The following is a 51404-nucleotide window of genomic DNA, read 5'->3' as shown; positions in this document are numbered from 1 at the left end:
GGGGAGAAGAGGAGCACAGCCTCCCGCTGCTATGATAGTCCAGAATCTCCATTAGACATGAAACGGGGGAGGGGAGAGGAGCTCAGCCTCCAACTGCTATGATGAGGACGGTTACCAGCCCTATTGCACCATCTGCTAGGACTGAATCTCCAGGAGACAAAGCTTAAAGAAGGGAATGACCGGTCATTCCCATTTTTGCCCAGGCACCCCCGGCCGAACTCACTGAGGCCAGCCAGGAGCACTCACAGGATGATGACGAGGACGGCTATCAGTCATTTTGTACCGTACCATCTGCCGGAGGGGAGGGAAGGGGAGAGGATGCTGCTGTTTAGCGCTGCAGCACCCCGTCTACCAGCAGCATCCAGTAGACATACGGTGACATTAAAAAGAGGCGAGAAATTATTTTTTCCCTTTTCTTTGAGGTGGGGGAGGGGGGGTAAATTGACGACATATTCTCTGAACCACTGGTGACAATGTTTTTGACCCTTCAGGCATTGGGAGCTCAGCCAAGAATGCAAATGCTTTTCGGAGACTGCAGGAACTGTGGGATAGCTCGAGTCCTCAGTCCCCCCTCCCTCCCTCCATGAGCGTCCATTTGATTCTTTGGCTTTCCGTTACGGTTGTCACGCAGCAGTGTGCTGAGTCCCTGCTGTGGCCTCTGTCTATCATAGCCTGGAGATTTTTTCAAATGCTTTGGCATTTTGTCTTCTGGAACAGAGCTCTGATAGAACAGATTTGTCTCCCCATACAGCGATCAGATCCAGTATTTCCCATACGGTCCATGCTGGAGCTCTTTTTGAATTTGGGACTGCATTGCCACCCGTGCTGATCAGCGCTCCACGCTGGGCAAGCGGGAAATGAAATTCAAAAGTTTGTGGGGCTTTTCCTGACTACCTGGCCAGTGCATCCGAGTTCAGATTGTTTTCCAGAGCAGTCACAATGGTGCACAGTGGGATACCGCCCGGAGGCCATACCGCCGAATTGTGGCCACACTAACTCTAATCTGACATGGCAATACCGATTTCAGCGCTACTCCCCTCGTCGGGGAGGAGTACAGAAATCGGTTTTAAGAGCCCTTTATATCGATATAAAGGGCTTTGTTGTGTGGACGGGTGCAGGGTTAAATCAGTTTAATGCTGCTAAATTCGGTATAAACGCGTAGTGTAGACCAGGCCTTAGATTAGAAGCATGGACCATCCTTGTTCTGTGTTTGTCCAGCACCTAGCACAGGGGCATCTTGGTCCATGACTGCGACTCCTACTTGCTGCTGCAATTTAAATAATAAAAAAGATGCCATAGGGCTTATCTACGTGAGAAAGTTGAACTGAAATCAGATTAAAAATTACTGCAGCTTAACTAAACTGAAACATGTTTTTACCTGCTCTTTTTACTGTTTGAGTGGCTGGTTTTAGTTTGTCTCAGATAAGATAGGAATAGGTTTAAGCTAAACCAGAATGAACTGTGCTTGAACTCCAAACCAGTGTCCATGTGGGGTGAGGGTGGGGGGTGCGTTAACCAAATCACTTTAGAAACTGACTTAAGTTAGGTGCAGCTTTGGGTTGGTCTCCACTAGAGAGTTAGGTCGATGTAGCTATTTTGCTCAGAGGTGTGAAAAATTCATCCCCCAGAGATACATAGTTAAGCCAACCTTACTTCAGGTGTAGACAGCCCTATGTCAACAGGAGAATACTTCCGCTGGCCTAGCGACCACCTGCGGAGAGGTGGCTTATCCACAGCTACGGAAGAACCACTTCCATTGCTATGGTGCCAATACAGCAGCTGTGTCACTGCATTGTTTCTAGTGTAGACGTACCCATTCTTATGTAGACAAGGACTTAGTTACATCTGTGCCACTCAGAATCTAGACAAGCAGTCAGCCTCTGGAGCTGATTCTGGCTTGTGTTCTCACAGGGCAGGATCCTTGGAATTGGGATCTCTGCTGCTTTCAGTGGTGGGTTTTCTGTATGTTGTGACTCTCTGTCTCCAGGATCCTGTTTTGCATCTGGTGGCTGCCGGGTTTCTTTTTTGATGTTGCCACGTTACACACATCTGGCAGGTCAGTGTGCGTTGTGGGGGTTCTGATTTTTGTTACAAATAATCAGCGGTTGTCACGTTAATTACTGCTAGGGCGCCTCCTCCTGGTTGCTCTGGGGATTTGCTCTTTCCAGGTGTGACATTCCCTTCTGGCGCTGCTTGTGCACCTTGCTGCCTCTCTCCCTCACTCTCTGAGATACCAGGTTCTCTCCCTTCCTGGCTCGGCCCGGGCACTGTTCCCGGGACATCGAAGTCTTTGCCTGAGACAGTTTCTATGGAGCCTTCTTATTCACAGCCCAGGCAGTGCTGCTTCCCCAGTGGCCCGGAGGGGAACCCGGGCCATCCTCCACTACGGGTTCCAGGTTCCAGCTCAAGGACCCTTTAATCAGTAGCCAAGGAGATGTGCACCATCTTAAACCTTGCTGCCCTTTCCCTCAGCCTTTTCCCACGCCCTCCCCCCTAGGTTTCCTCCCTTCCCTCTCCAATGTCCACAGAGCAGCTACAAGCTCCTTCACTGTAGCTCCTTCTGCTACCAGCTGCCTGGCTTCTCAGCTGGCTCCATTATCATTCAGCCCCCTAATTCCCATCAGCCATGACCTATCCACTTAATTGCCCCCTTCCTGGCCTCATTAACCCCCTTCTAGGCTAGCGTGGTGGAGAGCATCCCATCCCGGTCCTGTGAGGAGCTTTCCCTGTCCAGAACTGGCTAGAGGATTTGGGTTTCTGAGTCTGATGCCTTGCACCTCCGCTGGATGGAAACCAGACTTAGCTCATTTGAAGGGAGAGGAGGGGGATTTCTGATTTATTTGCTGCATTTCTTCTTGGAAAGAGCAACAGCCTTTTTTTGGCCACTCAGATTGAAACAACAGCTCACTGCACTGAAAGGCAGGAATCAGCTAAAATTCTTCAGCAAGTCCTGGTCGTAGGGCACTGAGTTTAACCGAGGGGCTGATATTAGAATCATGGAAATGCAGGGCTGGAAGGGGACTTGAGAGGTCATCAAATCCAGCCCCCTGTGCTGAGGCAGGACCAAGTAAACCTAGACCAGCCCTGACAGGTGTTTGTCCAACCTGGTCTTAAACATCTCCAGTGATGGGATTCCACAACCTCCCCTGGAAGCTTGTGCCTGAGCTTAACTACTCAGGAAGTTTTTCCTAATATCAAACCTGAATCTCCCTTGCTGCAGATTAAGCCCATTATGCAAAGAGGCACCACTGGAACTGGTTAAAGGTCCCAATTAAACTTGCCTCCCAAGTTGTAAGCAAGGTTAAAAAATGTCCCTCTCTTTTTCCTATATGCACTTAGCTGATTCTCATGCAATAGGGAGCATGTTGCAGGTGCCGGCCAGCTGCAGAGGGAAGGGACTGTTCTCGATTCAGTGCTAAATATGGTGGGGAAAGAAACTTTTCCCCCACGAAAAGAAATACTCGCATGAAACCCAGCCAACACCAGCTGTGAGCCTGAGGTGAGGAGGCAGAGACGGGGAAGGGAGTTGGAGTGAACAATGCATCAGTGCAGGGGAGAGACGTGGCATTTACAGGGTCGTTGACCCTTGCAATGGTGGCGACAGGATTTCCGAGGGTGCTGGAGCTCATCTGGCAAAGCTCAGAGTTTCTCATAGGAGGGGAAGGGGAGCAGAGAGAGGCCCCACCCACAGGGCCGGCTCTGGCTTTTTTGCCGCCCTAAACAAAAAAAAAGGGGGGGGGTGGCCAGATCGGCAAAGCAGAGGGGGGACAAAAAAAGGGCATGGCAGACAAAACGGCAGAGAGAAGGGGGGCGCCAGCGCTTCAGCGGGAGGGCTCCGCGCCGCTCTGGTTGGCAGGAGGGAAGGATGCGGGCTGCCCTGCCGAGTTTGATGCAGGGTGCTCCCCTCCTCCACACTGCCGCCCCCTACAGGGCGGCCAGAGCAGCGAACAACAACAAAAAGCTGCTGTGCAGCCCTAGGTTTGGGTGGAATGCCGCCCGGTAGAATCTGCTGCCCCAAGCATGAGCTTGCTCAGCTGATGCCTGGAGCCAGCCCTGATCTTCATTAATGATCTGGAGGATGGTGTGGACTGCACTCTCAGCAAGTTTGCAGATGACACTAAATTGGGAGGAGTGGTAGATACGCTGGAGGGTAGGGATAGGATACAGAGGGACCTAGACAAATTAGAGGATTAGGCCAAAAGAAACCTGATGAGGTTCAACAAGGACAAGTGCAGAGTCCTGCACTTAGGATGGAAGAATCCCATGTGCTGCTACAGACTAGGGACCGAGTGGCTAGGCAGCAGTTCTGCAGAAAAGGACCTAGGGGTTACAGTGGACGAGAAGCTGGATATGAGTTAACAGATGTGCCCTTGTTGCCAAGAAGGCTAACGGCATTTTGGACTGTATAAGTAGGGGCATTGCCAGCAGATCAAGGGACAGGATCGTTCCCCTCTATTCAACATTGGTGAGGCCTCATCTGGAGTACTGTGTCCAGTTTTGGGCCCCCCACTACAAGCAGGATGTGGAAAAATTGGAAAGAGTCCAGCAGAGGGCAACAAAAATGGGGGCTGGAGCACATGATTTATGAGGAGAGGCTGAGGGAACTGGGATTGTTTAGTCTGCAGAAGAGAAGAATGAGGGGGGATTTGATAGCTGCTTTCAACTACCTGAAAGGGGGTTCCAGAGAGGATGGATCTAGACTGTTCTCAGTGGTACCAGATGACAGAACAAGAAACAAAGGTCTCAAGTTGCAGTGGGGGAGGTTTAGGTTGGACATTAGGAAAAACTTTTTCACTAGGAGGGTGGTGAAGCACTGGAATGGGCTCCCTAGGGAGGTGGTGGAATCTCCTTCCTTAGAGGTTTTTAAGGTCAGGCTTGACAAAGCCCTGGCTGGGATGATTTAGTTGGCGGTTGGACTAGATACCTCCTGAGGTCCCGTTCAACCCTGATATTCTATAAGCCGAGGGGCGCACACGGGCTCAGGCCGGGCTCTCACAGCCCGATCGCTGCAGCGGGAGCATCGCTCACAGAGCGGGGCCGCGAGCCGCGCTGCAGGCGCCTGTGTCCAGCCACCAAGGGCCCAGGGGCCGGGGGAGCGGAGCGGGGGGCGCTGGGGGGGCGGGAACAAAGGGCATTTGAGCAGCGCAGGGGGGTGACCGGTCGCGCCCAGGAGTAAACTGGGGCCTGGCAGAGCTACAGGCGGGAGCGGCTGCGGCTGGAGCGAAACTTCTGGGGAACTTCAACAAAACGTCCCCTCGGCTTCCTAGCACCGCGACCCCAAGGGTCGCGCACTTCGGGGAACTGGAGGCGCAGAGCGAATTTCCGTTTCCCCGCTACCCCGCCCTCTGACGCTGATTGGTGGAGAGCTAGCTCCGCCCCCACCACGTGCTTCCCAGTCCCCGCCGCTGGAAGCAGGTCCCGGGTCAGGCAGCGCAGCAGCGTCTCCTCCCAGCCGCGTTGTGAGAGCCGCGCGCCAGGTAAGAGCGCCGGGGCTGGAGGGATCCCAGGTTGTGGGGTCTGAGCCGTAACCGGGCTGCTCAGGCTGCGGGGAGGCGGCTGGGGCCAGGACCCCGCTGGGCAGTGGCCGGGTCCCATGGAGACCAGCAGAGCTCCCGGGACACGGGGGTGGGGGGATCCTCCTTCCTGCTGCTGCACCGGGGGTGGGCAGGGGTGCAGGTGGTGGGTTTTTTGGGGGGCCGGGACGCGATTTGGCCGAGATGCTGCGAGGGGGCCCAGTGTAGATCCAGACTGCAGAGCGGGTGGCGGGTGCGTTGGGGCTGGAACTTGGGGGTGTGTGGGGAGCTGCCGCGCCCCCGGCTTGAAGTGGTTCCCATCCCAGACCCGGTTTGCTGTCTGGTTCAGTGGCTCTCGGCACCCCTGGGCGGTGGGGTGGGGAGATCACGGGGCGCTCTCAGCACGGAGGCTCGGGTCCCTGTGCAGTGAGGCGGGCTGCAGGGGTGCCGGGAGGGGCGGTGTGGGGGATGGGAGAGCATGGACTTGGCACGTGCCTCCCCTTAGGGGGTCCAGGAGGTGGTGGGGACCCACTGAATCCTAGTGTGGATGCTCTGGGGTGAAAACACATCTCCCTAATCGATGCTATTCCCTTTGTGGAGGTGGGTTTTTTTTTTAATAGTGCTGGGACACATCTCTGCCAGACTACACAGCCACCTTAAAGCAAAACATTGTTACTGCTCACAGAAAGTTCTCCTTTTAGAATCTAGCCACACATTTCCTTTTCAGTCCTGGGAATTGCAGCTGTGTAGAAGAACTTGCTAGCTAGTTGGGTGAGGGGGGCATGAGATGGGAGGACTCAGTAGCATTGTTCAAGGCAGTGTGTGTGGTGGGGGAGGGAGCTGGGAATGCATGGGGAGGCTTGTGTGCAGGGGGCTCCTGTGTTGGAGACTAAGGCTGTGCACAGGGCAAGGGTCCGACGTGGGGAGCTTAGTCCCACTATGCTGAGACATCGGCGCTTAAAGGCTCTTTTGCACACTGAGGCAGCACTGATGGGAAACTCAGGCAGGAGTGCAAGGAGATCCTGGTGCTTTGGGTCTGGTGTCCTTCCCTGCTGTGCACCTTTTGGGGCATGAGGTCTCCCCAAAACAATCCTCCTAGCCCAAAGCTCCCCCCACAGCATTGCTTCCTCTCCCACCAGAAGAGTGTGTGTGTGTGTGTGGGGGGGGTAAATGGCTGTGTGAGGGCATAAGGGGATGGAATATGGAGTGGGGGGTGGGGTAGGACAGGCCTGGTGGGGAGAAGGGCTGTGCTTCTGAAAAGTGCAGGGGTACTGTGCAAAGTGAGAACCCGCATCTGGGGAACTCAGTCAGAGGCCTGATGTGCTGCTGCCTCAGTTTCCCCTGCCAGTGCATCTGAGGCCGCAGTGTCTTGGGGAGCCGTTTCTACCTAGCATGTGGCCTCAGAACCTTTTAAAGAGCAGGGAAAGTCAGGTCTAGTGATCTTCCAATGGGAACTTTCCATGCCCTGTGTCCCATGTCGATAACAGTGAGGACTCCGCAACCCACCTATTGATGGCCCACAGAAACTGCCCTTTACATGTTCCGTCCGTTTCCTCTTGCGTTGCAGAACAGCCACGTCGGGAGTCAGGAATCTCTCCAGCCGACCGGGACTGAATCCCTGCTCCAGGTATAGCGAGAAAACGAGGAGCCCAGTGTGTGCCCGCGTGTCCCACTGAGACAAGAGAAAAGAATGAATCCCGCTGGGACGACACCAGAGGTTTATCCTGAGATCCCTGGAAACTCCGAGAGCAGAGCGGAGCCAGGTAACTTAACCCCCCTTCTGAGCACTTAAATGGGGTCTCTAGTTTCATCATTTGTAAAGCTAAAAGGGACCACTGTGATCGCCTGTTCTGATTTTATTTATATATATATATATATATATACACACACACACACCCCCACACACCCCACTGCTGCACAGCACGGGCCATTGAATCTCACCGACTGCCCCCTGCATCCAGCCCACGCCTGCTGGGGAGAAGCTAGCAGCTCTTGTAAAAAACACGTGCAAACCTCTGGCTCTGTACAGATGGGCTCTGCCAATACCAAAGAGCGAGTGTAGGAGGAGTCTCACCTTACAGGCACTGAAACACCGGTGGGGGAAATTGCTGGAGCATCTGCTTTGCCTTAAACACGACTCTGGAAAATGCTGGCTAAGGACCCGTGGAGAGACTGAAACTGTTCTCTCAGCCCCAGATGGCCGGGTACCCTGGGTTTATTCCCCCTGGGTAAGCAGTTTGCCTGGATGCCAGGCCATCCAGCTTGCCCCAATCAGGAGGTTGTTCAGGAGTGTGTGTGTACATGTGGGGTTAGGGGCATGGGGAGAGCAGGGGCCCTGGTGTCAGATGTGAGACCTCGCACACATGCATCTGCCTGCCCCATTGCAAGCCTTAAGAAGCTGGTCTGCCTCCAGCAAGCTACAGCTACATGCTCAGATGCTCATCAAACCCTCTTTTATCCCTCTTGACCTGAGCGACTCACCAAAAATGTGGTGTCATGCAGTTACGAGGAGAAACAGACAGTGGGGTCTGGTCCCCTTTCATAGAGCCTGGCTTATTTACAAAGTCCAAAGTCGTGTTACCCCAAACACAGGAGGAATCAAATGATGGGAGACAATTTCCTTGCTCATAGTTCCCAGCCTCTTTCAGCCAGCACTGTGCCCAAAAGCGCGATCTCAAGGTTTCTTCTCAGGGTCCCACTGCCAGTGCTTCTGTGTCTGACTTTCTGGCTGCCTGCTCCCTCCGCTTCTCTGGTGTTTTTTCTTCTCTGTCTTGTGCACATGTACACACACGCATACATCTATTCACAAACAATACCCAGGCAAGCCCCTCTCCTACATAGCACAAACTCCTGAGTAGCCCACATGTGCCTCTGTGTTGGGATAGGGGCGTGGTAGTTTCATAAAGGAGTTTAGCTATAAGAAAGAATGATTGTAAAGGAAGGGTGGTGGTTACACCCAGCAGCTTCAACAACAAGACAACCACCACCTACCACGTGATAAAGTCTCTGGGGGGGTCTGCTGAGCCTACTAAGGCTGCTTGTTGGTGATTGTTGTCACAGGACAAGCCAGACCAGGGTTGCCAAGGTGTTAGAAGAAGCCAGTCCCCAGGTGTTGTCAGAGGCGGGTATGCCCCACCCAGGATGGGGTCACATGCAGTGTTTGGGGGTTGATCCCCTGTACCCTGTTACCATTGCTGTCAGTCCTGTTCCGGTGGCAGGTCACTCTGTAGTACGATGTCTCAAGGAAAAACCAAGGCTGACCCTGGATGCTTTTCAATGAGACTTATTGCACTTGGAGACGACATCTGTCACTCCCTGATATGTGGGACGTTGCAGTGGAAAATGCCTCTGTCACATCTAGTCCACAGTCTCCCCTCTCTATACAGCACTCCAGGGAACCCGCTCAGGTTTGTGGAGGGGTGTGTGCTGCAGGGATAGGGCTGGGTTATTTGTTATCGGGTTTTTCTGTTGGGGAGTTTGTACCACACCCAGAGCCGTGGTCCCTGGTTTTTAGGATCTATGATGTAAATTAACAAAACAGGATGTTTTTACTGAGAGTAGGTGTAGAAATTGTCAATTAAGCTGCTGTTATAACTTAAAATGACTGAAACAGTCATCACGTTCCCCACTTCACTAGTTCAAAGCTCGCACGAGTCATGTTTTCCAGCGGAACACAGACGGCGCTAGGTAAGCTGGGTAAGTGACGAGGAGACGAAGGTGTGTTTTAGGCTGGACTGCATGGGAAACATACAGGGTATAACTTCCCAGGTGGACATTCTTATTGTGCAGCAAGTGGCTTTTTTGGTTTAGCCTGAACCCCTTCCAAAGCAATGTTAGCTGACCTAAAGGCCACTCGTCTGCCGGAATAAGTGTCTCTCCCTGTGGGAGGCTGAACTGGTATCGCTATTGGTTTAAATCCCCCACCTTGGCTTGTACTGGGATCACTTTCCCATATAGACAAACCTTTATACTCCAGGGGATGGCGACTGGTGGTCTAAAGTTTGTGGCTGTCTCCTTGGGTAGAAAGAGCGGGGTAAAAACTGGATCGGAGGAGACTTCTGGGCTTCAGACAAAATCTACCCTCTGCTCTCCTAGTTGGCTTTAGCTGAGAGGCTTTAGCTGAGCAGGCAAAGACCAGAGCCACCTAAGGGATGATCTGAAGCACCATGAACAGGCCTGATGCTCATTAGAACTGGAATTTGGGAAGAAAATAAAAGGTACCTAAGAAAATTGCCTAGGGAGGTTGTGGAATCTCTGTCATTGCAGGTTTTTAAGAGCAGATCAGATAAACACCTGTCGGGGATGGTCTAGATAATACTTAGTCCTGCCATGAGTGCAGGGGGCTGGACTAGACGACCTCTCGAGGTCCCTTCCAGTCCCGTGATTCTGTGAAAAGAGACAGAGGCAGCAAACCACCAAGAAGCAAAGCCCAGCACCGCCCCTCTGCGCCCTTTGTGACTTGTGCTCTCAGGCCACGCCCAGTCACTGGACTTGGCAGAGTTTTCCAAGCTCTTTAGCCCAACTCTCTTCATTGGAAAACTGAACCACCTCGGGGAGCCTGAAATGTGTCAACAGCCTTTCTGGTTTTCCCAGCATGCTTAGCGGGACTTGGGCTAAGTGACTTCAAGCTTCTCCCCCAAATTCCAAGCTACCAGCCCATGCTCCAGAGGCCTCCAATCCATTGGGGTCTTTTCACTCTCTCCTAGAGGCAGGAGCCACTGAAACAGAGGCTGTTCATGGTGATAATCCCCAGCTCTGACAGCACTTCTCATCAGGAGATCTCGGAGCACTTTACCAAGGGAAGCCGGTCTCGCTCTCCCCGTATTAGAGAGGGAAACTGAGTCCCGGAGAGGGGACGTGACTTGCCCAAAGTCAGGCAGTAGCGGAGCTGAGAACAGAACCCAGGCCCCAGTGTCCCAGGGCAGTGAGCTGACTGAAGCAGGTTGCCCCTAGTGAAGCACTGGGGATGGGTGGGTGCGGGCCCCTGCCCTCAGCCTAAGGGGAGGAGCCACTGAACCCAGGCTTTCAGCTAGTCACTGGGGGACAACAAATGAAAAAACGGGTGGGAGGGAGGGTCACAGATTCAGAATCAGGGATTCAGAGGGGGACCCTGAGAAAAGAACCCAGGACAGCGCCTGTCACTCCTCACTGGTGTCCTGGGAGCCAGTGGACACGGCGCAGAGGAACTCTGCCCAGAGACGTGACATCAGGAGGGAGCAGGTTGCAGGTGGGGTGACATGCTGAGATTCCCTTCTCCATTCCCCTCCCTCTCTCTGACCACTTTTTTCCTGCTCCACCCCCCCACCCCAAAAAAATCCATGCTGTCCTCTGCAGACCCCTCCAGCAGAGCAAACATCTGTATGCACCTTAGCAGGGCTGCAGAAGTGGGGTGCAGGGGCTGGAAAGGGGCTCTAATGGGGGGCAGCCAAGCAGGGGAGTGCCCTGAATTTTACCATCTGGCAGATGAAGCCAAAACCAACCTTTCACCATCTTGCTGTCAAGTCGGGATCTGGGTTTTTTTAAAAGATTTTTTTTTTTGAAGTTTCTAACTCGTGACAGTTGCCAACTAAAACTAACTTGAATTATTTGAATAGTAGTTTAAGAGGGGAGAGGAGGGGAATTTATTAGCCGCCCACTGATTGCAAATGTACCTTAATCACTGTTTGGGTTTTTTTAAGTGATTAATTTGCTAAATCAAAACAGGACATTACTCTTAATATCGAAACTAGGATGGTCATCGCACAGACTTGGCAGAGAGCCAACACAACGCGAGGGGTGAGCTGAAAGCCATGTGGATGCAAGTGTGTGTGTTGACTAGTCCCCAACTCTGGAAATGCCCAAGCTTCTGTTTAAGGGACTGCAGCCAGGGCGAGTGTTTGCAAATCTGAGCCAGCTTTGATTTAGTGAGTGGCAGTATCAATAGCAGCAGAGCAATGGTCTGGCTTTCAGCATGGGCGGTGTGAGCCCCTCTGATCCCCCACGTATGTACCTGCCTTCCTAGCTTGCACCAAAGCCTGCACTGACACTGCTTCGCTGCCTGTTTTTAGCGACACTCGCTAGATCCAAGCTAGCTCGGGGACGTCCACCCGAGCTGCAGTCACACCTGCCGACTGCAGTCTAGACGTCACCTCCCTGGTCTGTTCCACACCAAGTTCCGGCTGACACTGGAGGAGGGTGAATCAGCAGCGGGAGGGATAGAGGGCTGGAAGGATGCAGAGGTGGGTGGGGGAAGAGGTCATCAGCCAGAGGATGAGCTGTGATTAGGACGGGAAGTGGTCAGCTGTGGGTGGGAGAGATGCGGGGGAGGGCAGGAAGCAGCAGCAGTGGGAAGGAAGCAGTGGGGTGAGACAGAAAACCAGCAGTAACGGGGAGGGTGTATGGGAGGGGAAGGGGCCAGCAATGGGGGGGGGGCGGGAGGAAGCAGCAGTGGTGGGGAGTGGGCTGTGGCTATGGGGGAAGCAGGAGGCCTGCGGTGCTCAGTGGAGGGGGATTCAGACCGTGAGCAGCCAGGAAGAGGATGTGGTAAGAACAGTAGTGGTGCAATGCGTAGTAAATCCGCTGTCGTGTATGGAAAATGGAGGAGGCCGGGGTTTGCCTTATGAAAACTCTGAACAGCGTCGATGCCGGCTGCTTCCTTTTGACGTTAAGTCTTTCCATTCTGCCGCTCTCTAAACCTGTGAGCGACACAGACTGGAAACCCCCGAGCAGCGTGACTGGTGTGTAAAGTGATCATGGGCTGTCACACGGTCCCCGGGGGCCGATGCCCACGCCCTACAGGAGCACTGGAGCAGTTCCTCGCTTGTGACTCAATATTTGTAGCGTCTCAGTCCCTGTGTCGATGTTGGTGCAGGCGGCTGTTAGCTGGGCTCTGGGGCTGCGTGACACTTGGGCCTGGTCTACACTAGGATCTTAAATCGAATTTAGCAGCGTTAATTCGAACTAATCGCTCAACCGTCCACACCAGGAAGCCATTTAATTCGAACTAGGGGGCTCCTTAGTTCGAATTTGGTACTCCACCCCGACAGGTGGAGTAACGCTAAATTCGCACTTGCTAGCTCGAATTAGGCTAGGTGTGGATGAAAATCGAACTTAGTAGCTCCGGGAGCTATCCCACAGTGCACCACTCTGTTGACGCTCTGGACAGCAGTCCGAGCTTGGATGTTCTGAGCAGCCACACAGGAAATGACCCGGGAAAATTTGAAATCCTTTTCCTGTCTGGACAGTTAGAATCTCATTTCTTGCTTTGACATCGGGGCGAGCTCCGCGGCACCTGCAACGATGCAGAGCTCTCCAGCAGAGGAGTCAGCCCAATGCAAGAATAGAAAGAGATCCCCAGCATGGACAGACCGGGAAGTCCAGGATCTGATCGCTGTGTGGGGCGAGGAGTCTGTGCTGTCGGAGCTGCGCTCCAACAAGCGTAATGCAAAGACCTTCGAGAAGGTCTCCCAAGCCATGACACAGAAAGGATACAGCCGGGATGCAATGCAGTGCCGCGTGAAAGTCAAGGACCTGAGGCAAGGCTATCAAAAAGTCAGAGCGGCAAACGGACGCTCCGGAGCACAGCCCCAGACATGCCGCTTCTACGAGGCACTGCATGCCATTCTCGGTGGGTCTGCCACCACTGTCCCACCAGTGACCGTGGACTCAGTGGATGGCATAGTGAGCCAGGACAGTTCCTACTCGATGTTCGCCGATGGGCAAGACGACGAAGGGTCCGTGGAGGAAGGCGCAGGCGACAGCGAACACAATGCCGCTTTCCCTGACAGCCAGGATCTGTTCCTCACCCTCACAGATATCCCCTACCAACCCTCACCGGCCGTGAACCCGGACTCAGAGTCAGGGGAAGGATCAGGCGGTAAGTCGTATAAACAAGAAAATATTTATTTGCTCGAAAACATGTATACCAAAAATATAAATTCTATCTATAAATACTATATCTAAAAGTTTTTAAAGGGAAACTAAACGAACAGTAGGTCTACACAGATTGGGATGGAACAATAGTCCTCCATGGACAATTCCACAAATGCTTCAAACAGTTCCTCAAATACCCTCCGCAGGAGGTTTCGAGGAAGAGGTGCCTTATTTGGTCCTCCGGTGAAGCTCACTCTTCCACGCCACGACATCCTCAGATACAGGGGAACCATCGCCTCTACCAGCATGGCCGCGTAGGGTCCCGGTCGGTGAAGTGCTTCCCTTAACATCCTTTCTTTCTGCACTCGAGAGACACGCCTCAGGGTAATCTCGTTACTGAAGTGCTGCATCTAATTAGGGCAATTAGCGAATAGTTACTGTTCTTAATGGTTTACTTATACTTTGCATAACAAAGCCCCGCGCTTAGCAGCCACGTGCTGTAGGCCACACAGGAAAAGCATACATTGATCTTTCCCCTGCAGTGTCGGGAGTGGCTGCAAAAGGGTCATAGTATCTGATTTCCAGATTGCCTTTAGCACGACGGCACAGCTATCCGTTAACTGATAAGCATAATGTACTGTAAGGCTTACCAGGACTCTCTGCTAGAGGGATTCTGCTATCTCTCCCGACTTCTCCGCTCTCCTGTGCAATGGCGCAGCCAATCAGAGCGTAGGCCAAAATGTTGTGCTTCTCTGGAGACCACGTGACACTTGTTGTCCGGTACGGTCTTCTTCATAGAAATTGACTAGACGGTGTTCACTGTTCGCCAAAATGTATCTGTACAAGGAAATCACTAACTTTCCCCATCACACAGCTTCGGCTCCTTCCCGGACTGCCCCGGCATCCCCCTCGCAGAGACTGGCAATGATTAGATGGCGAAAGAAGAAGACTAGGGACGACATGTTCGCTGAACTGATGGCCTGCTCCCGAGCAGAGGCTGCAGAGCAGAAACACTGGAGGGAGACCCTATGTGAGCAGCATCGCACACTCATGGAACGTGAGGATAGGTGGCGGCAGGAAGACCAGCAGACCACCCAAACGCTGCTTGGTCTCATGAAGGAACAAACGGACACGCTTCGTCGCCTTGTTGATGTCCTGCAGGACCGCAGGCTGGAGGACAGGGCCCCCCTGCAGTGTCTCTGCAATCGCCCTCCCCAGCCAAGAAGTCCTGGCCCCCCCTCGCCCAAAAGTACAAGACGGAGGGGTGGTAGAGGCCGTGAGAACTGTCACTGAACCAGAGCAGAGCGGCCGTGTACCCCGCACTTCTCACGTTAGAAATTTGTAGAAGTGCTTCCCTTATAGGCTCAGCCAGTCCCAAATCCAAGGTTCATCCCCCCACTGTTTATTAGATTAATAAAAGATGTTTGCTGTTAATCACTGTTTCCGTCATGTCTTTCCTGTCAGAGGATTTTTCGGTGTATGGGGTGGACAGGGGTTTCATACTTGCACGGTATAGCCTACAGTACCAGGGTACAGACTTGGGGAAAGGATCAACTGCGGGGCACACACACACTGCAGTCAGTAGGCACCAGGGTCATTCTGTGTTGTGTATGCTGCCCCTGATCATTTCGTAATGTGTATGCTTGTCCAGGGTCCTAGCGCCTGCCACGCCATTACTGTGAAGGCAGGCTGCCCTTACGATGCACTTGCAACGGATCCACGAGCCTATCCGCTGCCCTGAGCCCCAACAAGAGCCCTCATCCACGGACAGATAGTCACCCTTCTCCCACACCCATCACCCCTTCCCACGCAGAAACCCGCAGCCCACTGCCATCATCCAAACCCCTATGCAAAGAAGGCACCACTCGCCCCTTCCTGCAAACCCTCCCCTTCATGCAGAACCACTGTCATCCGTCCCCCACCCCAGAGACCTATGTAGGAGCAGGAGGATGTCAGTCCTCTATGGAGGAAGCGGTCTGTACGTCAGTGCACACGGTGCCCAGCACAGTATGCGTCCATGTCTCAACACCAGAACAGAAATGCAAAGTAAAAGAAAGATTTATTAATAATGAGTGTAACAATTAATTTGCTTAAAAACGTGCTTTGGAAGTGGGGGAAACTTGGAGAACGCGGCATGTAGCCGCAGATCCAACTCGACACAAACTGACACAGGCCCAGGGTCAGTTTCTCTTGAAAGCAAGTGGAGAGTCATAGGTTACCCTGATCTCCGAGGAAACTTGCTTTCAAAGCCTCCCGGATACAGAGCGCTTCCCGCTGGGATATTCTCTCGGCACGGGTGTCTGGCTGAGCGTAAACTGCAGCCAGGCGATTTGCCTCAACCTCCCATCCGGACAAAAAGGCCTCGCCCTTGCTCTCACACAGATTGTGCAGCACACAGCATGCAGCAATAACTACGGGGATATTCTTTTCGCTGATGTCCGAGCGAGTGAGTAAGCTCCGCCATCTCCCCTTGAGACGTCCGAAAGCACACTCCACCACCATTCTGCACTTGCTCAGCCGGTAGTTGAAGAGTTCCTTCTCTCTGTCCAGGGCGCCTGTATAGGGCTTCATGAGCCAGGGCATTAGCGGGTAGGCTGGGTCCCCGAGGATCACTGTAGGCATCTGCACATCCCCAACCGTTATTTTGTGGTCCGGGAAGAAAGTACCTGCCTGGAGGAGTCTAAAGAGACCAGAGCTCCTGAACACACGCGCATCATGAACCTTGCCCGCCCACCCGACGTTGATGTTGGTAAAACGTCCCCTATGGTCCACCAGTCCTTGCAGCACCATGGAAAAGTAGCCCTTTCGGTTAATGTAATCGCTGGCCTGGTGGGCCGGTGCCAGGATAGGGATGTGAGTCCCATCTATAGCCCCACCGCAGTTTGGGAATCCCATCGCGGCGAAGCCGTCTATGACAACCTGGACGTTTCCCAGGGTCACCACCTTTGAGAGCAGTTGCTCAACGATTGCGTGGGCTACTTGCATCACAGCAACCCCCACGGTAGATTTGCCCACGCCAAAGTGGTTCGCTACTGACCGGTAGCTGTCTGGCGTGGCAAGTTTCCAGAGGGCTATGGCCACTCGCTTCTGCACAGTCAGGGCTGCTCGCATGCGTGTGTCCTGGCGCTTCAGGGCAGGGGACAGCAAGTCACACAGTTCAAGGAAAGTGCCCTTACGCATCCTGAAGTTTCGCAGCCACTCTGTGTCATCCCAGACCTGCAGCACTATGCGGTCCCACCAGTCCGTGCTTGTTTCCCGGGCCCAGAATCTCCGTTCCACAGCATGAACTTGACCCATTGCCACCATGATCTCCACTGCCCGGCGTACCCTGCTTTCTGAGAGGTCTGCGCCACTCTCCTCACCGCGCTGCCGGAGCCTCCTCGCCCGATTTCTCAGCAGCTGACTGTTGCAGAGGTGGACGATAAGGTGCGAGGAGTTGACAACGGCCATAAGTGCAGCGATGATCGCAGCGGGCTCCATGCTCGCAGTGCTGTGGCGTCCGCGCTGTAACCGACCAGAAAAGTGCGCGAACAGATTTCCCGCCGGCGCTTTCAGGGAGGGAGGGCGTTTGTGAGTGACGGTTGAATGATGACAGTTACCCAAAACCACCCTCGACACATTTTTCCCCCAGCAGGCATTGCGAGCTCTACCCAGCATTCCAATGGGCAGCGGGGACTGCGGGAACTGTGGGATAGCTTCCCACAGTGCACCGCTTCCAAAGTCGACGCTGGCCCCGTGAATGTGGACTCAGAAATTCGAATTAGTGTATTTAGTATGGATACACAAATTCGACTTCATAAGGTCGAATCCACAAGTTCGAACTAAGTTGATTCGAAATAGTCTTGTAGTGTAGACAAGGCCTTGGACAGCCTGGGAAAGCGGGGAAGAGCTGAGATGCAGCAGCCCCTTGACCACCGTGGAGACCCAGGCAGTGAAGGGGAACCGGCTCGCTGGAGCGTCCCTGGCTGGAGACAGAGAGGCTGCGGCTTGCACAGGTGGGGTGAATTTTCAGCGTCGGCTGTAAATGGCCAGGCCCTTTGGGGGAGCAGCAGGGAGCTGATCACGGTTAGGAGCGGGGCAGGCGGTTTGCACTCGCAGCTGCTATATCCTGTGCGTGCATCCGGGATCAAGGCCGTGTCTGGGGGGGTGGGGGGACTTGGCAATAGCCCCTTGTCTCCCTCTATTCTCCTGCCTTCCCTGTCCTCTTCCTTCTATTGTTGAGGGTGAGATTTTCACAGGTGCATCCTCCACAATGGGCTCCTAGAGGCCTGAACAACCAGCTGGGATTCTGAGTGGGGTATGTGTGTGGTGGGGGCTAATATATCCTGTGGGGGCTCATATTGAACCCCATTTGAAGATCTGCCCTGTCTCTCTCCCTTCACCACCTCATGTTCCTTTTTCCTGCTGTTCTTTGGGGCCAGTTTTTCCCCCGTACGTCTGTGTGGACACAGACGGTCCTGTCACATGTTTCCCACTCCCACGTGTTACGAACCCCCCTGTGTGAACCTCACCGTCCTGCACAGCTGCTGGGGCGGGACTGCAACTCCCTCAGCTCAGTGCACACACCTGACTCTTTGTTGCTGTGATTCACATTGTTTGGGAGCGGGATTCTTCCCTGGCGCTGACTGCTGAGGGAAGGGTGGCCTTGTGGTTTGGGGGCTAGGCCAGGCATTGGCAGATCTGGGGTTGATTCCCTGTGTGACCCGGGCAAGTGTTAGTCTCTCTCTGCCTCAGTTTCCCATCTGTACAATGGTCAGACCCACATTAGCTCACTTGGGTGAAAGTAACAGTGAAGACACAGCAACTAGGGCTAGCAGCTTACATTAAAGCCTGAAATGGAGCCTGGGTTGAACTTGGGGGGCTAACCCCAGTTGTTTTAAAGGTCTTTGCTGCCTTTTTAACCCAAGTTTGCTAATACAGGTTAGCCAACCTGACTTCAGAACATTTCCTCCCCCCAGTGTGGACATACACAGAAAAAGGCACGTATGAAAAATTTGTGGTTTGAACTAAAACATATGAGAACTAATTTCCAAACTGAGAAAACTATTACAAAAAGGAATTGGCATCAGCTCGCCAGCCTATGATAGGTTTCTTGGGAGAAGAAAGATACTCATTGCCATCTCTAAAGTAGCCCAGCCTCTTGGGCATAGCTAGGCATGCAGGCTTAGTGTCTGGGAGAGGGCACAGGCTGGGCAGGGGGCACAGACTGCCAAGTGAGGGTGAGCCCCACACTCCTATCCCTTCTCCCATGGAGCCAGTCGCCCTTGGGACGTTCTGCGTTCCAGCTCTGGGAAGGAGCAAAGACTGGAATTAAACAGCCCCATTCATCGTGTGGCACAGGTCTGGCAGCTGGGCTAAATAAGCCACCATCTCTGCAGTCACTCCTCATGCAACCAATGAAACTGTTGCATGCAAAGTGGGAATAGAGTAAGGATGGTGATTAGTTGAGGTACCTCTGACATCACAATGGGCTAGGCCAGGGGCTCTCAACCTTTTTCTTTCCGAGGCTGTGTCTACACTGCCCCTTTCAGCGCTAAAACTTTAGTCGTTCAGGGATGTGGGGAAAACAAACAAACCCTGAGCAACAAAAGTTTTAGCGCTGAAAAGCGCCAGTATAGACAGCGCGTTATTGTCGGGAGCTACGCCTCATTCTCTGCGTATAAAAGCCTGGGCTGGCGTTGGAGAGTAGCAAGCAGGGCAGCTGCCCGGGGCCCCAAACCACAGGGGTCCCCAAGGCTAAGCTCCTCAGGTTTCAGCTTCAGCCCCAGGTGGCAGGGCTCTGGGCCCCAGGCTTCAGCCCTGCACAGCGGCGCTTCGGCTTTCGGCCCTGGGTCCCAGCAAGTCTAACACTGGCCGTGCTTGGTGGACCCCTGAAACCTGCTTGCGGCCTCCAGGGGGCCCCATATCCCTGGTTGAGAACCACTGGTCTAGGCTCTTGGCATGGCATAGATATATCCCTGACTGTAGCTGTACACTGCATGGTGTAATCTGTAATGTCTGAACGGCTGAGAACTTAAAAACTGGGTGGTCACAGGCCGGGGATATCAGTGGTGAATGAATGAATGAACCTGGTGATATTCCGAACAAAAAGAGCTTTCGGCCATATTAGTAGCTACTTCCATTGCTTCCCAGTGACTCTGCAGACATTGTAGGTTCGAGAGTGACACAGACAGACCGACACTCCTGAGATCCTATTCCATAGATAGATAACGGCAGCCATTCAGCACAATGCTCCTTGCACCAACGCAGCTCAGACCCTGATGCAGCTACTGACTCTGGGTACCCCACTCTCAGGAGAATTAAGGGCTTTTTCTCTTTCAGGTAATGGCCGTAGCTGCAGGCTCAGGAAACGTGCTGCATGTACAGTCGCAGTGAGCGTTGTACTTGTCCTTCTGGTTGTTGCTGTTGTTGCTCTGGCAGGTGAGTGGCTAATCCCAGTGTCCGTGTGTTCCATTTACATCGAGCTGGTCACGCCGCTCAGGGCTGTGAAAAATTCCATGCGCGGAGCACCACACTTAGGTCAACCCAATCCCCGGTGTAGACACGACTGGATCGACAGAAGGTCCTTCCATTGACCTAGTTACCACCTCTCGGAGAGGTGGATTAACGACTGCGATGGGGAAAACCCTTCTGTTGATGTAGGAAGTTTCTACGCTCCGGCAATGCTGGGGCAGGGCTGCAGCAGCGTAGCAGTGCCATTGTCATGCAGACATACCCAGAGTCACAGGCTGTCTCCTCTCAGGCATTAGCCGTGGGGGCCAGGAACGCATCTTCAGACTCTCCCTCCTGCTCCCTTCTGGAGCCTTGTTTGTGATGACAAAACTGGCCCTTTAAACTGTCTTCCTGGGTAAGTACGTATCATTGTAACGAAAGGGAGAAACGTCAGTTCCTGAGATAATACAAACAGGAAAGGAATTTCTCCTCCAAAGAGTGTACAGTCTCGGGGATGTCTACCCTATGGACACTACACTAGCACAGCTGTGTCACTGTGGCTATGCCGGCATAACACCATAGTATAGACCCAGCCTATGCTGACAAAGATTTTTCCGTCGGTGTTGGAACACCACCTCCCTGAGCAATGGTACCCGCGTCAACACCAGCCCGAGCATGGGGCAAACCACGGGTCATGCCCCCAAAATCATGAGATCGGCTTAGAAATTGTGACTTTTAAAAATTAAATTTGGGTTCTGACATCTGCACTGCAGTTTATAGCCCTGCAGGCTGAGCCCAAGTCAGCTGACATGGGCCAGCCGCAGGGGTTTTATTGCAGTGTGGATGTACCCTGAACTGCAGCTCCCAGAGTGTGTCTACACTGCACTGACAAGGAACAGCCACGACTAAAGGCCTGTTACATTGATTCCGGGTTTGACCTGGACTCTAGAATCCCCCCTGTACTTACAGTGACACCTAGTGGCTGGTTAGAGTAATCCCAGGGGTGAATACGCTGGAGGTAACTCCTAAAGCTGATTTCAGTACAGAAAGCTGCTAGGTGTGTGTCCCATTTCTAGCCTGCAGGGGGCAGTGGGCCAGGCTCAGCTTTCCTGCTTAACAGCAGGTGTTTGACTGTCATGTGGGATTTTGGTTTCTAGCTGTCGTATCCCCCAGATCTCCTTTCCCACCTCCCCACTCTCAGGGGAGTGGCCAGATTTTTTGGGACTGTGGACCCCAGATGAATTCATAACACAATTCTGCTACAAAAGTACCTATACTATATGGTAAAAGTATACAGAAGTACACAGCATTTCTCAAACTGGGGGTCCCGACCCAAAAGGAGGTTAGAAGGCTATTGTAGGGGGGGTCACGGAATTACCACCCTTACTTCTGTGCTGCTGCTGCTGGCGGCAGTGCTGCCTTCAGAGCTGGGCACCCAGGCACCAGCCGCTGCTCTCCGGCCACCCAGCTCCAAAAGCAGCGCAGAAGTGAGGGTGGCCAATACCATAACCTCCCTACAATAGCCTTGTGATCCCCCTTTGGGTCAGGGCCCCCCAGTTTGTGAAACGCTGAGTCTTAAGGGCTTTACGTGTTTATATTTTGCCATTTTTAAATATATATTCATGTTTTGTTGCAACCCTGTGAAATGTAAGATTTAAATACCTGAAACTGTGAAATTCAAGATTTTTAAAGTGCTGTGACCATGAAATGTAGGGAAATGACTGTGAATCTGGTAGGAGCCTAATCATAACTGATGCACATAAAAAGGGAGGATCGGGGAAACCAGGGTTAAGGTCGCACTTTGGAGCCTTTCCTCATTTCCATCTGGTGGGTGTTTGCATCTGGGGGAGGGAAAGGTTGATTTCTTACCCTTATGTCGCTCTCTCCATTTCAGTGCTGGTACTTAAAGCACAGCCCCAGTTCATGGCCTGGTGCCCAGACGGCTGGATCGGATACCAAGGGAAATGCTACTATTTCTCCGAGGCTGAAAAGAACTGGAACAACAGCCAGAGCAACTGCTCTGCATTTGGTGCTTCCCTGGCTGGGATTGACAGTGAGCAGGACCTGGTGAGAAAAAAACAGACCCTGGGGGCGATGGGCTATGCTGGAGTTATGGTCAAGGCCTTCAAGGCGCTCCATGGCCTGGGCCCAGGGTGCCTAAAAGAGCCGAAAGCTCCAGGATGAAGACCTTGGTTGACATCTCTGCTCCTCTGGCACCATTTAAAGGCAAAACTTCTCAGTGAGGGAGACGGAGCTTCCTTGGTGGCTGATCCTAGCTTGGGGAATGGACTCCCCCAGGAGCAAAGGACTGTCCAAAACCTCACCACCTTCTGCTCCGAGAGCGAGGTGCACTTCTTTGAGCTGTCTTCTCGGATATCAGCATCACCCACCGGTGAGCGTGTCACTGGTTACACTCTGTGCTTGTCCAGAGAGGAGCTGTGCTGACTGGAGAGGGTTGCTTCGTTAGCTCCAGCTGGCGTGACTTGGGCTTTTTCGTTATGGAGGTTCCCAGTCTGTCAGCCAAGATGGCCGCCTTCACATAAACATGTAGCACGTGCACGTCAAATAACAAAACCCTACCAAAACAAATCGCTCCACTACACACACATGATTCTTCCCCTTGGGGAGAGACAACAAATCACATGTAATATGTTAATCGTGTCGCTTAATGCATGAGTGGAAGATGCTCAACTACAAGGGGAATGGGGTAAGACCCCACCTAGGATAGTGTAGACACACGGGATGAGGCCTATTGTTAAAATTGCCTAAGCCACTGGTCCCCAAACTGTAGGCTGTGACCTGCCCTAGGGAGGCTCGGAGGAATGTTTGGGTGGGGGAGGCGCATGGCAGGGCCCGAGCCAGCCCCCATAGGGGGTGGAAAGGAAGCCCCACCCACAGCTCAGCTCTGGCCCCAGCCGCAGCTCTGCTCCGCCTCCCAACCCAGCTCTGGCCTATCCCCAACTTCGCCCTGCCTGTCAGCTGCAGCTCCACCCCGCCCCTCAGCTGCAGGGCTGCCCCATCCCCAGCTCTTCCCCCCCCCCCCCTCCCTCAGCTGCAGGGCTGCCCCATCCCCAGCTCTGCCCCCCCCCCACCTCCCTCAGCTGCAGGGCTGCCCCATCCCCCGCTCTGCCCCCCCCCACCTCCCTCAGCTGCAGGGCTGCCCCATCCCCAGCTCTTCCCCCCCCCCCCCCTCCCTCAGCTGCAGGGCTGCCCCATCCCCAGCTCTTCCCCCCCCCCCCCACCTCCCTCAGCTGCAGGGCTGCCCCATCCCCAGCTCTGCCCTCTCCCACCTCCCTCAGCTGCAGGGCTGCCCCATCCCCAGCTCTGCCCTCTCCCACCTCCCTCAGCTCCAGCCACAGATCCGTCCTGCCCCCAGCTCCGCCATCACCCTAGCTCTGCCCTCCTTCCCGCTCCACCCCCAGCCCAGCTTTGGCTCCTCCTCCAGCTCTGCCTCTAGCCCCAGCTCCTCCCCCAGCTCCGCCTTCAGCTCAAGCTCCTCTTCTGACCGATTCCGTTACTGGTAAGTGGGGACACGACAGGAAACATTTGGGCACCACTGGTCTGAGCATTTCCATTTTTCATTTACTTATACCTGCCCCCAGGTTTTCCTTTTGTGTTCTCTGTGTGTGGGGGTGGGGGGGAGGTGTTTCTCTGAACTTTACTCTCCCAAGGCGACATTTTTTTTTTCCTGAAAGTTTCAGCAAATCCACGTGATTATTTCTCTCGTGGTAGCACCTAGGAACTCCAGCCCAGAATTTTTCAGTGAATTTACAAGTCACCAAACATTGGCCCAGCTCTAACTGGGAATAAGTCAAAGCTCCCAAGTGCCACCTTAACTCTGGTTTTCCTTCTCCTTCCCTTTGGTGTGGCTCAGTTATGAGCCAATCTTCAGTTATGTGGCCCCCTGCTGTGTTTTCCCACGGGACCCCTGCCTCCTTCAGCGCCCAAAGAATGGGGCAGGGTTGTGTGACGAATTCCTCTGGGGTCCCCAGCTTCTTGCCACGTTCGCTGCACTGGTTGTACCCGGCGCCGTGACTGAGGCGGGGCTGAAGGGGCTTGTGGTTAAGGCGCTAAAGTGGAACCCAGGAGCACTTGTTTCAGTTCCACACTTTGCTTTAACTAACTCGGGAACATTTCTGTATAACGTGACTCTGTGCTGCCCGGAGCCCTGTGAGCGGCACACGTGGAATCAAACTCTTTCCTTTTTCTCTGTTACAGGCTTTCATGATGCGATACAAAGGCATCTCCGAGCACTGGATCGGCCTCTGGAGAGAGCAGGAGGGGCAGCCCTGGAAATGGGTGAATGGCTCTGATCTGAACATCCCGTGAGTCTTTTTTTTCAGTCTGTTTAGCTTCTGAACACTAGGCTGTGGGGCTGAATTCAGGCAGAGTCAATGTTCACCATGTAAACCCCAAAATACTGACGGGGAGTGAGGGAAATCTGTGTTCTCTCCAGGATTTGGGGCTCACTCCCACTGCTGAGACATGGATCAACAGGGGAGCAAGGGATTCTGCATTGTTAGGGGGATGGTAACACTAGGGTTGTTGAGAACTTTTCACTGAAACTGTTTTATGATGGAAAATAGGGGTTTTGGTAAAATCTTGTTATAAAATGTCTTTTAATGGAAAATTTTGACTTTTTGATCAAACTCCCCCCCATCTCCCCCCTCCCCCAAAAACAAACAAACAAACAAAAACCTGAAATATTTCTGCCCCAGATGGTGGCCATATACCTCATGGGAGTTGTTTGGTTTCCTCATATCCCCAGTCTCCCACTTTATGGGCTGGGCTCCCCATCTGGAGTACATCTCCCATGGTGCAGCATGGCCAAGGGACTCAGTGATTCATCACCTCCCCTCACCAAGAGAGAGATCAGGGGCAGCATGGGAGATGTAGTTTGGACATGGAGCTTGGCCTATAGAGAAGAATGGGAGTATGAGGCAATTGCACTGCATCTCCCATGATGTGTTGCCTCCTCTTGACCAGTAGTGAGACCATGGTGCACCCTGGGAGATGTAGTCTGAACGGGGAACCTGGCCTATAGAAAAGAAGGGGAGCACGAGGCACCTGAACTACAGCTCCCATGAGGCACCACGGCAGCCCTTCCAAATTGAAATATTTTAAGTTGTCGTTCGCTGGCTGAACTGAACATTGGGAGCAGAAGAACCTGGATCAGCCAGAACTGAAAAAAAATCAGATTTTTCAGCGAAACAAAGAGCCAAAGTTTTTACTTTCACATCAAATTATTTTTTTTTCTTCTTCTTTTTTTTTTTTGTTGTTCAACCAGAAACGAAATGTTGCATTTCAGTTTCAGGCATTTTTAAACCCCTTTTATTTATTTATTTTTATTAAAAGCCAAGGAAATTTGTAAGCACCATGAACAAACCCAGTGGTGGTGTCCGTCCTCTGTCCCCCATAGCCCCTGGTTAGGGCACTCAACCTGCGTCTCCTGTATCCCAAATCAAGCCCTTGCCCTGTCTGATTTGCACCTGACTCTAGCTAGAAAATCCTTCCCACACGCACCTGCAATAGTAGACGTGGGCTCATTTGGGCCCCCTCACACATTGGGGGGAGATACAGTGATCCAGGCTGGAGGTGTTAGATCAGCTGTTCCCAAACCGGGGGTCGCACCGTGAGCAGATGGGGTGGCAGTGACCCCTAGTGTGTAGAGGTACCACTTTGCTCCACCCGGCGTCCCCTCGCATGTACAGTTCCTGTGAGGGCGCGGTGCGCAGAGGACGCCATTTTGCTCTACAAAGTAGCATCCTCCGCACTGCATGACTTTGCATGACCTAGGCATGAGGTTGCGCTGTGGAGCAGATGCCATTTTGTAGAGCAAAATGGCGTCCTCTGTGCGGTGTGACTCTGCACAAAATGGTGCACAGGAGACCACGCTGTGCCATAGGTGCCGACTTACACAGATCCCTGCCCCTGCTCTGTCCCAGGCCCTGCCCCCGCTCACCCCTTCCCCCAGCCCAGCCCCTCTCCGCCTCTTCCTGCTGCCGCTTCTCCCCCTGCCCCCAGAGCATCCTGTGCGCCACTGAACAGCTGATCCATGGTGAGTGGGAGGCGCAGGAGCTGATCCGCGAGGCCATCAGTGGGCAGGAGGCGCTGCAGGGGAGGGCGAGGCGCTGATCCGCTGGGGGGGGTGCTGAGCACCCATTATTTTATAGCCCTGGAGCACCCACCGAGTCAGCGCCTATGTCCTATGTGGAGGATGCCATTTTGTTTATGCTCTACAAAATGGCATCCTTCATGCTGCCTGGGGTCCTGGGAGGAAACAATTCATTAACATGGGGTCATGCTGGCAAAGAGTTTGGGAGCCCCTGCGTCAGGCGCATTTTCCCCCTGGCAGTAACAGGACAGGCCCAGCTGCTGGCTGACGATGGCTTTATCGTTCATTGCAGGCTCCCGATAGGAGGAGGAGGGGACTGTGCGTACCTGAACGACAAGGGCGTTAGCTCTTCAAGGTGCATCACTGAGAGAAACTGGGTCTGCAGCAAACCTGATGCGTATACAAGCCAGAAAAACGCGACGCAGAAGATAAGGAGCTGACAAAGGCTCACAATGGGCTACTAGAGAAACTGCCTCTCGCACATCTGGTCTACAGCGGAGTTTATAAACACAGGCTGAAGAATAAGATAGCAAAATTTCCATTGGACGCTGGATTATTAGGTTAATTAAATTGAAAAACAAGAGGAGGAACTTCGGCGGGATCTAGCCACATGAGAGGAATGGGCCACCCACCGGCAAATGAAACAGTGTGACAAATACAGATAGGGTCCAGCGGAGGAACAATTGAGGATTACTCAGCCATCTTCATAGCTACTAACATCACCACAACAGCTCAGGAGAAGGAGCCGGGGTGAACTGCTCATCCCACTGAAATCTATGCGCATTTTCCCATTCAGTTCAAGGAGGCCAGCATCTCACCCAGGGGTGTCATTGTTGATCGCCCAGTGCAGACCTCGGCTGAGTGTGCAGCAGCTGACAACAAAGCAAACAAGATGTTGGGGTATATAAGGAACGCACTAGGTGATAATACAGAAAATGCTCTGATGTCATTATATGACTCAAAGGGACGTCCTGATGGGGAACACCATGTGCAGTATGGGTCACCCATCTCCAAAAGGACGCTGCAGAACTAGAGGAGGTTCAGACACCGGGAAGAAGAATGATGTTTTGACACATTCAAACCAGAATGTTTTGGGGTTTGAGCCAGAACGATGGTTTCTTTTTTGAGATTTTTAGGAACTTTTAAATGTGAAAAAAAGTCACAATCAAAACATTTTGAAATTATCGAAACGAACGGTTTCAGTGGACCCAGAATGAATTTTTGGTTTGGTTTATTGACTCTTCATCTTGATTTGGGATGGGATAAAATTTTGAAATCTCCCAAAGTCTCATGGATGGGAAAGGAGTTTCCCACCTAGCTCCACTCCAAAGCCACATGGGCACTTTTGAAAATCGCATCCTCTGGGCCCAGTTGTGTAGAACGAGGCATCTCCAAGCTCTGTCTATACACCAGCTCAGCTGAGTTTCCAGGGTTGGCAACTCCTGCCATTTTTTGGCACTGTATTTGTTGCTTTTCGGCAAACCCCGGTTCTTGGAATGAGCTGATATGAGAACCTCAGCTTTCTGCTGTGTAAATTTTTTTTAAGCAAGTTTCTAGCCCACAGCATCATGGTGAAAAGCTTAAAATTATGACTCAAGTTCTCCCTCAAGACTCACAAACCAGAAGGCAATGAAAAAGAACCCAACATTTTTAATACACATTTCATTTAATTTCTTTCATGATTTTTGTACATCTGGAGTTGGCAATAGTGGGTCTTGGGCTCTCATAGACCAGAAGGGATCTCTGTGAGAATCTCAGCTGACCTGTATAACACAAGCCGTAGGCCTGGCCTGGATTAATCCCTGTTCGAACCAGAGCAGATCTAGAAAAACATACAATCTTGATATTAAAAATTGCCCATTCTGGAGAATCCACCACGACCCTTGATAAATTGTTCCAGTGGTTAATTATCCTCCCTGTTAGAAATTTACACTTCATTTCTAGACTAGGTTAGTCTGTCAGGTGTTTACACGTTGTATTTATTGCACTATATAGTTGTTTGATTACAAGGTGTGAGAAGTAGGTAACTAGCTTACTAGTATGCAAATGTTACTGTTCATATCCTTTATCTGTAGTCCTATACATGTCTTTGCCTCACTGTATATTCATGGGTATTTCCATTAGTTCCCTCTTTGAAATTAATATAATTAAATCCTGTTGTTCAAAATGGAGCGGGGAGTTGTGAATAAAGCAGATTTCACTGTCACACTGACTCCACTTCACTGCCTCTGTACCTCTGTCATTATCAAAATTGGGCTGAACCATTTTTTGCCTTTGCTTAGACTTCACCCAAAAAAATTCACCTTTAGGCAAGAGCTCAGACATGACACTTTTCAGCCCCAAAGGAAGTGTTCAGTAGGTGCTGAGCTAGAGGAGTCAGTGGTATTCTCACGAACTCTGTCAACAAAAATGAACTCTGCCCATTCCGCATGCCAGAATGAGAAGCCACTCTCAGGAGCTGGTGCACGTGTTCAAAAGGTGACATGCATGATCCTTGGACTCCCTGGGTTTAGATAAAACAAGTTTATTATAGAAAAATATATGTTAAGTGATTACAAGTACAGAGGCATAAAAGTCAGAATTGGTTACAAAGAAAATAAAAAGATAAACCACATGCTAATGCTTAACGCAACACGCTAAATGAACTTGAAAACAAAAAAAACTTTTCTCACAATAAGCTTACAGCAATCTGGCTGGATTGCTTTAGCCACACCTCCTACATAGTTCAATGATGCTTCCTTTGTCTTTCAAACATTGTAGCTGCCATGAGTTGAGATGAGGGGAGAGAAGTAATTTGTGGTGTGTGTGTGTGTGTTTTCTCTATTTTTATACAATTCTCCCTTCTTTGAGGATTATCTCCAGCTGGGGTTCAGGCAATAGACAGTCTGTTAACACAGGACATCCAGCTGTTTCCGTTGCCAATATGTAAAGTTCTTGCTCACACTCTTCTTCCTGCCAAAGAATGGCCACTTAACTAGGTGATAGTCCATGATAGTTCATTTGATTATGCTGACATCTGCCTGGGACACCAGTGTGTCTTTGTCTCTGAAGAACAGGTTTGGGCCTGATTTTCTAACTCTGGAATATGTCACAGCAATGCTATACAGTAGAATCTTATAAATATACAAACAATGATACTGCAAATATTTTATCTGGACAATAATGTTCAGCAGATTATGAGGTCTCAAATGATACCTCACAAGGCATACTTTGGTGGAAGGGGATACAGGGGGAGGAAGAGGCGTGTTCTTGCTGGACCAGAGTCACTGGTGCAGTGTTTTCATCCATGAGATGTTCCTTTGCTCTTGGGCCTGATTTGCACATGCATGTACCCGAGTTGAAGATACAAATAGCTGGTCTGAGGATGCACGTACATGTTTCTGCAGGCACATCCGTGCCTGGAAGTCTGGCCTGAAGACTGAAACCCAAGGCAGTGTACTGGTCTGTTACAGGAACGAGTGTCTCTAATGCCACTGTTTAGAGCAGCACGGCTTCCTTCTGGCAAATCCATTTGAATTCAGCTCTGCAGGTTTCAGAGTGAATCCGATTCCCTTTTATCACCCCGCAGCTGTTCACGACGGTAGGACCCGTTACTGGGAACCTGTAAAACAGAGGAGAAAGGAAGCCAATGAGCCAAATTCAGAGCCTCTGTAACTCTGCCGAAATCAATGGAGTTGATTACATCAGGACAAATTTGTCCTTATTGTGCTTAGATTAAATGACAGGAACCTAGAGTAGTGGGGTCTTCATTCTAATCCAATGGGCAGTTTGAATTCTTTCATGAGCTCTGTGTAACACATGCTAGCAAATCATTGATTTTTTTTTTTTTCCAGTTTGGGAGCTAAACTGAAAAAAAAATGTTTGGTTCAAACCAAAACTGATTTTTTTCCCCCTTGGTTTTTCTTTCTGGAATGAAAAACTGAACAGGAAAAAAAAATCATCACGAGTCAAAAAACATCCCTACCTTAAATGAAATGCAAATATTTCTATATATGCGTTATTTTTTGTTTTGTTTTGGGAATGTATTACATTTTTTTAAATATATATCGCTACATTTTGAAACAAAGCAGCATTTCAAAATGAAAAGTTGCAACGCTGCATTTCCAACAGTCGAACAAACCATTGTAACTTTTTGGTGGGGAAAAATGGGCAGCCAAAACCATTTGTTAATTTGGGTTGGCTTCACAAACTGTTTAATTGCCCTAAAAATGCATTATTTTTTCCAGTGAATTTACTGGTCACTGATAAAAAAAAAAAACCACCATTGTAGTTGCGCAGGGATCGGCAACCTTTCAGAAGTGCTGTGCCGAGTCTTCATTCATTCACTCTGATTTAAGGTTTCGCGTGCCGGTCATACATGTTAACGTTTTTAGAAGGTCTCTTTCTATAAGTCTATAATATAGAACTAAACTATTGTTGTACGTAAAGTAAATAAGGTTTTTCAAATGTTTAAGAAGCTTCATTTAAAATTAAATTAAAATGCAGAGCCCCCCAGACCGGTGGCCAAGACCCATGCAGTGTCAGTGCCACTGAAAATCAGCTCGCGTGCCGCCTTCGGTGCACATGCCATAGGTTGCCTACCCCTGTGCTAGAGTCTCTGCATTCATAGAGCTGGCACTGGAGCTGAAGGAATCTTGCAGTTTGGTTTGTTTAGATACATGGCTGCATGTGTTCAAGGCCTATGAATAGCTAAACCAGATGGTGCCATTACATGTGCTTAAAAAAAAATAAAATAGCAACCACCAGGCAACACTCACAGAGTTTGGTCTAACACGGAGTTGTCCACCCAGGTCCAGTTCTTCTCTGCAGATGGAACACTGAGCCCGAGCCAGACGTGATATTTATCCCGTGTGACATTCTGTATGAACTCCTGCGTGGTGAAGACAGAGGGTGAAGACAACCTGCCAGAGCTCTAGGGTTCTTGGCGCAAACTGGCCAGACTGTTCTCAAACAGACACTTGAGCATTTAGGATTTGTCTACACTAGAATTTCTTTTGTTGTTATAATGTCCCAGCACTTCTACCATCTGTGTCGCGGCACCAGTGGGAGCGCTCATGTAAACGGGGCTCAGGGCTAGATGACACAGGGTCGGAGTGCCAAGTGTCTAGGGGAATTAGGAGCAGAAGTAACTGACAGTCACTTGTCACCCCATTGACAGGGACTTATGCTCCTAACTCCCTTTTGAGCTTCTGAAAATCACACCCAGAGCAGTTAATATACCTCTCTGCCTCCCGCCCTGCTGTTCCCCATGCTTGGATCCTGATGGGGAGGGGGCATCCATCAGAATGAGGCAAGAGGAGGAATACGCAGAGGCAGTGGAGACAGACAGGGTTGGGGCTCTCCCTGCTCCGTCACCTCTTGCACATCTGGTACCACGTAACCAGTGATCCCTCCAGCAGAAGTCTAGGACCCGCTGTTTTCCATTACCATCTCCTCCTGGTCCTGGAGCACTAGCTTTCGAGAGCTCTTCGCTGAGCAGTCAGCACGGCTCTCGGTCCAGTTTTTGCTGTCTTTGGAAAACCAGTAACACTTTCCCCTGCGTGACAGCCAGTCCATGGGGCAGAGTTTGCAGCTGGAGCCGTCTGGAGAGAGATGTGGCGAGACACAGCATTAATGATCCTTAGCCCCAGGGAACGTGTGTGCTTATAACAGCTCAGAGAGGATACAAATCTCACTGAGTTAGGCACTATCGGTGATCCCATCCAGAGCCTTTCTCAATATTTAACAAAGAGAGCTGGGCAGAACATTTTCCTCAAAACTGTTTTCTAGTAGAAAAGCTGTTTCAACAAAATGTTCTCATGAAACCGTGTCAATTTTGACACACATTCTCACAGAAAAAAGTTCCAGAATAACAAGGTTTTTTTTATTGTGGAAAATGTTCAGCTCCGAAAAGTGCAAAATTTCACTTTGAATTTTATTTTATGGATTCTTATTTTTATAGGATTGGTATTATTTTGTACATTGTTTCATGCCGTGTCATAATACGTTGAAAGACTCTGTGATTTTATTGTAATTTAATTTTATAATTCATTAAGGGCAGCTGCTACTTTGTGCTGATCAAAAACAATGTTGATAAACTGCAGAGGGTTCAGAGAAGAACCATGAGAATGATCGGAGGATTAGAAAACCTGTTGTACAGCGATAGATTCAAAGCACTAGAGCTATTTAGCTGAACAAAGAGACGGTTAAGGGGTGAGTTGATCACAGTCTGTAATTATCTGTGTGGGAAACAAATATTTCATAATGGGCTCTTTGATTTAGCAGAGAAATATAATGTGATGGAACTTGAAGCTAGACAAATTCAGATTAGAAATAAGATGTACATTTTTACCAGTGAGGGTAATTAACCAGTGGAACCATTTGCCAAGGGTCATGGTGGATTCTCCATCACTGACCATTTTGAAATCAAGATGGGATGTTTTTCCGAAAGATCTGCTCTGGGAATTAATTTGGGCAGTTCTCTGGCCTGGGTCCTACAGGAGGTCAGACCTAGCTCAGCGGTTCTCAAACTTCATTGCACTGCGACCCCCTTGTGATAACAAATGTTACTCTCAGGTGGGAGGACCGAAACCTGAGCCCTCCCCAGCCTCCCCACCCCAGGGGGTGCAAAGCCTGAGACCCGTCACCCAGGGCTGAGCTCCTCAGGCTTCGGCCCCAGGCTGTGGGGTTTGGGCTTCGGCCCTGAGCCCCAGCAAATCTAGCGCCAGCCCTGGTGACCCCATTACAATGGGGTCACGACCACTTCGGGGTTCTGACCCCCAGTTTGAGAACCACTGGACTAGATGATGACAATGGTCCCTTCTGGCCTTGGAATCTACGAGTCTATACTTGAAACTTCTGGTCGTCTTTTCTTTTCTAGATCAGCGCGTCTCCGGTTTGTGCTGTAATGAAACAGTCTGGCACTTTGTGTCAAACTCTTTTCATTGCAGGGCAAGGAGGAGACACTTTGATCTCAGTCTCAAACTGTTTCATTGTTTAATTATGACACAAAGTGGCAGAGTTTCAACAGGAGAGATTTCCCCTACACGACTCAATAGCCCAGGGTTGTGGGCACTGGGCAGGGCCGCCCAGAGGGGGGGGCAAAGGGGGCAATTTGCCCCGGGCCCCGGGCTCCACAGGGGCCCCCAAGAGAACAGCTGAGGCTCCTGCCTCCGCCCCTCTTCTGGAGCCTCAGCGCATCAAGCTCCGTGTCTCTGCCGGGGCCCCTGAGCCCCGCCCCGCTCAGAGCCGCGTGGTCAGGGGGCGGGACCGGGAGCTCCAGGCTGAGCTCAGCTCCCTCCGCTCGGCGTGGAGCTCGCAGCCCCGCCCCCTCACCACGCGGCTCTGAGCGGGGCGGGGCTCAGGCCCCGCCAGACACACGCTGCAGCTGTCGGGCGAGGCACTGAGACTCTGGGTGAGGAGGGAGCCGGGGTTAAGAGGCTGGGGCTGTGGCCGGGGGGTTGGCTAAGGGGCAGGGAGTCCTGGGGACAGTCAGGGCACAGGGAGGGGGCAGAGGTTGGGGGAGCGGGCAGGGAATGGGGGGGTTGGATTGTGGGTGTTCGGGGGGGGGAATAGGGTCAGGGCCGCCCAGAGGGGGCGGGGCAAGAGGGCGCAGGAGCTTCTTTGCTCCTGGTCTTCGGCGGCGGGGGGTCCTTCCGCCCCGGAGTGGAAGGACCCCCCCCCAGTGGTGAATTACCGCCGAAGCGGGACCCGCCCCCGAAGTTCAGCTCGGTCTTCGGCGGTAATTCGGCGGCGGGGGGCCCTTCCGTTCCGGGACCTGCCGCCGAAGTGCCCCGAAGACCCGCGGCAGGGACACCCCCCCCGGCCGCCGAATTACTGCCGAAGACCAGGCTGCACTTCGGCGGCGGGTCCCGCTTCGGCGGTAATTCGGCGGCGGGGGGCTCCTGCCGCGGGTCTTCGGGGCACTTCGGCGGTGGGTCCCGGAACGGAAGGGCCCCCCACCGCCGAAGACCCCGGGCCCCTGGAATCCTCTGGGCGGCCCTGGCACTGGGTGCCATCCCCAGGTCAAGATCAGGCAGAATTCTGGGTTTCCCACATCCGGGCCGAGGGCTGTAGCTAGTGGGTATAACAGAGATGCGCTACCAGCCAAAATCCTGCCCTGTGAAGCCCCCTGCTGTCCTTGATGTTAGGCACCTACAGGGTTAAGTGGCAGCTGGGGGTGGGTGTTGAGGATCCCAGCAGTATTGAAATGTTGGACTTAGGCTCCTTGAGTGGCCGTTAGTCATCTAAGTCCCTTTGTGGATCCAGCCATAGGGTCCTCACTCAGCGTCACCCACTGTCACTATCGCTGCACCCTCGACCCTCACCCAGAACCACCCAGGCATTGTCAGCCGCAGGCATCAGCCAGAACTAGCTCTGCATGCTCAGCCTCAGCCATACCCGGCTACCTCCGCGCTGCCCCTGATCTCCGCTCCTCCCGCAGGCTGGCGCAAAACCTGCATGACGCCCTCGGCCTGACAAAGCAGAGCCACCTGCTTCCCAACGCAGGGGCCGTGTAACAGGCAGACGTGCTGCTCTGTTGTTACTGCTCAGGTTTCTGTGTGAGAGTTGGGTGAGGTTGGGATGCCTAGTGCTTTCTGGTATCCATTGGAGTGTGTTATCCATTGGAGTGGTATCCATTGGAGTGCTTTCTGGTATCCATTGGAGTGCTGTAGCAACATGACTGTGCCTTTGGGGGGAAGGCTACGGGATACCCTGATGAAATCTGAACTATCACTAAATACCGTCTTTGTTGGAGTATCTTAGAACAACCTGTCCTGCTCACCACACCGGGGGGGAATTCAGCAAATAGTAAATTTGCCAAATATGCCCTTTTTTGCACTCCAGCTATTCACAATTTTGGGTTGAATTCCACAAATCGTTTTGGCCCCAACTTTTTTTTTTTTCTGGAAAAAGACAAATTGGTTCATTTCAGCCATATCAAAATGTATCATTTCGACCTCTCATTTTGAAACCGTATTTCAACTTCCAGTCTGGCTAGTATAAAATAAATACATTTTAAAAGGGCAAAATACCCCTGAAAAATGAAAAAAAAATAGTTTTAGGTTGACAAAATGAAGCCAAAATGAAGCTTTTTTCATTTTTTTCAATACATTGAACATTTTCCAAAAAAATCCAGTTTTGGGTTGAACTGAACTGTTGTCTATTTTTTCTCCCCCCTGTCCCCCCCCCCCGCCCCAGCTCGCTTTTTTGGTTCAGCCCCTGAACTGAAAAATCAATTATTCGCTCAGCTGTTCTGTCACCCGGACAGTTGTGCTGACTGACCACTGGAGGTCACTGTGCCCCACAATCCCCACTGAGAGGTGTCTGCCATTGGTGCTAGTTGGCCAGCAAACATTGTCCAAGTTAGACCACAAAAGTATTTGCTTGTCTGTCCGTAGCCAGCACTTCTCCCCTTCCCCTGATGCCACCAGACTGGGAATTCAGGCACCCAGTGTCTGCCCTACCTCCGGCCACTGCTGAGGAGGCTTGGAAAGAAATTTCCTTCCTCTGAGCCCACTTGGATGGGGGAGGTCGGATATGGCCGTGTCTCCTACCCCTGGCCAGTGCTTTCTCTGATGGCCTGGCCTCTGCTGGGACCTGGTGCCAGATGCTAATATCCATGTTTCTGCCCCACCTCCCTGATCCACCTCTGGCCTCCCTCCTGTTGGTGGGGATGGGGAAAGATGCCCCAGGCTCATCTTCTCCTGGTCTGAGGCTGGAGGAAGGAGACTCTTTCTCAGCAGCACCACTTCTCGCAGACTCATAGAAATGTCGGGCTGGACAGGACCATGAGAGGTCATCAAGTCCAGCCCCCTGCGCTGAGCACGACCAGGTAAACCTAGATCGTCCCTGACAGGTGTTTGTCCAACCTGATCTTAAACACCTCCAGTGATGGCGATTCCACAACCTCCCCTGGAAGCCTGTTCCAGAGCTCAATTACCCTCTGAGTTAGAACGTTCTTCCCAATATTTAACCTGATTCTCCCTTCCTGCAGATGAAGCCCGTTAGTTCTCGTCCTGCCTTCAGGGGCCATGGAGAACAACTGATCCCCGTTATCTTTATAACAGCCCGTAACGTATTTGTTATCCTTGGAGGAAATATGGGAGAAGATCCCCTTCTTGCGTCCCCCAGCCACAGCCTCCCCCACTTCTCCCGGTCTCACTGTGTGAGAGAAAATCTCCAGGGCCCCCTGAGAACTGGGATGGGAGGAGGAGAGAGGCTGGCAGGCTGGCCTGCCCATGGCCGGCCTCCTTCAAACAGGCCCCTCTCTGCCTGCGCGGTGCATGGAACATGCCGAGGGGCTCAGGGCCACAGTGAGTTGTGGTTACCTGCTGAGGGGCTCTGGGCTGAGTGACACAGACTCTGCTTCAGGCGAGACACCAAATCATCCAGGCTCCTGTTGCATTCTCTGCCGGGGGAGTGTCTCTGAGCGACACTGCTGCTCTCCGGGACCGATGAGACTGCGCCGGTGTCCGTCTGCAGGGAGCGGCCCTGGAAAACTTCCGAGCAGCGGGCAGGTGAGTGGTTGTTACTGCTGCTGTTATGGCCGCAGGAGCTCAGGTTGTGCACTTTAGGGGTCACTGATGTACGAGCTCCCAGGGCTTTCCCAAGGTACCTTGTGCTGCACAGCAGCTGCCCCTAAGGAGGGCTAATGGCCAGGGCACCTGTCCAGACCATGCAGTCCTAGGTGAGCGGCTTGGACTATGGGGGTTTCCCCAGGGCTGAGGCAGGAACAAGGAACAGGGTGACAGTGCAAGAGATACAGAGGATACCTGCTTCTTGGTGACCGGCACTGGGGCTTCTGCAAGGGGGTGTTGCCAGGGAGGAGTTTATGACCAGGAACCAAGATATCATCTATCTATCCCCATGCACACCCTCCCTCCCTCCCTCCCTCCCTCCCTATCTATCTATCCCCCCCCACACACACACTCTCTATCTATCTATCTAGTAAATAAACAAATGGCACTAGGAAATATCCTGGGATCTGCATTACCAATCTCTCCTCCAGACAGGAAACTGACCTGCCAGACCCTGAAATCTGCCAGCACCCAGCAAAGAGTGGAATGATCATCACTATTGAGGGATCTGAACAGTGAGAATGTGATGATGTGAAAAATCACCAAGGAGCATCTGTTGACCCTGGTAGGGACAGAGGTGATGATGGAGTGCGGCAGGCAGGAAGGAAGAGCTTTGTTCACGATGAATATTCTAATCCATTCCATGTTTTCCTTCATATCATGATGTTGAAAGTTCTCATCCAGGGGGTGTTTGACCCAAGGACAATCACTGGCCTAATGAAAGCCAGTGGGGAGCTAAGCAACCTCCTTCAACCTCAACAAAAGGGGCAATTAAGCCCCCTTATATGGCAGAGACAGCTGCAGGCAGCGGAGGTTACCACCCACTGCAACAGGCCACGTGGCAGATCAGAGCTAAGCCAGGTGGGCGGAGAGGTTTCCTGGTTGGAAACGCAGGGGCTAGGTTATTGGCTGTAGCCTGTGTGTGTTGGAGGGGAGGAGCCAGGAGAAGCAGGTGTGAGCATGACACCTGAGAGGAAGCATGAGGACAGAACTTCTTGGGCACAGAGCTCAGTGGAGAGGCAGGCTTGGGGATTTCTGAGCAAGGAGACTTCCTGCTGCTGTTTGTTTCTCCTGTGATCAGAGAAACGGGACTTGGTGCATGTTTTTGGTAAATAAACAAGACGACACTAAGAACAGACCTGACTCTCATTGATTTCTCCTGATGGCCATGGACAGCAGCGAACCATTCGGACCAAAGGGGCAACGATATTTGACAAAGATGATGTTCCCCCCAACTGAATGATCTGAGTTTCAGGAACCAAGCTCAGACTGGACCTTGTTCTTGTAACACTTTGCCCTGGCCGTGATGATGCGTCCAGTCATCTACTGACAAGTGGAGCAAAATCTCAAGGGTTTTATGCCCGGACAGGAGAATTGGGGCTATGTTGCTGAAGAGTTAGTCAGCTAACGGATTCTCCATTTCCAACATTTAGAAATTTGTTTTCATTCTGAATTGGAATGAAAAGTCAAAATTTTGACCTTTCCCGCAAAATGGAAACTCTGGAAAAAAAAATTCTGTTCAGAAACATTGAACCAGTTGTTTCGATAATGTCAAAAGGTTTCACTGTGATAAGGTAAAAAGGCATTTCATTATGACAAGTCAAAACATTTTCATGTCATATTCAATATGATGTTAAATGTGCAACATTCTGAAATTTAAATATATCATTAACATTTTGCTTTTTATAGACTGTAAATGTAGAAACAAAATGAATCAAAATGGGAAAGTCAAAACAAAACTTTTTACCTTATCGAAATGGAACATTTTGACCTTACTGAAACAAAATAAGTCAAAATGAAACATGGTTACCTCATCAAAACAAAACATTTCAACATTATTGAAACTCAATGAAAAAAAAAAAAAAATTTGTTTGGATGTTTTTCTGGTGACAATTTTATAGACATTGACACATTCCCCTCAAACTTTCATTCTGATGAAACTGCATTTTCCAATGGAAAACCGTTCCGTTGAAAACTTCCCAACCAGCTGCAACCACTAGGGACCTGTTCCAATGAAGAGCAGGCCTTGAGCTACTCACCCTGAACGCCCAGTGCAATTACCGCTGTAGCCAGGATCACGTCGCCAGCCAAAGCAATCCACAGAACGAACCCGTGCCGGCGTGCAAATCCCCAGAGATCTGTGAGATGCAATATTCAGTGAAGCACTTTCTGTAGCTACTTAAGGACGTGTTAAACAAAGAGGCATATGCGCTTATCTACATTGCAAACAAAAACACGCCGTGCCAAATCTCAGAGCCTGGATCGATTGACTTGGGCTCATGGGGCTCGGGCTGTGGGATCAAAGATAATAGTGCAGATGCTCTGGCTGGAACTCAGGCTCTGAATCCCTCACGGGATTTCAGAGCCTGGGGTCCAGTCCAAACCTGGATATCTACACTGCAATTTTTAGACCTGCAGCCTGAATCACTTGGTCCAGGCTCTGACACTCAGTGCCACGGGTGTTTCTCTGCAGTGTAGACGTGCAGGCAGCGTGCTGCTGGGGCCGGTTGTAAAGCTGTCAGACAGGGATACACTATTCTGAGGAGTTCCCCATTGACTGGCTGGCCAGAGTGTTGGACTGTTATTTCCGGAGCAATGTTAAACTATTGGAAAAGTGGGTCAGATTTGAGCAGTGGTTTTAATCAGTCCTGTCTAGTCCGCCCATGAGAAAAGCCGCCAGCACCAGGAGTGATTTGGGGCGATAGACCAAACGGACACATAATCCATTGCAGTCAATGGGTCAGATTTGAATTGTATCTAAACATACTGTTCCTGTCTCGCGCTCAGCATCCTGCTGGTTGGCTTAGTCCCTGCTTTCAGCGCTGGGCCACGAAGCTGAACCCTTCAGCATCTGTTCAGACTTCTCGTGTCCTTCTCTTCGCTATGTGCTGGGGTGACTTGCGATTGCTGGTGATGCTGAACATAACAACTTGCTTCAGAGGTGAGATCTGTGCTGGCAAGTATAATAGGTACCCCTCGGGCTGAGCCTCCTACACAGGCATCGGGCTAAATTCGTTGTGAGGTTTTGTCAGGTTCTGGTGGTGTGAACTGTGATGGAAATTCTGCTGGGGGAACAGGTGGCAGCTGCACAAAACATCCTCCCCCACTGGTGCGAAGGGGTGAATGCACACAGACGCGTGCACACACACACACACACAGAGACATGCGCACACACACACACACAGAGACATGGACACGCGCACACACACAGAGACAGACACGCGCAATGGGCTTAGCTGGCAGGGAGAGATACACTTTAGAATTCCCTGCACCAACAGTGATTAATTTGGCCCATTGTTTGCCCGACGATTAACGGACTCTGGATTTTCTTTGAGCTGGGAGACCTAAACAGTTTCTAAATCAAGCGACATTTCACTTGCTAGTCAAAGGGAAGAGAGATGTTTCTCCTCAGCCGGTTCAGATGTCAACACATCTAATGGCAGCCACTGGGATAACCTCACTTTGTCCTTCTGTCCCTTCCACCCTTCTACACAACCTCCATCCATCCATCCCAGCCCCCGTCGGACTCCCTCGCTAGTTTCATTTGCAGCCTCGACGCCTGTCTCTGCCGCGCTCGCCCTGCATCATCTTGTCCTGGCTCCGGAGTCTCATCTCCGTTGCACTCACTGAATTCAGCACCTGGGCCTGAGGCCGAGGACTGCAGTGGGGTCACCGGGTTTACATTGGGGTCACCAACATCAGGAACCGGGCTCCTCCCTCCAAATCCAGTCATCAAACTCTGCTCACTGAGTCTCCCAGGGTGTTCGTGCTCAATTGCCACCCTGCACTTGCCCCTTCCTTTTTTTCCTCACTCCCAGCCAGACCCTTTGGGCCCGATCCCCAGCTGGGGTATCAATATAACTTACTGAAATCCCCCAGAAGATGTATAAAAGCTGCTGCTACATTTTACTGCCCTGGCATGTGTGTGTAAAGGAGGTTCCCAGCTGCAAAGATTCCAGTGATACACTCATGTGGCTGTTAAGAGAAATCAAGTGTTCTGTGATATGCCAAAGACAGGCAGATACCAGGACAAGCTTTTTCTGAGCATCGCCTGGTAGCTAGGGAATTGCTCTCTGAACTCTGTCGGCTAAACTTTAAACTTTAAACTTAGGACAAATGGGGAGAGAATAAAATCAAATACACTTACCGTGGTGCTTAAGGGAAGAGGGTTGGCAGGCAGGGGATGCATCTTCCAGAACGTTTATATCCGCGTAGATAATCTCCTCAGTCATGGTCCAGACAGCAAAAGACGACAGCACCCAGCAAGGGACGTTGTGTGGAAGGGCAGCCGCTGAGATGTACGTGCAATCCAAGGCGAGTGGTGCCTCCTAAATCAGGAAGTAGCACCTGTCCTATTTCTGTGCTGGGGATTTCCTTCATTAGCAGGTTACCCAAGAGCAATTGACACCAGAGGCAGAAAGCCGTCCTGTTGAGCAGCGAGCCCCCGACACAAGAAATTCTGCCTTCAAAATGGCCGTGACAATAAAGCGTTCAACGGTTCAGTGGTGGTTTCCTGCTGGGGTCGGCCATCTTGAATCCAGACACGTTGCCTTTTCTTTCCCAACAGTTTTGGGATGGCCAGGCCCATGCGTCGATACTCCCATGTCTACACAACTGGTGCGCTCGATGGACGCTGGGCATGAATCCCCCTTTCACGGGGGTGGCTGCTCTGCTGCAGCGAGGTGAACTTGAGCGTGAGTCACAGCCGTGTAGAACCTGGTGTTAAGTGACTGGGTTCCCACAAGCAGCGGGGGCTGAGTTTTGAGGGGGCCTTCTCACCTTTATACACCCCCGAGGGCCCTGCAGCCGTCCCCGCTCATGTCAACGTTGTGACAGCCGACTCGATGGCCACCCAAAACCAGCAGGGGTGGAAGTTCAAGTAAAGTTTCCATTACACCCAACCCAGCCACGACTCTGCTGCCGCTGGGCCAACGTGTGGCTTGGAAGCGAAGAGGCCAATGACTGGGCCCGTCCTGTGGGGAGAACAATTGTTATTTCATTTCCCCCCCCAAGCCCCGGGCACTTGGCGCTCCCCAGAAACGAGCCGGGCCCCTGCCTCCCAGCACTGGCCACGTACGCTCAGCTCTGAGACATCCAGTGAGGGTCAGCCACTGGCCCACGCGAGAGGAAGGATGAGGGTAACACTAACAGGTTCCCACGGTTGCTCAGTGTATGTGTGAAGGTCGTTGCTTATGCAGATGACAGCCAAGTGAGCTGTTAGAAGGGCTTTGAAAGAGGCTGGGACCTGGTAACAGGATTTGGTGACCCCATAAGGGCAGCATGGGAGAAGGTATATTCGGGGCCACTCCCCTCCCTGCTAACTCAAATTTAGCCAGCTGTGGGAGCTGCTCATGTTCACAGCTACAGGCCTCGGCAAACCCCTTCTCTGCTCAGCTACTGGACCTGCCCTCACCTATGTGCTGCTGGAGACCCCTCCGCAGCTTTGAAGGAGAGGGGAGCATGGACGAAACGAACAAGAAAAGACAAGAAGGGTGGAAAGGCAGGAAGGAGCGAGAGCGAAGAAGACTCCAGACTCATTGATGAGCCGCTGTTCTGTTTCCAGCCTGCAGGGGAGCCCCAGTTTGGGACAAGCATGCTTGGGAAGGGGGTGCTCCAGAATTGGGAGTGTCCTGGAACAAGAACTCTGGGGCGCAGCGCATGCTCATCAATCCGTGCACACCGCGTTCGCCCCACAGGGGTAGGTAACTCCCTGGGAAAGAAAACTATGTGCAGAACACAAGTGGCGTAACCGGATCCCCCAGTGGCAGGGCTGGACTGAGGTGCACTGGCAGGAATGTGGGTGAGATGACCCAAGGCTGAGACATGGGGGGCCCTGTGCATTGGGTTTGATGGGCGTGGCAAAGCTACATTTGTATGGGAGAAGCTAGCGTGGCACCTGCCAACTCCAGGCTTGGCTCTAATCAGCCCCTGAGTGAATTCACTCGCATGAACATTTTAAGAATAAAATGCAGCTTCTTTCGGAGGCAGCACTGCCAGGCACTGGCCAACAGGAACTGTGGCATCAGCAGCCCTGATTCTTTCTCTTATCAGCCAAAACTCATTCTGCTTTCCATGGGAGGAGAGGTGCTGAGCCAGGACGCAAGGGAGCGAGGTACCCACCTCTGCCACAGGCTCTCTTTGTGCCCTTGGGTGAGACACTTAAAGTGTCTGTTTCCCTTTAAGAACATAAGAATGGCCATACTGGGTCAGAGCAATGGTCCATCCAGCTCAATATCCTGTCTTCCAACAGTGGCCAGTGCCAGGTGCTTCAGAGGGAATAAACAGAACAAGACAACCATCAAGTGATTCATCCCCTGTCGCCCATTTCCAGCTTCTGGCAAACAGAGGCTAGAGACACCATCCTTGCCCATCCTGGCTAATAGCCATTGATGGGCCTATCCTCCATGAACTTATCTAGTTCTTTTTTTGAACTGGTTGTAGACTTGGCCTTCACAACATCCTCTGGCAAGGAGTTCCATGGGTTGACTCTGGCAGCATCAGAAAAAAACCCTCAACCTTCATGCCTCAGTTTCCCTTATTTAGACTGGTCCTCCTGTTGAGAGAAAGTGTGGCCTGGTGGCTACTGGAGAGGGACTCAGGAGGCCTCAGTTCTGCCAGCTGGGTGACCTTGGGCCCCGCTCTGTGACTCAGTTTTCCCATCTGTAAAATAGGGATAACAACACTGGTGTTCCTTTGTGAAGCGCTTGGTGCTTTATGGATGAAAAGTGCTAGTTAGGAGCTAGGGATTATTATCAGTCTATGTGAGGGGCTCAGATAGTCCAGTGAGGAGGGACTGAGTCTGTTCTTGTGCCTTTGGCCTGGCGATGTTGCTCCACACTAGTCATTTCCCTAGTGCTAAAAGCAGGCAGTATTTTTAGAACAGACTCAACTACTCTGCTTCAAGGCCTGTTCTGTGCAGGTATTGGTCAGTGAGCTCTGCAGTCTGACTGGAAATTACCTTACCACACAGCCTGGCTAACCCACAAATGACCTTATGGGTTTGGTTTTTTCCCCTCCCGTGTGGGCTCTGCTCACCTTCTTCCGCTTGCAATAGGTGCTGAAAGATGTTGTCTCTCAGATCTAGCTTGTGATGGCAGCCCCCTGACTTGCGCCCTCTTGATCTGTGGATCCGCCTCAAAATGTTGTTACTCAGGGTCCACACTCGACAGCCGCCCCTAGGGGTGAAGACCGGTGCTGGGAAATGGTTTTCTTTTTCCTCTGCGGAAATGTCAGATTGGTGAAAAAAAAATCAAACCCCGAAATATTTAAGAGTCCCAAATGTCGCTGCAGTGCCTCGTGGGATTTGTAGTTCCCCATAATATATCGATTGCAAACCTAGAAGAGGGACCACTGCGATCATCTATACCTCAGGTATAGCAATCACCAAACAACTTCCCCAAAATCATTCTGATCTGAACTAGAGCGGGTCTTTTAGGACTAGTCTACACTAGAAGCGCTACGGCGGCGCAGCTGTATCTATGCTGACAGGAGAGAGCTCTCCCGTCGGCATAATAAAACCACCTCTGCGAGAGGCAGTAGCTATGTCAGTGGGAGAAGCTCCGTCATACACTAGTGCTTAGGGTTGGTATAATTTACGTTGTTCGGGGCGGGGGGTGGCTTATTCACAACCCTGAGCAACATAAGCTATACCGACATAACCTGTAGTGTAGACAAACCCTTAGAAAAACATCCAATCTTGATTTAAAAATTAGTAGTGATGGAGAATCCACCACAGCCCTTGGTAAGTTAATTACACTCACTGTTAAATATCTTGCACCTTATTTCCAGTCTGAATTTATCTAGCTTCAACCTCCAGCCACTGGATCTTGTTTGATCTTTTTGCCTGCTAGATTGAAAAGCCCATTATCAAATATTTTCCCCCAGGTAGATACTCACAACCTTCTATTTGTTAAGCTAAATAGATTGAACTCCTTGACTCTACCACTATAATGATATGACTCGGTTGCAACTATGTGGATGAAACCAGACAATCACTATGTTCTTCAATGAACTCACACAGGAAAATGATAACAAACAAAAACACCCTGTCACCTGTGGATGAACACTTTTCACAGAGTGATCACTCCATAGCTGACCTCTCAGTGCTTCTCCTCAAAGGAATCCTGCACACCACCTTCAAAAAACTGAGCCTGGGAGCTTAAATTCATTACTCTGGTAGGCTATGTCTACACTACCACAGTAAGTTCACCTAAGTTACACTACTCCAGCTATGTGAATAACGTAGCTGGAGTCAACGTAGCTTAGGTTGACTTACTGTGGTGTCTACACCGCACTGGGTAGATGGGAGACACTCTCCCGTTGACTTACCTTACTGTTCTCATTCGGGATGGAGTACTGGAGTCAATTGTAGAGCGATCTGCAGTCAATTTGGCAGGTCTTCACTAGGCCTGCTAAATCGACCCCCAGTGCATTTATCACCAGAGCGTCAATCCGATTGTAGTGTAGACATAGCCTAGACACTAAAAATCCTGGACTGAACAGAGACACCGGATTTATGACTTATTACAACAATTGGTAACCTGCTAACCCCCCAGCTGCCTTTTTTGTCTTGTGACTGCAGAGGTGTTAATGGGCCATTCCACCTTGAATGGTCCCTTTCAGTGTGTGCTAATTAGTTATGCTACTTACAGGCAACAAAATGGCAGATGAAATTCAATGTTGGTAAATGCAAAGTAATGCCCTTTGGGAAACATAATCCCAACTATACATACAAAATTATGGGGTCTAACTTAGCTGTTACCACTCAATTAAGAGATCTTGGAGTCACTGTGGATAGTTCTCTGAAAACATCCACTCAATGTGCAGCGGCAATCAAAAAAGCAAACCGAATGTTTGGAATCGTTAGGAAAGAAATAGAGGATAAGACAGAAAATATCATATTGCCTCTGTATAAATCCATGGTACGCCCACATCTTGAATATTGTGTGCAGATCTGGTCACCCCATCTCAAAAAGATATACTAGAATTGGAAAAGGTTCAGAAAAGAGCAACAAAAATTATCAGGGGTATGGAACAGCTTCCATATGAGGAGAGATTAATAAGAATGGAACTTTTCATCTTGGAAAAGAGACGACAAAGAGAGAATATGATAGAGGTCTATAAAATCATGACTGGTGTAGAGAAAGTAGATAAGGAAGTGTTGTTTACTACTTCTCATAGCACAAGAATTAGGGGTCACCCAATTAAATTAATAGGCAGCAGGCGTAAAACAAACAAAAGGAAGTATTTCTTCACGCAACACACAGTCGACCTGTGGAATGCCTTGCCAGAGGATGTTGTGAAGGCCAAGACTATAACAGGGTTCAAAAAGGAACTAGATAAATTCATGGAGGATAGGTCCATCAATGGCTATTAGCCTGGATAGGCAGGGATGCCAAACCATGCTCTGAAGTGTCCCTAGCCTCTTTTTGCCAGAAACTGGGAATGGGCGACAGGGGATGGATCATTTGATGATTATCTGTTCTGTTCGTTCCCTCTAAAGCAACCTGGCATTGGCCACTGTCAGAAGACAGGACACTGGGCTAGATGGATATTTGGCTTGACCTAGTATGGCCACTCTTACGTTCTTAATCTGTTGCACCCTGTATTTTGCTGTGATGCTGGGAGAACCTTTCCTAGCCCTGAAGAAGAACTCAGGATGCCTCAAAAGCTTATCTCTCCCCGCAGCAGAAATTGTTCCAATAAAAAATATCAGCTCACCCACCTTGTCTCTCTCTGTCACTCCCAGGCAGGGTTTCTAATCCTTTTAATCGTTCTTGTGAACCTTCTCTGACACCTCTGCAAGGTATCAACACCCTTTGTGACCTGTGGGCGCCAGCTCTGGACACAGGATTCCAGTAGCAACCGCACCAGTGCCGAATCCAGAGGTAAAACCATTTTCTACTCGTACTTACGATTCCCCTGTTTACGCATCCAAGCATCACAGCATCGCACTGGGAGCTCGCATTCAGCTGATTAGCCACCAAGGCTCCCCAGGACTTTTTCAGAATTCCAGGATAGAGCGCCCAGCCTATCGGCAAGGCCCGGTTTCTTTGCTCCTACACGGATGGCTTTACATTTTTGAAGTATTATCATTAAGGGACTGAGCGGCTGGTTGGAGTAGGAAATTCCCTTTGATCAGTAAGCCCTGTGGTACGTGGGCAGTGTTAGTATTTGCACTACAGACATCCTGTAGATTGTATCAGCATTAGAATATGGGCTAGATGCAGGAAGCAGTGGGTGTGTCACTGCTGATACTGCTGCCTGTCATATTAACTAATATTGTCTCGTTTCCTTGTAAACTTCCCCTCCCTCCCCCAATCTGTCTGTATCCGCCTCTTATCGCTTGTCTTAGAATCATAGACTGAAAAGTTGCTGCCTTTCTCTTTTTTACCATGTAGAATGATAAAATAAATCGATTGGAATATAAATATTGTACTGTGTAGGCTATAGAGCAGCGCAAACAAATCATGGTGTGAAATTTTAGTTTGTGCTGACTTTGCTAGTGCTTTTGATGCAGCCTGCTGTAAAACTAGGCAAATAGCTAGATGAGTTGATGTGCCCCCTGGAAGACCCCTGCGTACCCCCGGGGTACGTGTACCCTTAGTTGAGAACCACTGAATTAGTCTAACCTCCTGCCAAGAAAGATGCAGGATTTGTTGCGTCTGTTCCATCCAAGACAGATGGCTTAGACTTGGATTGTCAGCTGTTTGGGGCAGGGACTATCTTTTCACCCTTCGTTTGTAGAGAGTTTAGTGCAACAGTGGCCTGGGACATGTCACTATAATAATGCAAAATAATAAATAATAACAACAAATCTTGGGCAGTGGAGCCTAGTGGGTCAAGCACAGGACTGGGACTCAGGAGACCTGGGTTCCATTCCCTGCTCTGCCACTGGCCTGCTGGGTGACCATGGGCACATCACACCTCTCTGTGCCTCAGTTTCCTCATCATTATGTAAGCGGGGGAATGGTCCCGCTATTGTGGGGAACTCTCCTGGCTTCTGCACTATCCCGGTGAGGTGGGCTAGCGAAAGGATCTGAGTCCTCGCTCCCACTTCCTTTACCCAGAGGCCTCCCTGCCCTTGAGGACTCCCCTTCCACTCTCCTGTCTGGCAGAGTCCTCGTAACCCCAACAAGGCTGGGCCCAGGATTCCTGGGGGGCTCAACCCCCAATCCTGCTGTGGCCACCTAGGACAGGGGCCAGGGTGTCCCCACTCCGGGGTACTATCTCTGCATGGGGCACCTCCCTGACCCACTGATCATTTCATACAATTTAAAGCAAATACAAGTTGTTTAATTAACAATTAATTTTCAAAAGGAATAAGGAAAAATGGGAACGGCTGAAGGAAACACATCACCCTGCTCTGTGGCAGGGAACATCACAACCAGTGCCTCTGGAATGTCAAGGTGGTTCACAGTCTGTTCTTTGTAGGTCCCAGGCCTCCTTCTCCAGCCCTGGCCGTGCTGCAGGGATGCTGCGGGTTGGACACTTGCTCTGGCGGTGGCCACACGCCCTCATGCTCTAGGTGGCAGGACCCTCTAGGTCGCCCCCGCCCTGTCAGGGTTACGATCCCCCCCAAGTCTGGCCTGCAGAGCCTCTTGGCTGAGGCGTCTCCCTGCGCTGGGCCCACTGCCCAGGGTCCCCCTCGCTCTCCCCAGCTGCTCACCTCACCCGGCTCCGGACTGCTCCAGCTCCTCCACTCTGCCCCAGCTCCAGCTCCACATTGCCTCAGTACAGCTGCTGCTGGGCTGCTCCTCTGGCCCCTCTGGCTGTGGTTGCTGCAGCCCTGCTCCCAGCACAGGTCTGCTCCCTGGGCTGCTTCTGTGACTCTGCTCCCAGCTCTGACCTGCTTCCTGGGCGGCTTCTCTGGCCCCTCTGGCTCTGGTGGCTGCAGCTCTGCTCCCAGGGCAGGGCTGCTCTCTCTGGGCTGTGCTTTGGCTTTTGAGCTGCAGCTCTGCTCCCGGCAGCTCAGCTCACTGCCCTGCTCTCTCCTTAGCTCAGCCCCACTCCGACTGCCCCAGGCAATTCCAACTCACATGGAGGATGGGACCCCCCCCCCCCCCCGCTGGCCTCCTGACTCCCTGATTAGCTGCCTGCCCTGTCAATCAGGCTGACCTGGAGCACTGGCCTCTCCCCATTGTTCCTGGGGACTGTCAGTCTCAGGCTCCTGATTTCCAATTGACTCTTCCCCTTTTACTGATGGGAGCTAGCAACCAACCCCCCACACTGAATGTTAGTAAGGGGGCAACAGTGCCCTTACATGTAAAATAAGGCTACTGCCCGCGTTTGTAAAGTGCTTTGAGCTCTGCTGCTGCAAGGCACTAGAGAAGTGAGGTGTTGTTCGCCAGGAGGTCTGACTCAGTACTGCCAACCTCCAACGTCCCAAAATCGTGAGTCAGACACTAAAACAATCGCAGGAGATTGGCTACGATTCGTTAATAAAGTCGCCGCTTTCGTCTCGCCCCAAGCAGGCGCCCAGACGCTCAGCTGGCAGCGTTTGCTTTGATTAAAGACAGGCAGCAGGGCTGGCAGATAAAGGGAAGTTGCTCCCAGGGCTTGTCTGCCCAGCGAGAGGATACGCGCTTACGGGGGTGTGAATGCTGAAGCTCACTGAATCGCTAACTAGTCCACGTAGGCCCTGCAGGTGCGTGCTAGTTCCCGTAGTGTGTTTTAATGGTGTGTTGACTATATTAAAGCACACTAGGGAACGGCTGATGCACCAGCCTACACAGATCAGTTAGTGTGTTACACGTTAGCAGGGGCGGTGGGTATCACAGGCCTCCCCAAACAGCCCGGCGTGGCCCCGCCCATGCTCCACCCCCTGGCCCCATCCTCCCTGTTTCCAGTTCCCGCTCTTCCCCCGTGGCCAGGCTGGCCTGCAGCCAGGACTCTGGGTGGCTGGTGCTGGTGCTCGTGTCACCTGGTGCTGGGGGCTGCATCACCCTCCTGGTGCTCTGTGCTGGAGCCACACCGCCCGCCTGGTGCACCGGGGCTGGGGCTGTGCCATCCATCCAGTGCTGTGGGGCTGGGGCTGGAGGGGGCTGGGATCATGCCACCTGCCCAGGGCTGGGACCTCGCCGACCGCCTGGTGCTCCAGGACTGGGGGTGCTCAGGCAGCCGGGGATGGGGCAGGGGGCCCAGTGGCCATGGTAGGGGGTCTCTGGGCTCTGGTCGGGGAGAGGGTTGGGAAGGGGCCTTGTGCAGAAGGGGAGGAGCCAGGGACTAGTCTCCTCCAATGGACGGTTCACGCGCTGCCCATGTATGCTGATGAAATCACCCCCCTAGTCGTGTGCAGTGCCCCACCATGTAGACAAGCCCCGTGGCATCATGTATGGCTAGGCCGAGATCTTCAAATGCGACTAGTGATTGCAGGTGGCCAATTTGAAATACATTAAATGGGCCTGATTTTTAGAAGGTGGGTGGTCAGGCCCCTTTACGGTGTCACAGGTTGGGCTCAAAAAGCACTGGTCACTTTTGAAACACAGCCAGATAAGGTGTGTTTTTCAAAAGAGTCTAACATAACGTTGGCGCCACCAGTCCCATGGATTTTCAGCAGGACTTGTGCTCCTAGGTAGAGCTGGGCACAAAAATTTGAGTGAAACTTGTTTTGGAGAAAAAAATGCAGATTCAGGTTTGACGGAAACATTTCGTGACTTCAGGACAAATTTGTCAAATTATTTCAGTCCACGCCCACCTGGCCCAATCTGAAAACATTTTGTTTCAACATTTTTTTAAAAAGAATCATCTTGATGTTTCGATTTGAAATGACTTTTTGTTTAGAAATTTCTTAGTGTTATAATTGTAAAACCCCCTTAAAATAGCTCAAAATCAAACAATTGTTTTCATTATTATTATTATTTGGAACTGCCCCGGAACCAAAACCTCAGTTATTCCCCCAGCTCTATTCCTAGGTCACTTAGGTGCTTTTTGAAAATTCAACCAACTTAATAAAGTTCTAGGCAGGGCTTAATTTGTAATGAAAGAGGTGCTGGGAATCAAGCAATTTCTTTTACATCCATAACTGATGCAGCAGGCCCAGAGGCGCCGGGGCTCTGAACTGCCAGGCCCAGAGGCGCCGGGGGCTCACTCCTGGCACAAATTAAATACTGATTTTAGGGTCATTTTTGGCCTGCAGTCAGTCAATCTTTTGATTCATTTTTGTCTTCCGCCTCACAAAAACAACTCTACTCCGTTTTACAGAGCTGAGAGGTCCCTGTTTAACAGCCGTAGCTCTCGCGTGTCCATCATCTGAGCTTTCTGTGTGGTTTCAGTCAGAACCTTTGAGGAGCTCTGTGGGCTACAGAGCTAAACCAAACCGGACTTGTGACCAGTCAGAGCTGGTTGCTTTTCTGAAAGATGTAAGAGCAGGAAAAGAAAAGACAAGACTCTGGGTGAGTTTTGGATGGTGCGGGATGAAGAATGATTCCTGGTGATGAATTTCTGATGGATGAGGAAGAACCCAAAACACCTGTCTCAAGGAGAGACCCTAGGGCAGAGGTCCCCAAACTGTGGGTCAAGGCCCCCTAGGGGAGCTGGGGAGGAACGTTCCAGGGGGCGTGGCAGGGCACCCACATGAGGCGGGGAGGGAGCAGCACCCAGCCCCATGCCACTCCCGCCTCTGCTCCGGTCCTGTCCCCAGCCACACGCCTGGCCCCACGCCCAACCTTAGCCCTTGAACTGCAGCCTGGCCATGCCGCTGGCCCCGGCCCCACCCCTAGCCTCGGCCCCTGGCCACAGCTCTGTTCTCGGCCCCAGACCTGCCCCCAGCCTCAGCCTCCTTATCTCTGTCTGCATCTCCCCAACCCCAGAGCTGCAGCCCCACTTGGGGGGGGGGGGAGGAAGTGGCAGACAGGGTAGGGGGGGGCACGACACTGAAAAATGTGGGGCCCACTGCCCTAAGGACTAATTTCCACCCACGTCATGGTATTTATA

The 51404-nt window shown here is 51.5% G+C and overlaps 2 protein-coding genes across 3 annotated transcripts; one reads left to right on the top strand and one right to left on the bottom strand.

Annotated features, from left to right (window-relative positions):
- Positions 1-12087: 12087 nt before the first annotated feature.
- LOC123345766 (C-type lectin domain family 2 member D-like) lies at positions 12088-28081 on the top strand. The gene is made up of 6 exons (XM_044982814.1): positions 12088-12229; positions 17234-17359; positions 19686-19784; positions 21691-21863; positions 24015-24121; positions 26204-28081. Exons 1-6 carry the CDS (start codon positions 12088-12090, stop codon positions 26349-26351), a joined length of 795 nt encoding a protein of 264 aa, XP_044838749.1. The 3' UTR covers positions 26352-28081.
- A 387-nt stretch (positions 28082-28468) lies between these two features.
- On the bottom strand, positions 28469-48174 carry LOC123345369 (killer cell lectin-like receptor subfamily F member 1). Of its 2 annotated transcripts, XM_044982165.1 has the most exons (8): positions 48144-48174; positions 43506-43688; positions 40618-41443; positions 38510-38608; positions 36222-36392; positions 31339-31493; positions 30669-30781; positions 28469-29512 (listed from the first exon to the last, which is right to left on the bottom strand). In XM_044982165.1, the coding sequence occupies exons 3-8, from the start codon at positions 40700-40702 to the stop codon at positions 29389-29391; spliced, it is 747 nt and encodes a 248-aa protein (XP_044838100.1). In that variant the 5' UTR covers positions 40703-41443; positions 43506-43688; positions 48144-48174; the 3' UTR covers positions 28469-29388. The 2 variants fall into 2 exon arrangements, with proteins under 2 accessions (XP_044838100.1, XP_044838101.1); XM_044982166.1 differs by lacking the exons at positions 43506-43688; positions 48144-48174 and adding an exon at positions 46385-46499.
- Between the last annotated feature and the right edge of the window lie 3230 nt (positions 48175-51404).

Source organism: Mauremys mutica, chromosome 12, assembly GCF_020497125.1.
Source record: "Mauremys mutica isolate MM-2020 ecotype Southern chromosome 12, ASM2049712v1, whole genome shotgun sequence".
NCBI classification, from domain to species: domain Eukaryota; kingdom Metazoa; phylum Chordata; order Testudines; family Geoemydidae; genus Mauremys; species Mauremys mutica.
Note: the sequence above shows the minus strand (reverse complement) of the source record. Positions and strands in the feature narration are given on the sequence as shown.

Excerpts from the sequence above, each read along its gene's own strand:
- LOC123345766 (XM_044982814.1), top strand. The coding sequence starts at position 12,088 with ATGGAGGAGGCCGGGGTTTGCCTTATGAAAACTCTGAACAGCGTCGAT. Across the intron at positions 19,785-21,690 it reads TGCTGTTGTTGCTCTGGCAG|TGCTGGTACTTAAAGCACAG; the intron begins GTGAGTGGCTAA and ends TCTCCATTTCAG. Across the intron at positions 24,122-26,203 it reads GGCTCTGATCTGAACATCCC|GCTCCCGATAGGAGGAGGAG; the intron begins GTGAGTCTTTTT and ends CGTTCATTGCAG.
- LOC123345369 (XM_044982165.1), bottom strand. The coding sequence starts at position 40,702 with ATGACTGAGGAGATTATCTACGCGGATATAAACGTTCTGGAAGATGCA. Across the intron at positions 31,494-36,221 it reads AGCCCAGAGCCCCTCAGCAG|ACGGCTCCAGCTGCAAACTC; the intron begins GTAACCACAACT and ends ATCTCTCTCCAG. Across the intron at positions 29,513-30,668 it reads TCCGTGTTAGACCAAACTCT|GTTCCCAGTAACGGGTCCTA; the intron begins GTGAGTGTTGCC and ends TCTGTTTTACAG.